This window comes from Lytechinus pictus, chromosome 2 (genome assembly GCF_037042905.1).
Source record: "Lytechinus pictus isolate F3 Inbred chromosome 2, Lp3.0, whole genome shotgun sequence".
NCBI classification, from domain to species: domain Eukaryota; kingdom Metazoa; phylum Echinodermata; class Echinoidea; order Temnopleuroida; family Toxopneustidae; genus Lytechinus; species Lytechinus pictus.
The window spans coordinates 27847231-27919319 of record NC_087246.1 but is presented as its reverse complement, the minus strand read 5'-3'; the positions used below and the strand labels follow the sequence as shown (position 1 = coordinate 27919319).

The window sequence follows — 72089 nt, the reverse complement described above, 5'->3', positions numbered from 1 at the left end:
TGGTTTTTCAAGAAGGAACAAAAAAGGCGAACAAAGGAAGAAAAAGGGAAGAAAATTCAGTCGGGGAAAAAATGGTATCACCTTTAAGGTCGTATTGCTCCAAATCAAAATCCCGGCGACATTAAGTAATAAAGGAGATGGGAAACCTGTTACAGTAATAACACTTTTACTAACCCGACTTAGGGGCAAACCTCATTTACAGTGCGCGGCCATCGTAAGGGCCGATAAGACATCATCCCTCGCAGAGGGTGACATTTCACAAGACACATCAAATACAATAACATATTGGCGCAACCACTTTTCTATATCTTTCAATAGGAATTAAGTCGACCTCCAACCAATTGGCTTAGGGTACAATTACTTTCTAAACAACAAAATCAATTCACTCCTTAAAAAGGTAAAACAAAACTATATCTGTAAATTCTGTGGATTCCGGAAAACATACCGGCAGACCTGCAAGGAAGGTATCACATATTAATCAAAGTAAGTTAACAGATCAGTATCAATACAAAGCATTGGCCATTCCCATGGTTACTACATGAAACTGATTAAAAAGCATTATGTAACTTTAGCCTTTATACAACAAGCGTAAATAAATAAATAACCAACATCTTATCTACCCTTCTATCTGTAGGCAATACACATAAATACATAACCAACATCTCATCTACCCTTCTACCTGTGGGCAAAACACATACCAATAGTCCATCAACAGGACCTATATCAAACCAACTAAAAAGGGGGAAACAATAATAGCCGTCAAGACATCTCCATGTATGCTAACAAGGCTAAAAGCTGTAAAACAGTCAAATTCATGTAGCAACATCAATATTGTCAACACACACAGTCGGTTAAAGCAGAACTAAATATAAAAGCTAAAAAGGCATCACTAGATAAATGCATCCATAAACACAATCATTGTGGATATTGCAAATGCTACAAAACTAAAAGGGCATAGCAATACACAATACATTCATAAGTACAATCATTGTGAACACTTATGAGCCCATGCACCAATAGATACATAAATGTGCAAATACTGAAAAATGTAAAATGCAACTTACATTTTTTTTGTTTCTGATGCAAAATAGAATGCAAATGAATAACATCACTGCCTTGCATACTGAAGACAAACAATCCTATCACAGTAAGCACATAAACAATCTAATGATATATTTTCCAACTGTAAAATCATGTAAGAACAGGGGCGTAGCTACGGGGGGGCATGGGGGGCACGTGCCCCCCCTGAGATTTGGTGTGCCCCCCCAGGTGCCCCCCCTGAAAAAAAATGGCAGAGCAAAAAAAAAGGGAGAAAGAAGAAAAGAAGGAGAAAGACAGAAGAAAAAAAAAGAAGAGGAAAATAAGAGGAGGAAGACGAGTGAATGATATAATGTGAGGGGAAGACTTGCAAAAAAAAATCCTTCATGTTACTTTATAAAATTTTTGCTCGCGCTTCGCGCCAGAATTGCCTGTTCGATGAGATTCATATCTTGCTCAATAGGCTGATATGGAGCAAGTTTTGAAGTCAATATACAAAACATATTTTAGCTCGGACATCGAGCTTTCATTATTTTTTTTCATTTACAAATTTAAGTGCTCTGTAAAATGTCCATTTTATGGTCTACATATCAGCATTTTAAGCTCACGCTGCGTGGTCACATTGTTTGATTTGCCAAGTTCATATTGTCTACGTGTCCCGGCTACGTGTATTTCATAATGTTCCATTAAACAAATGTATTCAGAATGCCCAGATTCTAGGTCTAAATCTAAAACATGCGTGATAGCCTGCATGTTCTTTATTTAAAATGTACTTAAATTATCCAGTTTCACATCAAAATATCAATAATTGTCTGCTCACGCTTCACGATCGCATTATTAATGATACCCAATTAACTACCGTATATCCTATTTATGATTTACAAAATATTTGATTTGATTTGATTTATTGTTTTCTTCTGCATCCATAACATTCGTATAATACATTTTTCATAACATAATAAACATAATATGCTAGCATTTTTGGCATGAATCATAAATAAAGAGTATTAAAAAGATAATTTCAGACAAAAATGATTAATTATATGATATTCACAATTTGCAGGAGAAGGATTGTCATCATAAGCAGATTGCTTGAAAAAAATGACAATCCCAAACTTATACTAATTGAATTAATTAATACATTTATAAAGCAGAATGGGCATACATTTTCAAATACGAAACATGAATTCATGCAATATTATAGTATGAAGATGATAAAGCTGAGGGTGACGGTGATATGATGATGATGATGATGATGAAGGCCATGGAGATGATGGTGGTCATGATGAAGATATTGGTAATGACTAAATCGAAGGAGGAATAAATTCACGATAAAAAGGATATGACACAGAAATTTTACTTCAAATATTCTGATAATAACATAGATTTAACGTTTGCCTTAAATGAGTGAAGAGACGAAGATTGTTTTACAGGCTCTGGTAGAGAGTTCCACAAATCTGGACCATGGTGTCTTATGGATCTCTGCGCAATAAGCAATTTAGGGTTGATTAAATGGAAATTTGAAGAGTTACGGGTAGGGTAAGAATGAATTGATGTATTCAGAGTATAAAAATTGTGGAATGAAGGTGGGAGCATGTTATGTACGTACTTAAACATAAGTAGTAAGCTTTGAAGAGTATTTATGTCAAATACTGTTAGAGTCTTTAGTTTATGGAATAATGGATTTGTGTGTGATAAATATTGGGAATCAGTACAGATTCGAATTGCTTTTTTCTGTAATAAGTATATTGTATTAATTTTAGTTTTTGCACATGTTGCCCAAACTATGTTGCAATATGATATATAAGGCAATATTAATGAATTGTAGAGTATGACAAGAGTTGTATGTGGAATAATGTTTTTCATTTTGTAAAGTATACCAACGTTTCTAGAAATACTAGTAGTTATACAACGTACATGTTCATTCCAATTTAAATTTTCATCTATTGTGACACCTAAAAACTTTGTTTCTCTTTTCCTTTTGAGAGGAGTATTGTCTATGTTTATATTGTAAGGAAATTCGTTATCATGTGAGTGTGTATGCTTGAAATATATAAAGTTTGTTTTATCTATATTGAGTGAAAGCTTATTACACTTAAACCACAAAGATAGTTTTGGTAATTCACGGTTAATTATATCTACTAAAGTTTCTAAGCTATTATGTGAACAAAAAATGTTGGTGTCATCTGCAAATAATACATATGATAATAAAGGTGTTACAGAAGTCAAATCATTGATATATATTAAAAAAAGCAAGGGGCCTAGGATTGATCCTTGTGGAACTCCGCATTGTATTAACTGAAAATCAGAAGGAATATTATTGTGAATTACATATTGTTTTCTATTGGACAAATAACTCTTAAACCAAGATAGTGTAATTCCGCGAATTCCACAATTTTCAAGTTTTTTAAGTAATATCTGGTGGTCAAGAGTGTCAAAGGCTTTGCTTAAGTCCATGAATACGCCTATTATATGTTCTTTTTTTGCCATTGCATTTGTAATTTTATCGTATATTTGTATTAACGCCTGATCAGTCGAATGTCCTTTCCTGAATCCATATTGGTTAGAATTTAGAAAATGAAAAGTATCTAGAAACTTATAAAGTCTATTGTAAATAATCTTCTCTAATATTTTGGAAATGCTGGGAAGAATAGAAATAGGCCTGTAATTTGTTATTTCATGCGGATTGTCTTTTTTTAAAACAGGATTTACCTTTGCAATTTTTAGGGAATCAGGACATAATCCGGTGCTAATCGACAGATTAAAAATATGACACAAAGGAGAGGCAATATAGTGTATGATCTGCTTAAGAAGGAAAGTACTAATTCTATCAATTCCCTGTGATTTGCTTGATTTGAGATTTTTTGTTATTTCAATTAATTCCTGAATATTTGTTGGGTTAAAGAATAAAGAAGTGTTAATGGGTGTGGGAAGAAATTTTCCAAAATTTTCATAAGTTCTGTCAAGTTTGTTTGCCAATGAGGGTCCTAAGTTAACAAAAAAGGAATTAAAGGTATCAGCTACATCTTCTGAATTTATCGCAACATCATGAGCTGTGAAATTATCTTTGGGTAATATTTTGGGTTTCTTGCCAATCAAATCATTTATAATCTCCCATGTTGCTTTCATGTTTGATTTGACTTTGTAAAGCTTCTCGGAATAAAATAATTTGCGAGAAGCTCGAATTGTATTGGTTAGTCTATTTCTATAAGTTTTGTATTTATTTTTGTTTTGAATAGAAGGGTTCTTTAAAAATGCCTTGTAAAGTTTATTTCGGGTACGTATGGATCTTAAAATTGCTTTAGAAATCCATGGCATTTTTGCCTTCTTTCTTTTGACCAGTGGTATCAGAGGAAAATTTTTCTCGTAAAATGTTTGCAATTTATTGTTAAAATTTGTGTATGCAATGTTTGAATTAGACTCATTAAATACATCCAACCATTCTTCAATAGCAAGATCCCTTTTAAACGATTCAATGTTATTTTGAGATTCTTTTCTATACATTGTCGATTTGAGTATATTTTCTTTTGAAATATCATTATCGCAAAATGAAAAAACCGGCAAATGATCCGATATATCAGATATTAACAATCCGCTGGTAATATCTCTGTTTAATATATTTGAAAAAATGTTGTCGATAAGTGTTGATGAATGGCTATCAATTCTGGTCGGTTTATCTATATGGGGATAATAGCCAAATGAATGCATTGTGTGTAGGAATAAATCATGTTCATTATTTTGGGATAACAGGTTGATGTTAAAATCACCCATTAAATATATTTGTTTTTCTTCTTTTCTAATATTATGAAGGCACGTTTCAAGGTCTTCACAAAATAAATTTACTTTATCATGAGGGGGTCTGTAAATCAATCCAATAATTATATTTTTGCTTTTTGGCTTCGTGATTTCTATGAATAAAGTTTCACTCTGTTTTAATGATATTTCTTTCCTTACTTTGAATTGTAAATGTTCACTGATGTAAAATGCTACACCTCCTCCTCTTTGATCTTCCCGGTCACGCCTAATGAGATTATAGTTTTCCAAACTGAATATATTAGGTGAAGTATTGTGAAGCCATGTTTCCGTGACACCAATAATGGAAAATTTGAAATTGTTTAAAGTGAAAAGTAATGATTCCAATGACTCAAAATTTTTGTTCAAACTACGAGCATTAATATGAAGCAAACTGAATTTATGTTCCATGTCTCTAAATCTAGAAGTAAAATCTTCGGTTGAGTAATAGTTATTATCAGATGATATATTGTTTGTATTGAAAATAGAAAAAATGTCCATGTCATTACTCAGGAGGATAATTTGATATTACCAAAAACTTAAGATTATTGGTATGATATGTGATTTGTGTGTAAACTTTCTGTGTCATAACAGAAAGATGGTGGTAGTAATGGTGATGAGATGAAGAGAGGATGAAGTTTAAAAAAACTAATAAAGGATGAATGTGAAATCGAATTTGCTGTTGGTGATTATGATGATGATGATGATGATGAAAAAGATGACAATGATGACAATGATGATGGAGGTGATGATTGTAGAATTGAAATCCTACAACCTGAACCTGATAATGAATATTCATAATCGAAATGTAATGAACACTCTTATTTCTGAGTGTCTCAGCCATGATTTGTATGCGAAGGAACCTTTTAAACACAAAGTATCAGTGGCACTGAAATAATAAAGATACAAAATAAAGGTTTCGATCCTATCGAATAAAAATATACATTTATATATATATTGATATAATTGGTCATCGACATCACGAAGTGTCTCAGAGGTCAGAGTCAATACAGAATCAAAGAATAATTTTAATTTGTTAAATCTAATGAGATGTCAATTGTTGAATATCTCGTAAAATTTCTGTCTTTTATTTTTCTTGATCGATCACTTGTGTTGGTATTCAAAATAAAAATTAAATTCTAAAAGCTAGAAATTAAACACAAGTTTCTCAAAATTAGTTCATGACCTCTGAAAACATAAGGATGGTTCGTGAAAAGGATGATAAATTAGCACATAATGTCATGTACAACCAAAGGGTGGTGCCATAATGGATATACTGCATGCGTGCTGGTATAATCACATAATGCATGGTTTCATAGGGCCTATGCACATGATGGCTGCATACAGGTTGATTCAGCAAAAGCTGGTGGATGTGAGAAAGGGAAAATTTCACAATGTCCAATAGATTTGCTACTATTGTCAATAAATGTCTGGACGATCAAATGATTATTATAAAAACTGCCCTGACCTGGCAACGGGTAATACATGGACAACGTGATGAGTTTATTCACCGATTAATAACAATGGAACACCCCGTCACGTCACATGGCCACTGAGATAGCAAGAAACATGTATAAAGGTACGGTCCAGTAAACCGCCATATAGGCACAGTTGATATTATCCGGGGACAAAGCAATGAGGTGTCCCTAAACTCACTCATATAGTGAATTGCAGCAATCAGGAAGTTGATTACATAAAACATTTTTTTTTTTTTTTGTATTTCCCTTCCCTTTGTTTATCGATTTAGTCTAATTTTTCACTTGAGGCGCCAAAAACAAGATAAAATAAAATGTAACAATTCGAGCCTTCCAATTTAGAGTTCACTTTTCCCGTAAAAGATTGATATCAGCTCACGGTGAATAAACTACATCCGCGTGTGCACCTTCACATTCTAGTTCTACAGCAATAAAAAAAAACGAGATCTACAAAATACATCCACATGTCTTCATATTAGAGTCTCACAATATGTGATGAAATATGAAGTATACTAATGGTAGTCACTTCTTTAACAATTTCTGCAGAAATTTCGCATCTCCAGTATGAAAAAAAGAAAGATTCACATAGAGCTAGATTTAGCGTACACTTTCACAACTAGCTAAATGAATCTCATGATATATTGAAATTTAAATTTAATTGTGGTGTTTACAAAGACAATATAATATATTCAATATTTTCCTTCTAGATAATCTAGAAATTATCGCATTTAACTGAAGCTCTATAAAGACTTACAGGTAGTTGTTTTCCTTCGAACAAAACACAACCAAATATTTTCATATGTTGTTGATTGAATCTAATAATGTATATTGAAATATAATTTGTATATTGATGATAATCTTATATGTTTAATAAAAAATATCTGCAGAAAATGACAAATTTCAAATATTAGATCCACATAGAATTAGATATGTTTGGATAAAATATTACCTCATATCTTCACATTTGGCAAATGCATCTCACTGTATATATGGTTTGTATACTAATGATAGTTCAATGTTTAACAACTTTTGCAGAAATTGTCGGATCACATATAAATAAAAGATTTAACTGGAGCTAGATATATTTGATACAAAAATGACATATTTATTTTTTAGTTATGATTGAAAAAAAGTGTCTACAGAGTCGTTACATTCCAAGTAAAAGATTGATAATGAATCGAATGTATTTTAATAAAATGCAACCGCGTGTAAACATTCACATCTATGAGTCTCACGATATATTGTCAAATTATTCAGATTTGGTTGTTTTACAAAAATAATTCATTTAATAATTTCCTCGAACAAAACACAATCAAATATTTTCAACTTTTGGCTGAATGGATCTGATAATATATAGTGAGATATGATTTATATACTAATGATAATCTTATGCTTTGATGACAATATCTGCAGTAATTGTCACATTTGAAACAGAAGTTCCACATTGAATTAGATGTATTTTAGGATTATATATATTTCACATTTAGTGAAGGATTTATAAACTTATAATAGTCTTGTGTTTAACATCTGCATAAATCGTCACTATTTAAGTTAAAGATAGATCCCGACTCGGATGTATTTGAGCAAGCTATATACAACCGCGTGCAAATTCATATGTAGTTAGATGAAATACACACTGTATCTTCAATTCATTCAAATTGATTTGTTAACAAAATGTTTTTTCTCCATATTCTTCCATTATACAATCTATATGAATTGTGACATTTATAGTTTTTCTTTTCCCCAAACAACAAAACCACATAATATCTGCACATCTGGCTGAATGGATATCATAATAAGTGCATAGTAAGGTATGAAGATAATATTATGTTTAGCAATCTCTGTAGAAATTGACAGATTTCAAATAAAAGATTCATATTCTAGTACAAGTCCTCACATTTTGGCGAATGCATCTCACAATATATATTTTTTGTTTACTAATCATTGCAGAGATTTTTTTTATTTTTTATTTGCTTTAGGTGAAGGACTTATGAAGATTTGGATGTTGTTGTTTTGGTTTGTTTGGGGGATAAATTACAACCTTTACATTATAGCTGTATGAATATTAAAATGTGTTTCGTTTACTAAACGATTTGGAAACCATGTTTATGTCAAAATATGGATTATACACTACCAGGCCTATAAGAATTCGATATTACAGATATTTGGTAGAGACACTAACACAAGGTTAGCTTCTTGTAAGCAATTCAAACAGCATACACCTGTGTATAAAGTATGTAGGCCTATGACCGTGTTGGTGAGCTTTGATCCAACTAAGGCGTTTGATTTTTACATAGGATATGAGTTACTAGAATTTGAAGAACATTCCGGAAAAATTGTTTGTGCTTATCATTATATTATTATTTTAAGACAACTTTGCTCTAGTATTAGGGCAACAAGAATAATCGTGGGTTCTTACTCTTTTATTCTTGGTAACGCTTCCATTCTGTTGATTCTTTTGATTTGGTGTACAGGATAACTTTTGTGCCGGCAACAACTATTTTGGTTGAAAGGTTGTCTTCTTTCCTGAATTTGTACGCTTTTGCAGCCAGAATTCCTCTCTCAGCTTTCAACACTGGGGGTAAGTCGGTGCGAACACTGATTCTTGCTTTGCTGGGTTGCTCATTTCCTGGACGTTGTGGCCTCCTTTCAAATGCAGATAGCAACCGATTCCTTTGGGCCATGTAAACAAACTTGGCGATGATAGGCTCTGGTGCGTTGGTGTTGGTTGCTCTACGAGTTGATGGGAGACGGTGAGCATTGATCATATGAATATAGTGTCCCGCTTTTAGGTCTAAAATCTCAATTTTCTTCCTCTCGCGCTTCGCGCTCGCATCAATTGTTTAGTTACATAACTATCCCATTTATTAATACAAAAAGTGCTTAGAATTACCATTTTTTTAGGTCGGAATGTCAAAAAAATTTGCTCGCGCTTCGCGCTCGCATTATTGAAATATATACCGTCTTCCTTAACAGGTCCCTTTTCGATAATGCTAGAACAGTTAATACAAATTTCTGCTAACGCTTGGCGTTCGCAGTAACCATCTAGTTACATACGAATCTTGTTCAGGATCACACATAACATTGCCCAGAATATCAAATTTTCAGGACAAAATACATGAAAGTAAAAAAAAATCTCTCGCGCTTCGCGCTCGCACTTTTTATAAGGCTTATGAGATTATTTCATGTTTATGTTGTTTTATAAGAATAAAACTGAGAAGGGACTGATAGGGGAAAATATAGGTGAAGATAATTTCGGGCCCCGTCCCCTATTGGCGAAAGTCGGATCCGCCCTTGTGACACATACACACACCGGAAAAAATGGTGCCCCCCCCTGAAAAAGCAAGGACCCCCCAGTGCCCCCCCAGGAAAAAAATCCTAGCTACGCCACTGTGTAAGAATACCGGCCCACAAATCCTGCTCAGCAAAAGGCAGTCCTTGCACATACTAGTAATAGCAAACACTAAACAAAATGTAAACAAATAGGCGAAGGGTCACATAAAGCAAATAAAAACTGGGGTAGGTAAAAAAAAAACATGAAAGTGTACAATTTGTTCCAGTAATAAAAAATTGGTGAAGGTACAATGGGCACTATCCAGCCTCCACAGCTCAGCTATGAAAAGTGCAATGTCTAAAGGCGAACCAACAAAACATGCCAAACTAAGAGCAGATTACCAGACTACCACAAACTATGGAAAGTGACAGATGTATTTATGAATTGCCAAAAGATTGCTAACCTAAAATAGCTGATAAAAAGGGGCATTCAGGCTCCCACTGTACATCCTGATACTAATATCTCAACGTTTAATAAAAACCAGTATAACATAAATACATGTAATAAAAAAAAACAATTATAAATATCGGGTTACCTACTCACCTTGCACTGAGATGGAAATTACCAAAATAAACATGTAATCAATAACTTGTAGTCATAAATAATTTATACGTAAAAGGGAACAATTTATGTAACACCTAAAAAACTGTATGGTACCCAATATCCAAAAGGGATACAATTTATTTAGCAATAATCAAAACAATAATAATATGGTCCACTGGTACATTATATACAAATATCAGCAATGGCTGAAATTATACGAATAAAAAACATGCACAAATCACATCACAAAAAAGGCAAAAGGACAAAAGTGTAACAGAAAAAAAAGAAAACAGAGAAGACTGGAGTATATACTGTCCATATCAGTATGATGAGCATAAGGATACCAGTTCATATACTGTCATGAATGAGTCCTCTGTATTTAAGTCCATAGATAAGTGTCACTCACAGAATGCGATGGAACATTAAACAAAGTCTTTGCCCATCGACGTTCATGAAAGGGTCTCTTGAAGAAGGGTCATATCAGTCGGCAATCTAGTACTTAGGGGTCCTGCGTGATTTAAAGTCAATATCCGGAGGACGACCTGGGGGGAGTCCAATGTGTTCTCCAACAGGGTGACATGGCCGACTCTGTGAAGTCATCATGAGGGCAAAAGTGAAGGGCACAACGGTGTCTGGCCACCTGAACTGATGATCCAAGATCTTGCAGCACCAGGGATCACTGGTAGGACCTGAAGCATTACCGGGGATATCACCAGGAGAATCCGGGGGTCGACCAGGAGGGTCATTGATACGTAGGATACAAGGATGAGGAGCCATATGATGATGCTCGGCGACGGTGATGTTGTGCATGAGAGCACAAGAACCCTTGACCACATGAGTTGAAAGAGGAAGGGTATTCAGGTGGCACCAACTGTCATCATACAATGTAGGATCCAATGACCGACTACGATCTGGTTGAGATACAGAAACATCAGATGAGTCATGGACTGCACAGTTTATACGGTATAAAGAGTCATGATCAGGAGCTTATGGCTGTTGAGGTGTTATAAGCTCACTGGTGGGCTCCACGGCTATAGGATGTCGGTCTGAGTCAACAACAGGTTCGATGTCTCTAACGACTTCACTTGTAGATGACTGGTCTGCAACAGCAGGATGGGCTCGTTCACAATTACAGGAGTCCGGAGTTGAAACAAGGTAAGATTGGTCAACGCCATCGGACGTAGCAGCAAGCGCATCGGATAGAAGGATGGTCCATCACCGAATGATACTGCGCGCTTAGCCGGGCGGATAAACACGTCATGCAATTCCATGAATGAAATTCCAGCCTGTACAGCAACATCCAAAGACTCTACCACTAATCCTTTGAAGAGAAACTGTCTGTTGTCCCTTGTAAATGTGAGACAGGTCTCACCTACAATCGCAAGAGGGGAGGAATTGTCAGTAGGTTGAACTGATAGGGAAGTGGCGGTTATCTCGGCCCCAAGGTCTTGGACCGGCCACAGAACGTTGAATCAAATTCTCCGCAGAACCACAGACAATGCTCACACGGACACACCGATCACCATGGAACAGTTCCACGAAGGGAGTCACGGGGGGGCCTGATTAGGCACAACGAATGAACTAGCCACAGACCTATATGGCGTACTGTGAGGACCTTGGACCTCATCTGACTCTGATGATCGTCCATTGCACCAGTGAGGGTCTCCCTGAATCGCTGACTCTGACTTCGAGTCATCAAAGCAACCAAGATGTAAACTAGGATCTATGGAGGAACGATCCACGGCATACGATGAAAAGTCAACATATTCAGTAGGAATACAGCCTGGAACATGATCACAACCAGGGTCATGATCGACAATCAACTCATCGCAGGTATCACTACAAGTCTGGAAATTGGTGTAGCCGAGAATGCTAGCGGCCTTGCGAGCTCGAGTAATCATGCGCCTTTCATGGTCAGGCAAGAATGGACAGTCACCAATATGGAGGCGGTAACCATGCCGACTAGCATTAAGACAAAGTGGGCACACAACTTGGTTTACGTTAGGCCTATGATGAACTAAGGCGGGCTTAGGACTAGTCTGAATCGATGTAGGTGTAATGCTATAACTATTGGTATCCTGGATATGTTCAGGACTCGACATATACTGATAGTAAGGTACATCACACCGGGCATCACACTTGTGGTTATCATTTACGTCATAATAGGCAGATCTATCATACATCTCTTTACTAGACCTACTACCGATATCATCTCTCGATTCATGATCATCGTACACGGCTTGATGATCGTTAAGCTTATGGCTTAAGTGTACGTGTAAAACTCTAATCTGATTCTGAGGATATGATTTGCTATGTAGATCTAGGCATGACTTTTGTCTGGAATCATCCAACTTATAAGTAGCTTGATCACAATGAAAACTGTCATAATCTTCTGGTTCACTCTCATCAACATAATCATCTTCTGGGTCATTCTCATGATCATCTTCTGATTCATTCTCAACCTCATAGACATAATCATCTTCAGGTTTATTCTCATTCACACAATTACGACATTAGGACTGCCCTGTCACCGACAGGTTCAACATCATCCACACAATGAAATCTACTAATTTTACTATGTCTAACTTCTTGATTTACTGTGTAATTTCTTGATTTACTGATTGTATAATTACTTGATTTACTAATTGCATGACTAGAAATGTTTTGACTCTCTGACAAAAAGGTCCAAGAACCAACTTGACTGGATCAAGAATAATCAGCTCCACCTAAATCTAAATCGGCGCCAGACAAGAATAATCAGCACCACCTGGTTAAAAATCGGCGTCAGTCAAGAATAATCGGCGCCTCCTGGTTCTAAATCGGCGCCAGTCAATTATGAATTGCCGCTGCCTGAATCTTACGTGACGTCGGTAAAAATAATCAGTACTACTTGTTCTAAATCGGCGCCGGTCAAGAATAATCAGCGTCCCCTGGTTCCAATAAATAGGCGCCGGTAGAATAATGAAAAAGGGCCTATTGCCAACCAAATCTAGATCGGTGCCGGTCAAGATTGATCAGCGGCACATTTTATTGTTGAATGGTCATAACAAAGCTTATCGCATGCCCTTACAGAGTGGACTGGGGCGGGGCAGTTGCCCACAGAATGACATGAAATCTTTAATTTATTTAAAAAATCCCAGAATCATACAAAAGCGTAGAGCAAATCCTTTAATTTTGATCTTATTTTCCAATGCTTTAATAAAAAGAAGGTCAGTCACTTTTCTTCTTTACACATTCCACATTGTGCCACCTCTATGTCCTTTAGTTTAAGACAGCTTCTATATAGTGTTTTATGAAGATGATTCGATATTTTAGCCCAAAACTTTGCTAAAACCCGTTGCTAGTACCGGGAGTGTATAATTACGCAACCAGTCGTATATTGAGATTGAGCTACACAACTCGTTCTTTATTTAAAATCGTGCTTAAATTATCTGCTTCTCAGATTGGAATATAAAAATTTTCAGCTCGCGCTTCGCGCTCGCATCATTTCTGTAGCAAAACCCCATACTTTTCATGATTAAATAGGTGAATAGAATGTCCCTTTTTCAGGACTAAACGTCAAAAGAACTCCCGCTTCGATTTGCAATAATCTTTTGCTGGATATAATCTTGTTCTTTATTACAAACGTCCATTAAACTGTCATTTTTTCAGATCGAAATATCAAAATTTTAAGCTCGCGCTTCGCGCTCGCATCTATTGTTTTTTATATACCCATCTTAATCATTGGTACTAAAAATGCATAGAATATCAAGCTTTCTGGTCAGAATATAAAGAGATTTCAGCTCGCCCTCGGCACTCGCAGTATCCTCCTCATGAGTTATTTTTACTACGTATACAAACAGTCCTAAACAGGCACCTTTTTCCTGTTTTCAGGTCAGTATACTAAAAAATTTCAGCTCGCGCTTCGTGCTCGCATAATTTGTTGGTGAGATATGTGTTTCTATCTCATGAGTCATATAAATATATATATATATATGCATATGTGTGTGTGTGTTTGTGTGAGTTTGTTTGTTTTGTGTGATATCGAGCGCCTTTGGAAAGTTGATTCATGATTTTGCCCCCCAAATCTTAAAAAAAGGATCGACGCCCCAGTGTATATATATATATACATATATTTAAAAAAAAACTTGTATCTCTATTAATATTGTGGCGTAACCGAGCTCTGTCGGGGTAGCGTTCTGTCGTCTCGCAGTCTCCAGAACCCGGTCCACGCTTCTCCTCACTTATATATCTCTTTTTGGGCAGGTTCGTTCACAAAAGTATATTGTGCAGGCGTGGTACACTCTCTCGCTCCTCTGAAATACACCGAAATACCCGCTCACTCACCCTAAATCATGCAAATGAAGCAACTTAGGAGATATTCAGTATACAGTTCAACTTGATTTACTCGGAGCTTACATCTTACAACCGCACGCCACCGCAGCTCCCAGCGAACTGACGTACTTCTCCAATAATCGCAAAGCATATCACAACTAAAATATCGCCCTCTACGATTAAACTATGAAATACATCTTAAAGGAGAATGAAACCCTTGAAACCAGCTGAATCCATATCAAAGAGAAAAATCAAAGGAACACATTGTTGAAAATTTGAGGAAGATTGAATGAATAATAAGAAAGTTATGAGCATTTGAATATTGAGATCACTAGTGCCATGTAGATCCTCCCATCGGCAATGCGACCAAGATCTGTGATATCACACACGTACAACTCCCTCATTACTTTAGTACTTATTTCACTTATATTCTCACTTTTATAGAGTCTATCACAAGGTGAGGTGTTCTCTTTATGAGATGACAAGTACAGAGGTTTCACAACATTATATCATTGATGAATCGTTTGTCATATGATTAGAATGAGCAAAAAGAAATGTTTTGGGGTATATTTTCAGTGTCCAAATGGGAGAGTTGTACGTGTGTGACATCACAGATCTTGGTCGCATTGCCAATGGGAGGATCTCCATAGCATTAGTGATCTCGACATTCAAATGCTCATAACTCTTTTATTGCTAGTCCTATTTTACTCAAACTTTTGTTGATCTTATTTTTTGATTTTTCTGCTTTCACAAAAGCTAACTTGCTCCAAGAGTTTCATTCTCCTTTAAAGGTATAACCATAGAGATGTATACTAATTACGCTAGAGTGCGGAGTCGCCATAGGCGCGCGTACTGTGATTGCGCGGAGGACGGTCGGCCATTGCTCGATAGGTCTAGATTCGCAAAAGTACCCGGATGTACCCATAGCTCGTACGTTGTCACGCTGTGAAAAGGGATGCTGTCTCCGGCTTTTATCTTAAAGAAAGGAATCAAATCTAATTACAATTGAAAATATGAATGACAAATTGCATATCATTAAACTATTAGTGTGTTTACATGGGGATTATGCTATTAATTTGTCTTTTTATCTGGATTCTCGGGATGAAATTTTTATATAGTGCATTTAGTTTTACGATGGCCAACTATACATTGTAACTTGCATTAATTTGTCAAGTATATACTAGTTTTTTTTAATGTACAATAATTTGTATAAGTGTTTTGATCTTTGATTTCTATTTTATTAGCAAGTATAGAGTATTTAAAGGGCATCTTATTAATTTTACATCATGGTGAGCCTCCCGTTACACCATCAATCAACTATATTGGGTTTTCAGTGCACTTTTTATTTTTTTCTCATAGGAACATGATAAATTCCCTAAATCTGCAGGCCTATATCGCACCGAAAATGAAATATTGATTTAGAAAATATCTAGAATGTCTTTTTATTGTTAAAAAAAATGTTTTTAATACCCTTCTCTTTAAGTTAGAATCGGTTTCTTTTATTCGCTTTTTAGGGGGTGGGGTGTAATTAAAGTGATACGCACCCAAGAAAATTCACAATCAAAATAAAAGTATACAAGTACAGGGGTCTCGACTGGACCCCTCCCTGACAGGTATCACTTGAGGTTAAATTAGGATCACTTAACAGCCGACAATAATTGTAATATCTTATTCCAAGTATTTGTCAGTTTTACAATAGGCCTATTATTGCTTAATAATTATGTTTGGTTTTTGTACTATTTTGCAAAACTTTTTTATTTTAAGTTTTATTAAGTTTGCAATAGATGTATCTCTTTCAGGATATTTGTTATCAATTGGTTTTATACAGTCAGTTGTAGTAATAATATTCTTTGTAGTATAATTATATCCCACTCCCGCTCTGTTTCTTCTCCTCTCCTACTTCCTCTCCTTAATTATTATTCGATCCTTGATTTGTTCACATAATTTGTCCAATCAAAGGATCATAAACACCAGCGATATGTCAACAGAGTATTTCAGCCGATCAGCATATTATTTCAGCGGGGTGGGCGGCGAGGGGGGGGGGGTCAAGTCATTGTAATTTGTTTATCATGTTATTTGCAAGGAAATACTGTAAACATAATTTCCCCCATTAGGCCTCCTGTACATTACACAATTGTACAACTGCATGATATGCTAATTTTGCTGTCAACAAACTTCTCTACATTGATTTGCACGTAAGACTCTCAAACCAGCTTGATCTTTTTTATTGTTGTTTTCTGTTTTTTTTTAATGTAATATATTTATTTTTGTGTAGGCGTATGTGTGCGTGAGGTTGTGTGCTCGTGTGTGTAGATGTTTATGCGTGAATGTTAATACTATTTTGTTTTGTTTGTCATTATCATGTATTATGTAAGGTTTTACTTTGTAATTTATTGTGTATATTTTAAATGTTTTTATACGGTATAGACAGGGCCCCTTAGCAGAACAATACTCGATATTGAAAGGGATACCCTGTATAAAGGAGACCTAATAGATAAACGAATAAGAAAGTAATTAAGATGATCGGATGTTGCCAAAATTGGAAATCTAAATCATATAACTTATAGATTCATCAATTAACTGCATGGACCAATGCGTAAATCATTTTCAAATATTATCAATAAAAAGTCATTTTTTATGACTCACGAGTTATTGTGATGACGGTTACATGGACGTTTAAACCCATGGGGAAAAGGAGTTATGCCATATTCTGATTTCTATGGAAAAATATATAACAATTATTTCAAAAGAAATGACGAAATAAATTATCAGCATCATGGTTATGCCTAGGCCTACATGTTATTTTTAATATTCATCCCTTCCAAATCATTTGAAAATAAAATTCATAAAAATTAATGTAGCGACCTATCGAAATGTTTAATATGACCAAAGCAAAAACAATTGGGAATGTATCATTGGCTTGTATGCGCTATTGATATTCCTATATAGGCATTTTTGTTCTCGTTTTGTTATATTTTTTGTTAATTAAAACTTTAAATTCAGTCTATTCAAAACTATTTAACTTTTCCATTTGCTTTCGCGCTCATATGTCATCATTTTGTTCTGTTTCTGTGCTATCACTGTACATGCCCCATAGGTACTGTACGCACATGGCAGACTGCGAAGACCTATCGAGTAATGGCGGCCGGTCTCCGCGTAATCACAGCGATTTGACGAAGTACGCCCTCTAGCGTTATTAGTATATATCTCTATGGGTATAACTCATTATGCTACAATATACAAAAGTATTGGCCTCATCGCAATAAAAGGGTTAATACACGAGATTTTGAAATCGCACATAACATGCATAATTTCGTTACTTTTTGCTTGTTTCTTTCTTTAAGAAGTTTTTCAATCTCTCTCTATATATGTTTTAGAAAGATTATATGTTTAAATTGATGTATATTTTCTGTTATAATGAGATATGAAGTGGACTTCAGGGAATGGTCGTACGCAGCAAGGGGGAAGGGGCACATTCGCGATCTGCTGTTGTGAAAAACAATTTTTTTCCTTAACAATTCATGAAAACTATGAAAAATGTGCAAATGTGAGATGTGCACGAGTCTTGCCCCCCCCCCCCGGAAATATTATCTGCGTGTGGTCATGCAAAATGGCATGACTGGAAATCCTACATTTTGAAAAGAGCATTTGACAGGGTCAGACTTTACCCCTTTTTCAACATTTTCTTTTATGGCGCCGGTGAAGTGCAAAAATATGTGCGCCGCTCGGTAGTGCGCCCCCCCCCCCTTTCGCCAAAAGCTGGATCCGCCTATGCTAAACACGTTTGGCTTGTCTTAAAAAAGCTTTCGAAAAAAAAAAACATACCCTAAATACGTTTGACCCCGCGGCGATGTCTATGCAAAAGAATGATGAAGTACACAGCAAATATATAGAAAAGTTGTCCCTCCCTACCGTACCTTTGAAATTATCTTATTTTCAAAAATCCTAATTTTTTCTATCTCTAGTCCAATTTCTTTTAAACATTCTGATTCTCCATTCTTGTTTTAATTTTCTGCATTAACAAAAATATATTAATTCATAACCAAGACCAGACACACAAAAATTGCATAAAATGTCCATTATGTTAAAATGTTATTATAACTTTAGTTTCCTTTTCGTCTCCTCCAATTATTTTTTTAACATTAGTTGTGTACCCTTCTCTTTCTGTATCCACTTTCCCTCTTTTTTGCATTGATATATACTTGCTATTATCTCTTTGTCTATATGTAAAGTTGAAACTTGACTCTGTACAAATTCATGTAATTCAGTCTGCAAATTGAATTTTGTTATGATTAATAGTACCATCTATCTATATATCTATCTATCTATCCATCCATCCATCTATCTATCTATCTATCTAAGTGGCAAAGGAAGAAGATGAATGAGGAGAAGTCAGCCAATATGACTGATCAACCTAGACGTAAAATGTTTCTTATAGGTGATTGGTTATATACCAGCTTGGCGTTTACCAGCAAAACGCTGTCCTGCCGAGTTCATACGGGAGTTACCATAAACAGAAACATGGGAGAATTCATAACAGTATCAATTATATCAGTAACTGATGTCGAAGAAAAGTCTTAAGAACAGGTCCATTAATAATCTAAGCATTTTTTTATACACATGAAATAACAAATTGGTAATAACTTTGCCATTTAAATGGTAACTACCACGGTGACAGTTACTGCTCATCGACCAATCAAAACCAAGGATTCCAGGGAATTTACCATTGGGCGGCAAAGTTATAATTGTAACTGTTGATCCAACAGGGAGCCCAGGGTCCAGCCTAAAGGTTTGGTCCCACTGCACTTACGGATGCAGAGAGGATGTAAAATGGAAGAGTCTTGCCATCCGTTGGAAAACATTGTGTATCCGTTATGTACTCTCTGCATTCTTTTTTCATATCCATCCACTGTGATTTCATTATTCGCCCATTTTGTCCATTGCCTGGAGCAGATGAAAACGGATGGAGCCACCCCTAAATTTTGCTTGTCTGTTGTATCCATTATGAATACATTTTGTGTCCGTCGGCCAGTTGGACCAGGCCTTTACAAAGAGTTACAATTGATCCGATCAACTTCATCTACATGGAAATCTATCATATTTTTTCCTTACAGGAAATTGGCACAAAGTTTCCTTTGTACAAAACAAGGAGCACACAAAGTTGTCAAGACAGAGATTATATAACATTTTTCACAAACATGCATTTCAGATGTTGGCATTGCTGGCTTTCCATAGTTGTAGTTGATCGGACCTATTGCAACTCTTTGTAATACAGGACCCAGGTCACACCACTGCTGTAAGTAAAACAAAGTGACTGACTAAACTGAAGGAATCTGAGGAGATTTTCTTCTCTTTAATAATGGTTAACATTTCAATAGACATTTTTTTTAATAAAGTAATTAAAATGACATGTAATACATATATCTCTGTACATAATAACATTCAATATGAACTTCAGTATATCTCATAAACAAAACAATCAGGTTTACTACAGACATACAGTCAATGTATTTCAAATTATTTATCGTGTTACAAAATGCATACCTAAAGTAGATGGATTCTCGACTGCACTAAAAGATTATGCCCCCATCAGTTTCATATCAGACATTACCTAACTAAAAATAATGATCTTTGACATTTGATCAGATCATCTTTCGTCAAATGCGCAAATTTTGAAGTTAATCCCTTCAATAGGCATTTGCTTATGTATGTTAAGGCCTTGTCACATCGTTCCATGCAAGCCTCACATGTGACTTGCCGGTGACTATTTTTGCTAACCGCAGGTCGCCTGCAGTGACAGTATCTCACACGCAGTTGACCGCAGATGTGCACGCAAGTCTGATTTACATAGTTTTTAACAAGTTCAAAACTTTGTTGTGGATGAGTTGCAGGCGATCATTCGCAACTCACCCGCAAGGCTTGCACGGAACGATGTGATAGATGGAACTAAATGACTTAACTTGTGACCTTAACTATGATCAGGGACCCATAACACAAAGCTTAGCAATGATCGTAGACACATTTTTCTGCGATTGATTCCACTGACTACAATGTACAATCAATCAGAAAAATCAAGCGTACGATTAATCGCTAACCTTTGTGTTACGGGACTCAGATCATCCTCACTCACATACACCAAAAAGTATGACATTGATCCCTCAAATGGTGTTTCAGAAAGGTATTTCAGGTATACAATGACCTTTCACCTCAAAAAGTAATCATATCATTGTGTCAGTATTAAAGTGTACATGAGCCAAGATTAGAGGTAATGCTGAAAATTGTAACACATATCATGTATAGCGCGGAATGAGTAGGAAAGATTTTTAAGTAAGCTTATTTCTAGCTGAGATTTTAATCTGTTGTCACACGTGTATTAAACAACAGTTTAACTTTCAGCTCTTTCTACTACCACAATGATCAACATCTTTTGCACTATTAAACTTATTTCAGTGGTCTCAAAGTTTCAAAATTGGGCTAAAATGACTTCTAGGTTCAAAAGAGTGCTGGGTGATATTCTGTTATTATTGAAATTATGCAATATTGAATATTCAATAATGGTTTTATGATTATGTTGATATATTGCGGTAACACAACCAAAATATTGTAGATTATGACGTTGATATTTTTTAATTGGCCAAAAATGCTGCTCTATATTGCTTTAAACCAACTCAGAACTTCGTAAGTTGGTACCCAAATGCTTGCTTTTTTTGAGAAAGCACAGACGAAGGCATTTCTTCATTGCCCCCTTCCCTGCTCTCACAGAATTGCAGCTCATAATGAACGTATATAAATGAATTTTCAGACGCAGCGATATATCGTGCTGTAGGCGTTATTTTGCTGCTGATAATCTAACATTAAAATAAAATACCAAACTCCACTAGTTCAAAAACATTAAATGGTATTGAACCACATCACTGCCTACCTGTACCCATACTGATTTTAAAAATTGCTGATATCTTACATGATCACATTGCATTAATGAAAATATATTAAGATCCTTGACTTAATGCCCTTTTTATGTGATGTGATTTACAGGTTGAGGTTTGGGAGACATATCTTACATTTCAACATATTGGTGCAATAACAGAATGGAGACATAATATTGGCTCCTAACAATTTCCTACTTGATTGAAATCCATCTTATTCAAAAGCCATGTGGTCCAATAACCAAATAACTTACACCTATTTTCTGTAATCATCAATTGATATACATATAAATGGTTTTAAGATAGCAAAAATTTTATCTTATCCTACCATGGTCTTTTTCTACATTACATGATAATCATTGATATGTCTACTCTCCATTTGGTCCATAAAAAAATGTCTGTTTGGTTTTTACAACAGTTGGTCCAATGTCCAGTTCAAAAAGTACCCTGCTGGTCAATACCTATTTTGTATAACATGAAAAAAATATGAACTTATGAAAATAATATTATAATAATAATACAATACGCTGAGATGATAAGGACAACATTGCAAATTTAAGTGGTTGATTTGGTCGAGAAGTCGCATGCATAATATTGGAGAAGTTGATAGTAGACTAAAATGCATAAGTGCAAAAATATGCTCTGCACCATATATGCATACATGTATGTCATCATCCAGCCCAAAATAACAAAAAATCATAATCTGGGCTTCAAACTAAAAATTCAAATGGCTAAACCTTTCCCTTCTTTTGGATCTCCTGTCAAAAATGAAGAAGTGAACCTAATCAAACACAAGACAAGATATATATATTTTTTTTTAATTTCAACAGATCTTGCAAAGTATGTGCCTTTCACAAATTGAGTGAACTCCAAACTCCAAACACAGTTTGTTCTTGTTCTACGGATATTCTTCAGCCTCCAATCAACTTACATGGGTTTTAGTTGTTCAATTTTGTCAAGTTCTAAATAATTTTAAACCTAAAGAGTTGGGTTTTAAAACCCCAATGAATTTTCATAAATTTATTGTGGGTTTGAGCTGGATGGTCACATTAATCATCACATTGAAATGTCCTTACAGGTTGTAGCTCCAAGCATTCTCATCATACTGCTTAGTTTTCTTTCTGACGAGTTTTCTCATGCCTAACAATTTATCTTGAAATAATGCCAACTTCAAAATGCCATAAAAGGTTTATTTTCACTACAACGTTATATTTGTATTCAACACCCATGGATACGAGGCATAGTCAGAGTCAGACCACCTAAAAGTTTGAGAATGCCAGGTATCATTTGATCAAGAAATTTGCCATGATCTACGCTAATGTGAACCCAAAATACTTGTAATATTCCCCCCCCCCCAAAAAAAAAAAAAATACCAGCTATAGTAAGTAGTAGCTACTTGTCAAAAGTATGAGAACCTTCTCAGGGATTTTTCTAAGGTCGTGGGTATTTTGGCAGTGTGAAAGCAAATTATGAGAACTTTCTCAAACCAGTGAGTAGTTGGACGCGGGCGCCCGAGGGATGCTGAACTCCCGATTTTGAATCGCGCACCTTGCCTGCTATATCAAAGTTTCCTATTTAATGCACTGTTTCCAGTTCGCATCCAAACTACATTGATTGCAGCAACATGAAAAGATGCTTAGACTGCATAAAAGTTAGAATATTACTTACAACTGGGCGACCACTGGGCGGGCGCGTCGTGGTCTAGTGGTTCTGACTCTCGCCTTTCAAACAGAGGGTCGTGGGTTCGAATCCTAACCATGGCGTGTTTTCCTTCAGCAAGAAATTTATCCCCACTGTGTTGCACTCGACCCAGGTGAGGCGAATGGGTACCCGGCAGGATTAATTCCTTGCATGCACTGAGCGCCGGTGATGGTAGCTCGAGCTACAGCCGGGGTAATAATAGCAGCGCTTTGTATCCTCAGGCAAAAGGCGCTTTATAAATACAGCTATTATTATTATTAATATTACAATGTCTGTTTTGTCATAAATTCTAAACGATAGCTTAGCTTTCCTAATCAAACTCTTTACATCCCCTTTCTGGTGTTCATTCTGAGATCAGGCCTTTCATACTTGACATTGCATAAGTAAGAAATGGTACAGGGATTACTTTGACCAGAAAGAAGCTGAGGTATCTACAATATTGCAACTTCATATTTACTCTTATAATATTAAGCAAACCAGCTTTACCTATTGACTACTGAATTATTTATTTAATTCATGTAGGCATAATAAAAGAATAGCTAGGCTCCTGAATCCAACAGGAATAACGACAAAACCTCCCTTTCAGCCATTATCACCACTCGCAATGGATAGTACCATCAGCCAGCAATGGTGATAGACTGCACAACTGGGGAAAGTGATATTCAGTTTAAAGAATTGGCTTTTTCCATTTACAAAAACCTGTTATTCCCTTTCAAACTTGATCTAGAATGCAAATTCTGTTTTGACACAGAAAATGTACACAGCAGAATTCCATTTTGCAAAGGTGAATTCAACAAATTTTAACAGAAAAGTAAAGAACTAAAACGGAAAAATCACTGTCCTTTCACAACTAAATGCTACTTTATCGACAGTGGTAATTGATTGGCACTTGTGATCAATTATCACACAAGAACATGTTTGTGCTATGGATAACAAGTGGCAATCATGTCTGAATTATGTTACTGATCACTAAAACTGGGCAGAGCTTTTAAACGCATGCAATGCCTGACAATGCAAAGCACGTTATTTGCATTGTGACGTAGCATATATGGACAACCATGGATATACATTGAGGAGCATCCGGGCTCAGAACTTTGTTGATGAGGAGCGTCGATTGTCTTACCTACATGTATCAAAGTAGTGATTACGTGTGAATGACATGTTGCTAATCACCACCGGTGATTTATAGCACTATCCATCGTGAGCAGCGATAACATCACATAAACACAGTGCATCATCTTTCCTGTTAAGTAAAATGCGTTGAATTCACTTGAAGATGACTGCGGCTTGGAAGTCTCTGCAGTCCCTTTCACACAGAAAAAATGCACATCTCCATATCCAGCTTACAATGATACAAAAATTATCCTGGTCCTGAATGGCACACAATGATAGGAATGTTTTTCATCCGTTGCGTTCTCACTATGCTCCGGATCAGGGTTTCTTTGATTTTTTCTTATGATGTCGATCAGTTTGGGGTTTCCACCCTTGGCTTTGCATCTGTATCTTTTCATTGATTTCAGCTAGCACCACAGCATACACAAAGGCCTTATCGGTGGGTAAGTTGGAATATAAATCACGCTCTCGTTCTTCCTCAATCTCCTCTGAAACAAAGAAAAAAAATAGGCAAAATATGATGACTGGAAAAAGAATGTTAACAAATTGCTCGATACAATATACAATATACTCGATACAGTGCTTTATGGCTTTCCTTCTGCAGTCCAAATATCTAGTATTTTCATTTCACCTATTCAGTTATTATGACACCACTTTCCTCATCATTTTTCACCTTCTTAACCATATCTGATTTTTTTTCCCGTATAGTTACCATGCCAAGTACAAAACATCTAAACATGCATTTACAAGTAATCAATTGAGAATAAAAGGGCAGCTTTTATTTTTAGGTGGAATAATACACCTTTCTACAGCAAATATCAATATTTTTAAGTGAGGTCTACCAAAATGTTCCCCAATTTAATGAAATGGGCTGATGAATTTACCCAACAGATGATGCATTCAAAAGAAGTACCGTACTCTAAAACCAGTCACTTCCAACCATATCCAACAATAACCAAAAGAGAACATAAAGATAATAAAATAATGTCCTAAATCGATACCTAAGTTAGTCTTAGGCAACTTTTTTTTAATTTAGAAACTATGAATACTGGTAAGTGAAAGAAAAATATGATTAATATAAATGTATATAATGTCCGGTTTGAAATTGCTTGTGTATCAAGTTAGGCAGCCGAATCGCAAAGAATCAGCAGCAAAACAAAGATAAGAATTTTTTAGATTTATGTGAAGATGGTTTTCAGCATAAAAAAATGATCATACTCACAATCGTCCACCTAATTTTGAATATATGTGATGCTGATTAAAATTCCAGGGTATATAATCCTTTTATTTGTAAGGAGTGCTTTTGTTTGAATCAACGTGCAGTGTTAATACACCACAAAAAAAGAGTGCGCTGAGAGCTTTCTGACTACTGACTGATGTGTATGTGCAGTCTATGCGGGTGATTGATATCAAGGTCCCAGGCCTGACCTGAGCCCCGTCTTAAAAAGAGTCACGATTGATCCAATCAATCTCAACTGTGGAAGGCCAGCAATGTCAACATCTAAAATACACATTTGCTCAAAATATTTTCTAGATATGATGTATATTCATACATTAACTGTTTTCTTGACAATTCAGTATGCTTCTCTTTGATTTCAAAGGACATTGTGCAAATTTCCTGAAGAAAGAATGATGACATTGCTGGATTTCAATATAGCTGAGATTGATCGGATCAATCGTGACTTTTTGTTAGAAGGGGCCCTGGGCCTAGTTACATAAAGCTTATTGATTGATTGACTGCATTGATTATTGTGTATGATCAATCGTAAAAATCGGCTCCACTATCTATCACTATAAGCTACATGTATATGTCACAGGGCCCTGGGAATTCAAGAGTTGTGTGGGAGAAAAAAACAAGAGAAAATGAGCATCCTTTTCAGAAAATTGGAGGGAATGAGCTTGTGCAGAAGGACTCGTTGTGCTGTGTAAAATGATATCATAGCAAGGGATGGAAAGGGGTAAAGAAGTGTTCTCTTTCCTACATTTGAATATCTGAATATGAAAATTAAGGAAGATAGGGTATATATTCTCTATTCACATTACCCATATAAGCCTTGTTTAACGTTCCTACCCTTCATGGCGAATATGATAAAATCGTACTGGTTGGGAAGTATGGAAAAGTCAGCTTATTCTGAGAATACATGCAGGTCTATGGGGGGAAATCAGGACCTTTCTCCTTCAGCTAATCTGACTTAAATGCATGGCATTGAATTTGGCAACTTGCACCCTACTTACCGACTGACTTATTTTGTGATCCTTTCGGTCGACCTCTTCTATGTTTCTTCTTCTTTGATGATTTGTCGTCCCCCTTTTCTCCTGATTTTGAAGTTGATATCTGTGATGATAAAGAGAGCATATATGGTAGTAAAGAAACAAAGAATCACTATTTTAATACAAGAATATGTCAACACGCATGAAAGAATGTATATGAATACATGCATTGGCTTGCAAGATTCCTAAATCTTACGGTATATCAAGTTTTGGTGAATCTCCTAAAAGTGCACGTTACATTTCCAACACATTACTAGACTACAAAAGTGTACGCTCTAAAACGGTTATGAATTTACTGGATAAACCTTATATTACATGAAAATTTAGCTTGGTCGGGAACCAATTCAAAAGAAAAAATACCCTAAAGTTTTTATTTCAGATTTAAATTATTCTTAAAGCATGGAATGTACTAAAAAGTATTAAAGAGAAATTCCAGTAGTTGCAGTAAACACTGATTTCATGAGAAAGTCTGTAAAACAAGGCTTAATTGTCAGAATATCATCGAGGATCTAGATCTGGTACAGTTACATAAACTGAACTTTGTGAAATCTTGAAATCTACGCTGAAAAATGTTCAGACTGAACTTCCCCAACACAGATAAGCGCACGTGGGACTGTGTATAATTATTGCTTTGAGCGTCGGGCCTGACGCTCTACCCGAATCCTGTGCTTATTTGCTGATTTCTCAGCAATTACACAATTTCTTCCAGAATCCTTTGGCACATGCGTTTCATTTATACAAACAGACACCTTGGTGGTCATTTCATTGGATTCTGTACGAACTCATTTTGATATCGTTACCAAAACTAGCATTTACCTTTAACCCTTAAATTGTAGAATAGGTTTAAATTAGAATGACATTACTTACCCTTCTGAGATGATTTTCAAATTCACTGGCGCTATAATAGTCTGGTCTCTCTCTTCTTACTCTCTCTGTGCGCCTTCTTTTCACTCCGTTGCTATCTTCTTCTGCTTAAAGAAAATACAAGAAAATGATAAAGACAGCCTTACCATTTAACCTGAGCGGTTGAATGAGAGAGTCTTGCAAGTAAGGTTAGTTTTTTTTCCAGAACATTGTAGATCTTGAGCAAGTATGTGTATGCAAACTAAACTTTGTGAAATAATAAAATCTACATTGAAAAGTCAACAAAATGAAGATCGACAACACAAATAAGCACATGTGGGAACGTGTATTATTATTATTACTTGGGGAAAGGACACTAAATCCGGCAGGCAAATATTTGGGTTCAATCCCAGTATAAGCATGGACTTACTTTGCAGGTTTTCTGTTTTGATAGTTTATCACTGAGGTGAGACTTTGAAAACAAAAATAGAAGTCCATCAGTTGCATCCTGATTTCAAAATCTTCAAAATGGGCAATACGACTGTTAGCCATACAGAAACAATATTGTGGGAAAGACATGTGATGCACATCTAAATCCCAACACTGAACTGAATATAGACAATACATTTTTCCAGCAAAATGATGGTCAAATGGTGCAATTAAAAAAAATAATGCCATGGTCGATTAATTTTTTCGTCTCATATGTATTGTGACCTGCCCAGAAGGCATGAAGCTCTGCTACTTCACATTAGAACTCTCTGGACTCGTAGCACAAAAGTGTGCAATCAAATGCAAACTCAATACAATAATTCTGATCGGTTTATACTAGATAGTCTTTGCAACAATATATTCACCCAACAATGATTTTGAAGGGCTTTTGCCATGTTAGGGGGCCATGAAATTAGTCTTCAAAGGGGAAGTCGACCCTGACATCAAGTCAATTCTTTTCTTCAAAACTAACTAACTAACAGTTTAGTGTAATATTAGGATGAACATGTCAACGTACGATGTCTTACCTCCTGTTTCCCCTGCTACTGATGCTACATCACTACCTCCAGGATGGGATTGTAGAAGCTTCTTATTGAAGAATGAATGGCCACATCTACATTCTTTACATGCTACTGGAACCTGAGAAAAAAATATACCGCAAATTTATCAACAAAATCTACTACATTGCAATGTGAGTAATAATAATATTGATGATGATAATGATGATGATGTTGATGATGATGATAATAATAATAATACTGCTACTAATAGTAATAACATTAATACTACTACTACTACTACTACTACTAATAATAATAATGACAATAATAATGACAATAATAATAAATAAAAAGGCATAATTTATATAACAACATCTATCTAGAAATAATCAATTCCAAGGCGCACTATCATTCAACCCGGCTCTAGCTCGAGCTAGCCGTTTCAAGCGTTTTCAACGCATTCAAGGAATTAATCCTCTTTGAGGCAATCGAGTGCAGTATTCACACAAGACAAGACACACCTACTAAGATCTAGCTTCTTCTATATCCTTTCATGAGAAAAGTTTAGATCAGTGACAAAGAAGTTTCAGATACCTAAGTTACAGCCTACAGGTAGCCAGACTATCCACTCACATCAATTTCACAGACTTACAAATAACAAACGTAGGGAATTCGTCGTAGATTATATTCATAATTAGTGGATGCTTGTTCCTGGAGGGGAAATATGGAAGTCTTAATGCCCAAAATTCATTATTTTTCCACTTGAGTCAGATTTTTTTAATGAATATCTTTCTAACTATGCTATGGACCACTTGCTCACTGCAACCATCCTGACTGTGGGAAATCTACAGGTAGGACTACAGTATACCAATGCAGTACACAACAAACACTATAAAAAATCATTAAAATAACACTTTTGTGACCAAAAATACTAATTTCCATACAGTGACAATTTATTTTTCATTAGTAACTTGGGAATAATTTTTGTATTCACCAGAGCGCTCAAAAACTTGAATTTTGGGCATATTTTTGTGTACGCCTTCTATTGGTGGAAAGTAATATGGCAAGAAAATTTTTCATTTTTCAATCTCTATTTTTAATTTAGAAAAAAATAATTAAAAGAATCAAATTTACGTAAGAGCCAAGTTATATGACTAGCTGTAATGAAATCTGACAGTGTCACACAATCAAGCATTTATTCCAAAGAAAAAAAGAACATTGCTAACCTTATTTTGCCAAACGTGGAGTATGGTAAAGGATCGTATTACTGAACACTTATCATGAGTTCAATCATATCAAATACATTATTCTCATAAAATTCACCAAACTTTCAAAATAAATACACTACAAAATACAAAATTAATACAGTATGTAAAAATGTTGCCGAAATCATATTTCTTTTTTACGATATCAGCTTCCAATCAGACCCCTCTTCACATGTGATTCACATGAAAAGGGTATATTACCGAACGTGTGTTGTCTACATAGGAAAAGTTGAGAAAATCACTGATGAGCTATTTTGACCATATTTTATCATTTTGAGAAAATTTAAGACTTTGAAAATGAGTTTTTGACCATTTTTCATCATCTTTCTATACAAGTTCCCTTTGGAAGGATGTTGCAAAGTTTTGAGCATATAAAATTATTTTTCAATCCGTGCGTTTGGTAATACAATCACTCACTATAGGTCTACTAACAGAGTCTCAGAGAACGTGGGGCCTGTTTCATGACGAGATGAGCGTATTGAGCAACATGTAGGAACGTCCTAGGACCATTCTTCTGAGATAGGAAGATTTGCGACAAATCAGCGCTTTCCGTTTCACGAAGACAATATTATCTTCCAAGTCTGCGACATCGTTTGATATCGATAGTATCAGAAAATTACTTAGTCTTCATCATCACCTGAAACTTTGTTTTCGGAATCACTTTTCATAAAATCATATATTTCAATAAATGGATATCAAATTATTTTTTATGTATTACTGATTGTAGAATTGTTGTACAGCCTGTATGGAGCTTACTTTATGAGGTAAAAAGAGAAAAAAAACTTAAAGATTCACAAACATAACTGGATAAAATCGAAATTTTCATTATTTCCCTTATATAGAACACGGTGCCCTTTTAGAGACATCTTTCATTGATATTTCAATGAAAGAGACCCTTGTCCAACATAAAAATTGATGTAACTAAGTAATTTCGAAATTGTATTAGTTCAATATTCTGAATTTTTATAGAATACTTATTTATAGTGATAATTTCGCAAATTATGCTTTAAATGTTATTTGTTGAGGTAAAAATAGGATTTGAATGGAGTAAACAAAATCAATGTGTCTGATCGTAATATGAGAGGCTGCGTGTGAAAAATCAAATTTATTTATTTCATATGTCAGATATAACGCTAGAAATACAAATGTGAGTGTTTAGAGTATAAACATGTGTCTTTGCATGAAAATTAACCGAAGACAAGCAAAATATGAAAATTGCTGCAAACATGTCAAGTGGGTAAAGTAGTGCTTTGCAATAATAAAGAAAAAAAAATATGTGAAATCAATCCGCAATGGAAAAAGAAAATACCATTTATAGAAACAATGCTAAAAATGACAATGATCATAAACGTTGGTCATATTTAAAGTTGATAACTTTATGGAAGTTTATATAAGAACATAAGCTTCAAGAATTAAAAAAAAAATGTTCAACATTGCAAAGTTAAGGAGTCGAGACGGACGTTATTGCTTTGACATGACATAGGGCCTACGTACCTACGATTTAAAATGCGCCTTTTCATATGGACTTTCCATAACCTTTTCTTTTATAGGTACAATTTATCTTCATTTGTAATGATTGTGATGGATTCGTAAGCTATAGGCCTGATCTATATTTTTATTAGCTACTTTGTTACCGCAGATTTTTTTTTGTTTCATTCATCATCTCAAGTTAGCACAATTAAGTTTCATTGATTACAATTAATCTCAGCAAAAAAAAATAATGATAATGAAATAAAAATAAACGATTTAGCATGTTTAGTAACATCTTAGTTTTGTATCACATTTTTTTTTTTTTGCTGAACGTTATAAACATGTTTTCTGTACCATATACATAATTTTTAAAAATTCGTTATCATGTTGTTTATCTAATGATAAAGCATGAGGGGTCAGAGAGATTGCCACCCATTTCAATATTTCAAGTTTGGTTGAAAAAAAACGGGAAAGGGGTGGGGAAAAGAGAAAATGTGAAAAAATAAAAGAAAACATATTTAAAAAAAAACATTGTTTGGGCCTAGATTACCCTGGAGAAGTTTATATGACATTCGTTTTGCCGTGCTATTGATGACAGCCCCCATATAAAAAATAAATTGGCGCCATCCCATATAAAATGCATCAGAGTGCAAACGAATGACCCCCCCCCCCAAATGTTTAAAGGTGATATACCTTAAGTAACGGACTATAAACCGCACCCGTGGATTAACCGCAACCCCAACTTTGGACTAAAAAAAAAAAAAAAAATCCTCACATTTACTTGCATATTTGAGGTACGAAGAAACAAAAACTACGGTAAGTTAAAGATTTCAAAGTATCCAAAGAGATTACCGGTATGCGCAAATCTGCTGTTCATGATCAATTCATCTACAAATGTTAGCAAGAAAGAAAGGTCCCGACAATATTGGCCACTTACACACTCACTCGCCTCACAGTCACAGTGTACACACACACAGCACTGCCGTTCTTGTACATTGCAAACTACGATACGGTACCAGTACCGGTACATCTTATCAAATAATGATCTGTGTCTTTCCCGGCGTAGGAGGAAGAAACATTCACATTTCTTGCATCACAACCTCACAATCACTTTCAGAATTTGACTAGCATTCAATGTCTTAGCATGAATTTTGGATACGGGATTACACGAAGGTTCACTTCAAGAAACAAAGAAATTGGCATTTTTTCCAGTTCCAGATTTCTCTCTCGTGCGTGGTGTACATGGTATCTTATGAAAAGCAAACGGGAAAGAAAAAATAAGCTGGCGCAAAACGGGACTTTGGAGGGGAGGGGTTAAAATGAATAGCGCCAGCTTAAGTCGCACTATAACCACAATACAACGCAAGCTAGCTCAGCTCACTCAACTCTCCCTCAGCTGTGACAAAATATTACCAAGTATGCTTGGCGTCTCTTTGAACTTAGCCAGGGAACTTCGCTGCTTTAAATCGAGAATAAAGTCGAAATTAGTGCCATAAAGATGGGTGCATTTGTTATGGACAATATTTGATAAAATCGTAATAATCGCTTCTCATTACCCGCGGCTCATACCCCTCTAAACGACATTGCCCTGGGCTGCTACGCCCGGCCACTCGATGTGTTGTGAACTGGCAGACGTCTTACATGTTCTGGAGGTGTCTTTCCAAGGACAATACTTCGTATCGCCCAAATCGGCTTTGTGAAAAAGATGAGCGATATCTCGTTCTCACATAGACAGCTGGCAGCCGTCTGTTTCGAGGAGTTGTTTTAACATTTTTTTTTTTTTTCTCCTCGTACACAGACGGCTCGCTATTGTGCAGCCGCCATAAGGAGGCAAAATGCAAAAAATTCCCCGACGGGGCTCATCGATATTTGTCTTTATTTCATAAAAATATATAAAAAGAACTGGACCAAAATAAAGATTATTATTGCGTATTGGCCTGAAATGTACCAACACTGGAAAAAATAAACTTTAAAGGACAAAAAACAGTGATTTACTTTGGCTGTCGCACAACTCCACTTTCCTGGTTTATCCAAAGTTTTTATTAATACATAAACATATGGCAATGGAGTCCCTGTACAGATCGAGTTAGAACTTCGGTCTCTGTAATTGGTGAGTGGAGCCAAAGCGCCAACCAGGATGACCAGATTTCACAAAATGAAATACGGGACAATTGACAAAGCACGCTGCACAAGCGGGTCGACCAAGCCGGATCGCCCGAGCCAGGCCTTAATAAACAAAGATTTTAATAAACAGTATTTTACCAAATGCGGGAAGCATATTGTCCAGTATAGGTTAAAAAGTAAGCAGCAATTACTTTAGAATGGGCAAAATTTTCAAGAAAAGGAATAGGAAGGGAGGGTGAATGAAAGAATGGAGAGAAAGAAAAGAGGAAAGAAAGGAAATGAATCGAGAGGAAAGAAAGGAAAAATGGAGGGAAAATGAAGGACCGGTAATAAAGTTAAGAAAATGAAGGGAAAAAAATAAAAAGTTAGAATAAAAGAAGGATGAAAGAAAAAGAAAAGAAAGAAAAGGGTTTCCGTCATTCTTTGAAATAAATAAAGAAAGAAAAAGAAAGGATGGGATAAACCAGGGTGTCAAAGCAAAAAAATAAATGAGAGAAAGGAAAAAAGAAAGTAAAAAAAAGAGGAAGAAAGAAACAAAGAAAGAAAAATGAAAGAATAAGGGAAAAAATTAGAGGGGAAAAAAAAAAAAAAAAAAGAATGAAAAAAAGGGAGGAAAGAATGAAGGGAGGAGAGAATGAAAAAGAAAGTAAATAAAGAACAAGTGGAATGCCTCTGGCCGTCTCACCTGCATCACGCGATTCAATATAGCAGCAGTGCTGATTTTGAAAACTACTATAACTCGCACAAGATGTTCAGTGATACTTGGTTACTCTTATTTCCACGTTTTATGAACTAGACCAATACACTTATAGAGATATGATGGCAATTCAAAAAATACCCCCAACGTGGCCAAAGTTCTTTGACCTTACATGACCTTTGACCTTGATCATGTGACCTGAAACTCGCACAGGATGTTCAGTGATACTTGATTACTATTATATCCAAGTTTTATGAACTAGACCAACACACTTTCAAATTTATGGCTGTAATTCAACAAATACCCCAATTTGGCCAAAGTTCATTGACCCTAAATGACCTTTGACCTTGATCATGTGACCTGAAACTTGCACAGGATGTTCAGTAATACTTGATTACTATTATGTCCAAGTTTCATGAATCAGATCCATAAACTTTCAAAGTTATGATGGTAATTCAACAGATACCCCCAATTCGGCCAAAGTTCATTGACCCTAAATGACCTTTGACCTTGGTCATGTGACGTGAAACTCATGCAGGATGTTCAGTGATACTTGATTAACCTTATGTATAAGTTTCATGAACTAGGTCCATATATTTTCTAAGTTATGATGACATTTCAAAAACTTAACCTTAGCTTAGGTTAAGATTTTGATGTCGATTCCCCCAACATGGTCTAAGTTCATTGACCCTAAATGACCTTTGACCTTAGTCATGTGACATGAAACTCAGACAGGATGTTCAGTAATACTTGATTAACCTTATGGCCAAGTTTCATGAACTAGGTCCATATACTTTCTAAGTTATGCTGTCATTTCAAAAACTTAACCTCAGGTTAAGATTTGGTGTTGACGCCGCCGCCGCCGTCGGAAAAGCGGCGCCTATAGTCTCACTCTGCTATGCAGGTGAGACAAAAATGAATACGGTATAAGAGAAAGAACAAAAAGAAGGAGAGGAAGGGAGAAGACAGCAAAGAACATTTTAAGTAAAGAAAGAATAAAGGCAATAAAAAAAGAAAACTTATAAAAGAAGGGAATTAAAAGAAAGAGGGAAAGAAAGAAAAATGAACAGAGAGAAAGGATCAGGAAAGAAAGCTAGGAAATATTGGAAATAAAGATGGAACAAAAAAAAAGCAAGCAGGAAGGATAGAAGGATGGAGAAAGAAGGATAGAAAAGAAAGAAAAATGAAAGAAAGATGTATTATTTAATTATGTTTTGTTCAATATTCTGAAATAAGGGACAAATAGAAATAGGCGTCCCGGGAAGGGTTTGTCGGGACACCGGACAAAGGAGCAAGATACGGCATTACGGGATGATCCCGGGAAATACGGGAAGTCTGGTCACCCTGGCATGCCTGGCGCTAGAAAGCTGGCAGCCGTCTGTTTCGAGGAGTTTTGAAACATTTTTATTGCTCCTCGTACACAGACGGCTTGCTATCGTGCAGCCAACATTAGGGGGTTAACAATGCAAAATCCCCCAGACGGGGCTCATCGATTTTTGTCTTTATTTCATAAAGATATATGAAAAGAACTGTACCAAAATGCAGATTATTCCGTTTTGTCCTAAAATGCACCAAAAAACGGGGAAAAATAAACTTAAAAGGGGAAAACAGTGACTTATTAATATTACTTCGGCTGTCGCGCAACTTCACTTCCCTGTTTTATTGGAACTTAATACATAAAAATATGGCCATTGAGTCCCTCTGTACAGATCGAGCTAGAACTTCGGTCTCTGTATTGTCTATTGACTAGTAAGTAAAGTAGTATTAATTTTAGTATTGGTGAGTGGAGCCAACACTCAACAGAGTTCAGCGGAACAACGAACATAACAGAGACCAAAGCTTTTGGTCTAGCCTGGCGCCAACGGAGTTCAGCGGAACAACCAATATAACAGAGACCGAAGCTTTTGGTCTAGATCTTACATAGAGCGTCTATCTAGACTAGTATAGCTGAGTCTGAGCCTGAGCCGCGCCGAGGGCGACGGCTAACGATCGAGGCCGTGGCGATGGGCAGGATCAAGGTGTGGGCTCTGTTTTTTTTTTTATAGTCATTCAGCGTTCATTGAATGAGTGGCAGTAACTGGTGGTCGATGGTCTTGATTAGCTTCTTGATATATTACATTAAAATATGTAGAAATATTAAGCTGATTATACTTACCGGTTTCTCACAATCTGGACAATGTTTCACTACCATTTTATTTTTCGTCACTTTTCCCATCGCCAGCTTAATTGAGTCATTAATAAATTTTTCTCACCGACATGGTCATTTTATTTTTAATGGTACGAATGTTATGGGACGCCAATTCGGTTGCACGGCCGTCAGGAGTAGTACGGATCGCTCGCTCGATGTCGATGAGATGGGTGGATAATAATCCCGATAATAATCTTCTTTCTCTTTGTAAAACCACTGTCTGGGAGGGGAGGGGGGGGGTGGCAACTAGTCAGAATCAACTATTCTTGCATATTTTCCAAAACAAAAATCGTTATGCTCGTCTATTCTTCACCCTTTTGTGGTTAGGCCTATTTCTTTTCTTGTATTTTCTTTTCTATTAATTATTTATGTCTTTCTTTTCCTTTTTCAATCTTTCTTTTATTTTCTCACTGTTTTTCATTCCTTACCTTTTGTATTTGTTTCATTTCCTTATCTTTCATTGTATTTTCTCCCATTTTGATAATTTCTTTGTATTTATTTTTTCTACTCTTTTATGTAATATAATATATACCCTCTGTTTCTCCCTCTCTCTCTCTTGCAGTCCACTCGAGAGTGGCGGTTTTACCAAGGAAGCCCAGGAAGCTCCTTGGTTTTACTTCATGAAAAAAAAGGGGGCACCCTAACTTCGTAAAGGATTTACTAGAGAAACTCTTAATTTTGAGTATACAGGGCGGGGCCTAATTATCAACACCATCATGGGTGTCGATCCAGGGTAAGGGGGGGGGGGTAATCTCTCCATTGATCTCGATAATCCTTTTCCACACTTGTCTTCCTAACTTTATACTTATCTACCCTTTAATTCTATTTCTTTCTTTTCTTTATTTTCCCCCTTTCTTCCCCGCCCTCTCTCCCTACATCGTAAAATAGGGGCCTTATCTTGTGATTTCCTTTCCGAATCTAATTATTTGGTACAAGAGAAGGTACGGGTTTTCATGCTCCTAGATTCCCTTACACGTTCTCTAACAGCCAAATACTTTTTTTTTTCAAGGGGGGGGGGGGGGAGGTTTCAATGCCATTTCGGCACGAGTTTCTTCCTTTTACCTTTAATTTCTCTTTCCTTCCACTTCTTTTTCTCCTGGCTTTTATTTTCGTTGTTGGGGGAGGGCAAGCTCACCTCCTTTCCTTCTCATTCACTCTTTTCCTCCTCTTTCCCCTTCCTTTCCTCCTCTCTCCTCTTCCCATTCCCCCTCCCTATTTTTTCCCCTCCTTTTTTCCTCTTTTTATTGCTTCCCCCTTGTTTTCTTCACCATCTCCTTTTGCCCCTTTTTCACTTCTCTTGATCTTTCTTTTTCCCTTTCCTCATCTTCCCCCTCTCCCTTGCTTTTCTCCTTTCTATGGTGGGGGGGGGGGGGCAAGGATCCGTGCCTTATTTCAAACCTAAGGGTACACATTTAAAACACCAAAAAAGGAGAACTTATCAAGAATAAAATGTCAGCACAAAACACCTAAACAATGGAATAAGCACGTTTGTATCAAACTGAGCAAAAAGTAGCAGAAACATTCAGTATTTGTCACATGGATCAGAGGGAAAATGAAATTGGAAGTTTCATTGCTTTAAAATGGAAGGGGGATCTTACCATCAATAAGGTACTATTATCAATTCAATTATGGGGCACTTTATGCATCAGATAATAACTTCCTTTCACAGTATTAAAAAGAATACATACCCATACCCGGTTACATTTTTAATTGATTTTCAAACTAAGGTAAGAAAACAAGGTGGTTCTATGAACCACAAGTCTCGCCTGAATTCGCGATCAATAAAATATGCAATATGATCTTTTGACCCCAAGAAGACCTTTGACCTTATCATCCTCATGAACACATAATTATGTGGTATGACACAATGATCATTTGTACCAATTGTAAACTTAGTTGATGCAAAAATGAATTATATCAAGTTGAACAAAACTTGACCGTTTTACCCTTAAAATGGCCTTTAACCCCGTCATCCTCAACACACACGTGGTATTATCCAAGGATTATTTGAACCAAGTGTGATAAATAAAATGATGCAGAAATAAAGATATGAGAGCAATTTGAACCAAAAAAAATGACCTTTGACCCCATCATCCTCAATAACATACATGTGGTATTACCAAAGGATCATTTGAACTGAGTAAATTGATGCAGAAATAGAAGATATGAGTGCAAGTGGAACAAAAACTTAAAAAAAGGATGGACATGACCCCCTATCATTCTTTTGACCCCATCATCCTCATTGGCACACAAGTGGTATTACCCAAGGATGCCAAGTGTAGGCATAATTGAGGAAGAAATTAAAGGACAAATCCACCCAACAAAAAGTTTATTTGAATAAAAAGAGAAAAATCCAACGAGCATAACACTGAAAATTTTATCAAAATCAGATGTAAAATAAGAAAGTTATGACATTTTAAAGTTTCGCTTAATTTCACAAAACAGTTATATGCACATCCTGGCTGGTATGCAAATGAGGAGACTATGACGTCATCCACTCACTATTTCATTTGTATTTTATTTTATGAAATATTCTAATTTTCTCCTCATTGTCAAGAGATACAACGATTCATTCCTCCCTGAACATGTGGAATTAGCATTGTTAAATACTATATATGGCTCAGTCAAATTGGTCCTTATTGTCAAATCTATAAAAAATGAAATATTGTATAATTCAAATAATAAAAAACAAAAGAAATAGTGAGTGATAGACATCGACTGACTCACCTAGTTGTGCATATTATATCACTGTTTTGTGAAAATTAAGCGAAACTTTAAAATTTCATAACTTTATTTTACATCCGATTTTGATAAAATTTTCAGCACTATGCTAGTTTGATTTTTCTCTATTTATTCAAGTCAGCATTTTCCTGGAGTGGACTTGTCCTTTAAGGAATGAGAGCAAGTTGAACAAAAACTTTAACAAACAAGATGTATAATCATATGATGAAAAAAAAATCAAAGGAAACAAATCTAAGTTTTGATGTCATAATTTATTAGCAAACACATTTCCCTAGATAATGAGTCAATATGACATAATAGTCTTGTATCATACTAGCTGCACACTGCAGCCTCATTCATAGTGAGACTGAAGAGCTAAAAATCTCTTTCCACTGTTCTGACATGATGGGACGAATCGCCACACTTTAAACAAGCATGTAAGTCTAAAACATTGTCAATAAAATTGTGCAAAAAATAAATAAATTAGAATAATCAATATACCATCTAACATCACGTTACTCTCAATATGCTCAATGCTCACAATAAGCTGTAAATGATGCGAATTATATTGTACTACATGATCTGCCATTCCAATATTTTTTTAGTGTTGTGTTTTCATCCATTGATCATTGTTAATTCATTCTAGCAGCTTCTATCGGTAATCTTTTTATCATTCTTTAAAAATGTTAGCTGAATGCCTATTTTACATATCTGAAAGTTCCAATAATGATTATATCCTGAGATTTTCAGCCCATTCCATTCTTGAAAGTGGTTTCACACAAAAAAAAGAAAACTGCACGATTATTTTATTTTAGTCAGTGCCGTCAAATCGTAAAATAAAATCTACAAAAATAGACATTTTTAAATTTCATATCATGCAAACAATTACAGTTCTAGGACAGGCACAGTCATTCATATTCTGTAGTAATAGACTGGAATAATGAATAATACTACTTGCAGGAATTACTAAAACTTACAAGAAACTAAGTATTTCTTTTAGACAGGCAAGATACTTTTCAAAAGTTAAAAGTCCATCTCAACAACAAGTTGTTTGAATTAAACAGAGATAGATTAAACAACCACAACACTGCAAATGTCATCATAATCAGATGTAAATTAAGAAAGCTAAAACACTTTAAATGTTTCCTCGATTTCACAAAACAATAATATGCACAATATGGGCAGTATGCAAGTAATAGAGCTGGTAATGTCACACACTCACTATTTCTTTTGTATTTTATAAAATGAAAATATAAAAATTTCATTAAAAAAAAAAAAAATATGAAACATGATTTCACTGCAGCATGGACATGTGTATTGCCATTTCTGTTGTAATTGAGTTTGATTCAATCAAGATCTTCTTTATTCAGGAAGTCTATGATGATTATGATAAAATACCAAAACAAAAAGAAAAATTCAATAAATGATGTCAATCATGTCATCATTAACTCTCTCCTTTGCGCACTTCTGTGCTGTACATAAACCTGTTTGTGATATTAAGCAAAATTGCAAACTGTCATGACGTTCTTATTTCACATCCTTTTTGGTGAATTTTCAGTGTTTATTTTGATTTCATTTAATCTCTATTGATTAAATTAAACTTGTTGTTAGGATTGTCTAACTTGAGCTCTAACCCAAGAATAGGATTGAATATCAGCCCTATTTTATAATTCAAAGTTTACTCTGACTCTCTGAGGAAAAAAATGCAAATGAATATCCTGTTTTTGTTTGTTATCTGTCTTCATCCGTCACTAAAAAGTCCTGAATTTCTTCTTTCATCACAGACCTATGAAAACAGGAAATAAAAGAAAATTTATTTTTAAATAATGTCACTTTAGTCATTGGCTCATTTTGAAAGGTTAAAGTAAGAGAGCAGGGTTCACTGAACTTGGGAGCAATATCCTTCCCAAGCCTAATTTCTGGGCCTCGTCTTACTAATGGATTTCTTACTGAAATCATCAGCAATTCTTTGTAAGACGGGCCCATGGTCTCAATGTTTTTCCCCGGCATTACTGATTATAAATATCAATTTTAAAGTTTCCTATTATGCTATGGGGCTCAAGTCTAGCAGTTCATAAAGAAAGCATATCGGTGACCACAATAACAAACCATGGTGAATAAAGTAAGGCATGTTAGAGGAAAATCAGAGAGAGAGAGAGAGAGAGAGAGAAGGGTCACTTGGAACTGAATGATCTGAGTATGACTTTTAATAAACTCCTCAAAAAAAGTTTGGAAATCTGACTTTCTTTTTTAGCATTTTCCCTTGTCTTGGGTATAACTGATGGATTATTGATACCATAAAAACAGTGATTGAAATATCTTTAAAGGAGAATGAAACCCTTGAAACCAGCTGAATCCATATCAAAGAGAAAAATCAAAGAAACATATTGTTGAAAGTTTGAGGAAGATTGAATGAATAATAAGAAAGTTATGAGCATTTTAATATTGAGATCACTAATGCCATGTAGATCCTCCAATTGGCAATGCGACCAAGATCTGTGATATCACACACGTACAACTCCCTCATTACTTTAGTACTTATTTCACTTATATTCTCACTTTTATAGAGTCTATCACAAGGTGAGGTGTTCTCTTTATGAGAGGACAAGTACAGAGGTTTCACAACATTATATCATTGATGACTCGATTGTCATATGATTAGAATGAGCAAAAAGAGATGTTTTGGGGTATATTTTCAGTGTCCAAAAGGGGAGAGTTGTTCATCTGTGACATCATAGATCTTGGTCGCATTGCCAATGGGAGGATCTCCATAGCATTAGTGATCTCGACATTCGAATGCTCATAACTCTTCTATTGCTAGTCCTATTTTACTCAAACTTTTGTTGATCTTATTCTTTGATTTTTCTGCTTTCACAAAAGCTAACTTGCTCCAAGAGTTTCATTCTCCTTTAATTAAAATGACACCCTACTTTCCATGGTTATGGTTTACATGGAGGTGCAAAAGCAAAAAAGACATTATTTTGGAAGTACCCATTTTTTAAACCAAATGTATCTTTTATTTTCATGCATTACAACATCAACATTAAATGGATTAAAACAAAAATTGGCATAATCACAAACACATTACAAAACAAACAAGCATGCATATTCATAACTATCACTCAACCATACTAACTAAAATACTTAATGACGTCCAAAAGAAGAAGTTCTCATTGATTCTTCATGGCCATTTGTGTTCATAGTGTAGCATTAAAATTCAGTTTTCATCCAACTCTCTGGAATGCTGATCCTTTTTTAGAGGGTATGATCATACCAGAGTATCATTCCTTTTAAAGAGAATTAAAGGATCTTTTGAATGATATCAAGAATGCACTGGTCAATAAAAGAAGAAATTATCAGCCATACTCAGATCTCCAGACTTTTTTTGAGCAGGAGCTAATGTGTATCGGGTGGAATAAATTAATAACTATGACATGTAAAGAGTTAAAAATTCAACCTAAGAAATATTTTTGTATTCTTTTACCTTCTCTGCCTTCTTCCTGCTTCCTCTAAAACATAATCTGGAAGGGCATTTACTTCTTTCTGTTTAAAAAGGAGGAGAGGGATATATTAATCATATACATAAATAAATAAATAATAAATTCATAAAATAAATTGCACAAAAAAGTTGTCCATGTCACATAGAAATTGAAGATGAAAATTTGATAAGATAGCATCGAGTGTAAAAAATTCTGCAAGTATTTATACTAATTATAATAATACAGTATATGTGGAGGCGACTCAGATTTCCAGACTAAATAATTGATAAAATAAATTGGACAATAAGGTGTCCATGTCGCATAGAAGTTGAAGATGAAAATGTAACAAGATAGCATCCCGTGTACAAAATTCTACAAGTATTTATACTAACTTTAATTATACAGTATTTGTGGAGGCGACAGGTTTTTATAACACATATGGTGTAATGACAAACAGGATTTTCAAATACAATGATCTCTGTGACCTTTGAACTCATGACCCCAAATCCAAGCAGATCGTCATTCCCCTATTCACACATAAGCCAAAGTTTAATTAAGTTATTGATTCATATGAAGTTATTAATTTATTTCTTGAAATGCTGAAATTACTGGCAGCTATGCTAGAGGTGGGAAAATAGATGTTAAGTGTCAGAAGAGTGATATATAACAGACATGAGGGCTCTTATATGACCCCACTGTCAATGATAATATGTTACTTTAATGGCATCTTTTTTGGCACTTAGTCATCATGGTTTATCCACTATCACTTTAATTTGTTAATGTATTTTTATATTTATAATTTCTTACAGGTTATCTATGTTTCTGATGATCAATGAAATAAATGAATTAAAAATAATCGAATGACTTTTACTCACCATATCTCGTATTGTTATCCTACAGCCGTAACACAACCACCTTGACATTTCTCCAAATGATCTAAGAGGGAATACACACAAGTCTAGCTTTATAATGATTCAATGTCATTTGGCTGTTGAGGGCGGCATAGGCCTCAGGACCAGAACTGTCAGGTTCCATGTTGTTAAAACCCGTCTAGAGCATTGGGAAAGGTTCAATAATGTGAATTATACTGGAGTATCACATAACATTCCAATCTTACAAAAGTGTGGTGATCATTATATTATTTTTTTCATCGGTTACTTTTTCGTGAAAATCTCAAGATATTTAGCGCCCTGATTCAGTAATACTTTTACTCTCCTCATGCATTTCTTTTGCACCACTACATACTCATAGACGTGCATCATTTGCATGTTTGAACTACTAAAGATGCCCAATTTGCCACGGAATGAGCATGGGTTTTCTGAACTCTTCCTAGATTCCCATTGTTTAAGACATGTAAAGTTCTGCACCTGGCATGTTCATTCTATCTTTCAAACCTTTCAAGTTGAGCATGATATCAGAGTTTATTGACCACTTTCACATGAACTGTAAATTCACCTCATTTAGGATACACTATTAGAGGCACCCGCGTGGATAGATTCACTTTCAAAGACACTGGGTGATTTCAAGTTCAGTGTTGGCGCTCGTGTTTGTGTTAGGAGCACAATTTAGAATGCTTCCCCTCTCTCCAAAACCTATTCTGAGTTAATAAATATCATCCATATCACATTATTGACATCTCAACACCTTGTGAAATTCCTGTACCAACTGTATTTTAAGTTTGGTGCTTTGCTGACATTGAAATTGGTCTCACACCAACACCAAGAGGTCAACACCGAACTTGAAATCACCCACTCAGTGGGATACTTGTTGTTTACAAGAAAAAAAAAAGCAATACACCCTAATGATAACGATGATACCCGGGAAGTCTATTGAGAAATATGGAGGGGGGGGCACAAAACCCTCCCCGAGAGGGGACCCCCACAAAAGATATTTTGACATGCCAGAAATTGCTGTGTAAGATGTCAGATCGACATCGATCATTGACAGTCAAGAAAGACCAAGTGGGTGTTTCATGAAGCTGTTTGTAAGATAAGAACGACTGGTGATCCTTTCTTTTGGTAAATGGTACACCATTGGCGATGGTTTAGCGTGTAAGATGGATTCACCAGTCGCTCTTAACTTACGAACAGCTTCATGAAACGGCCCCCCGAACCGATCACCTGACCAGGCCAAAGAGAATGATCGAGCATAGTTGGGCTGATTCGGTCTGCAGTGAGAACCTACAATAATAAAGAGATTTATTTACATGACTTTCCTGGTGCTATGACAGCTGCCGTCACCTTGCCCACAGCACTCTGTCGATGACTGATCGCTGGCTGACTCACAAGACAATGATGAATTACAATGTGTCTGCTCTCCTCTATCTGTGTCAGTGAGCTCAGCTAGGGAATGCTGGGTAGACTTCAAGGCAGAGCATGCTGGGACATCAGTATCTAGGGGACCCTACATGTTTATGGAGAAATACGGTAAAAAAACATTCCTTTACATAATCATTACCGTATGCATTCAATTTAATAGTGTACAATTTGATTTTCATCATCATACATGTATGTACCATTGTCTCTGGCATACAGTGTATATGCATACAGGCACTTCAAGCAACTAAGATTCTACTTTATGAACATGTTAAATTCTATATCTTTCACATGATAAAATTCAAAAAAAATTTCTAAGTATAAATTCAATATTTTACACCAGTACTAATAAAAAATTTAATTTACAAATCATATAATCAAAGTATTAAATATAAAGTTTAAGTCATGATGTTTTAATGATGTTCATGATGATAACGATGATGATGATCATGATGATAATTGACAAAGGTGATGACAACAGTGACAATTTACAGCTTTCATACATTGGCATACATCTGTCTAAAAAAACATTCAAAGGGAAAGAGTCCTCAAAAAATAACATTTTAATAATAAGACAGTTAAAATGTTAAATGAAGTTTTGAAGTGCTAAAATTGACAATACACACCTTACACATGATACAATTGTCCCCATCTCCAGAAGACAAGGCTGTGCACAATTTTTCCCCTGTCCTGGGAAACAAAAAGAGGGCAATAGTCATTCTCTTCATTCATTATCAGGTTTGATATTACAAAATACACATTCATTTGCCAGTAATCCTGAACATTTAAAAATATTGAAAGATCTCTGGGCAAAGTGCCGAGGTCATCTTTCAACATTTGGAAATGATTCATATGAAAGGAAACCAAGACTCTAGTCATAGTTGAGCCTATTTTATATTACTTTGGTCTTGACATTAAAAAATACTCATAAGTTTTGGTAAATCCCCAAAAGGTTCTGTCATTATCACTACGAATGTATATGACATAACAAGAATTATGGTATGATCAGATCACTCTCATTCCGATATTCATATATGAAACAAGTTTGAAATAAATTGATCCCCCAATAGTCCTTCGGTTATCATGATTACAAGATATTTCAATGTATACAACGTCCTCTGTGACCACCACCCTCACGACACCAAAATGTTTTAACAGGATCATTGTCACTCCCATACGCATTCACGAGTCGGGTTTGAATTCAAACCCTCAATCACTTCTCTAATAGCAAAAACAATATTTTTTTTCAGTTGACCGCTATGGCCTTTCACTTATGACCTTGTTACCACAAATTCAAAATCAGATCATTGTATTTCCCATATGCATACATGGCCCAAGATTAAAGATGAACATTCAAGGGGTTCTTCAGTTATTGCGAGAGAGAGAGATATATATTCAAATGTAGATAACGACCTCTGTAAAACCACAAAACATAATCAAATTACTGCCACTCCTATATGAATATTTTGACCAAGTTTGAAGATGATCATAAAGTTACAGTTTGATGTTTCGTGGAGCGTTGTGGCCCAGTGGATAAGTCTTCCGACTTTGAAACAGAGGGTCGTGGGTTCGAATCCCAGCCATGGCGTAATTTCCTTCAGCAAGAAATTTATCCACATTGTGCTGCACTCGACCCAGGTGAGGTGAATGGGTACCCGGCAGGATTAATTCCTTGAATGCATGAGCGCTAAGAGGAAGCTCGAGCTAAAGCCGGGGTAATAATAATAATAACAACGCGCCTCGGAATAGAATATTTCTAGATAGATGGCGCTATATAAATGCCTATTATCATTATTATTATTATGATGACTCATCATTAGTAACAGTGAGAAAGAAAACGATACGGACAGCCCGATCGACAACCCAAAACCTAATGATGGTGGGCTGTGGCATGAAAAGAAAAGACTAGAAGTACTTGAATATACCTTAGTACAGTTGAAACGGTCGAGGGAAAGCCAACTTGTAGACCGTTTATAAATTCACTGGTGAGTTTATTGATGCTTGCATACTGGCTTGCCTTGGTTGTCGGAGTGGGCAAACACACAGATTCTACACCCATCAAATGGTTGTACAGTGCAACTTCACGACTAGGGAACTCCCTTGATTTACAAAATGACCAAAAAGAAGAATATCAAGATAATAATGATAACAAAGATATATCAATATATACATATTAAACAATTTTTTTTCCAATATTAAAAAGCAAGATCAACTACATAAGAAATGTTTATATTTTTCACTTTTTATAGTGCTGAGACTGTCAACCACTCTTGCACAGTATGCAAAATCATACTTGAATGTTCAAAGTATTATTGTTATGTCAAGCTCTCATTGTAATTCTTTAACATTGAATAAAGGAATGATATGGTTGTATCAATCACATGATATGAAAATTATTTCTGAGGTTTTTTTTTTACCTTAAAGGCCTGACAAATGTATTGTCTCCCTCTCTGTTGTCTGCAAACGTGACCTGGAGTGGAACGGTGACCCCGCGACCCTGCGCCATACCGGAGAGCACCCTTGATGCTAGATTGGTTCCATTGTCACCCAACATGATCTTGGTATGGCCAGTCCGTTTGGCAACGTCAGCAAGAAGCCTATGCCTGAAGATGAAGAATGCAATGTTTGAATAAATAAATCCAGGCTGGTTGATCTTTGAAGGTTTCCAACCTGTTTGTATTATAATCGTGTCTATATTGCACATATTTTTTTCAAATCTATGATTTTATTTTTGTGGCATTGTACTTTTACTAATTGTGATTACTGTATTCTTTGTATGCTGAAGCAGATTGTTTCTATTTTATTCAAGAATGTACATACTGTATGTACATGAGAATGCCGATGGTTCACTGAGGACCATGACAAGACAGTAGTAGTACTTATGTATCAAGATGTATGGAACTAAACAACATATTGTAACAGTTGGAAATGAAATAATCAAGATGAAATATGAAATAAAATGTTTGCATAGTGGTACAGACAACGTGGGAGAGGTTAACGGTTCACCATGTGGTTAGTCCTGAAAATATGACAGTTGGGTGATGGAGTGATAGAGATGAAAATGAAAGGCACTCATGGTGCGAGGTTCACAAAGAGTTACAACTATGGTAACCATTACCATGGAGAGTTGGAAATCTAGTTTGTGATTGGCTGCTGAGCCCTGTTACCATGGTAGCTTTAATGGCAATTTTACCATAGTAACTCTTCATGAAACAGGCCATTGATTGAAGGTGAGACAAGCTACCTGAAACGTCTGGGTGCCTCACCGCTTCTACTCTCCGCTGCTCATCTACTCAGTCTCTGCTCGCTCATCTACTCATCCCATCTTATCTCATCTCATCCAAGTCATCAATCTAATCTGGTTTAAAGTACTTTTGGAATTTGGATTGCACCTTATATCACGAAAGATACTTCTCAATCTAACCTTTGCCTCTCTCACCTTTCATTTTTAATTTTTTTTTTTTTTTTTAATCAAAGTGGAGACAATGGCAGAGTGAGAATTCAAACTCACAACCTTGCAATTATGAGTCCAATGCTCTAACCACTGGACCACATGACTCATGTGTTCATCTCTATCTCTCACCTTTTATTTTCATCTTTATCTCTCCACCACCACCTGACAGTCCTATTTTAGGACCAACCACATAGTGAACGGTGAACTGTTATTTAAACTCCTATACAGTGCGTCCCACAAAAAAAGGAAACCCGTTTTCAGAGATAGATTTCACAATGATTAAATATTTTTTTTACTATGAATTTGATACTCATGGCAAGAGTGGAATCTCATCTCAAATTTGAAACTAACAGCTAAGCAAATTGTTCACGCATGGCAGATTACAAATAATAAATATTGAGGCATATCAGAAACGATTTGCCCAGAAACTCACGTGTGAATCTGAATCCACTCTCATTTCATGGATCAATGAGAGAATCTTAACAAAGAATACAAAAGAAATGCTAATGAGCCAATCGTCGAATAAGCACGGTTGTCTTATCTCGAACCAATCTTACTCATTAATGCGTGAAGTGTTGGTCTCATGTTAGGTATCAAAATAAAGAGAAATAATTGAATTATATGATTATGTAAATAAAACATCATCATTTAGTTGCCTTTAAAGAAAAAAGACATGGGAATCCCGGTTTTCTTTTTTCTGGGACACACTGTATTATCCAGGGTGGTGTTTTCAAAAAAGCTGATTGTAATGTTATGCATGGGTTTACAAATAAAAGGAATATAAAGCACCAAATATTTTTCCTGAAATATAAAGAATGAGTAAAGAAAGAATTAATTTCACGAAATCATATCTATAATTAGGCAAAAAAATAATTTGCCTGAAAATAACATTGATAGTGTTCATCAACATCTGCATACTTCAACTTCAGTTTACGAGTGCGATTCAATATTGTTGAGACACATTTTTGCCTAGCCACATTCTAGTCAATAGGCAAGGTTTTGCGTAAATTTACTTACAACTTTATGAAACATCCCCCCGGTACATTCAATGACAAAGTTGGCATTGATTATACAAATAAAAAAAATCAAACCAGCCTAACAGTGAATTTGCAGTCAATATTTAAGAAGTTATGTTCATTAGAAATATGGGACATCAGCTTTTTATTTCACTCTGCATTTATGTATTTTATATCACTGTACATTTTTTCACTGAAAATTCCCAAACTGAATATAACAATAAATCTATCAATCAACAAAAAATTTAATTAATAATTTGATACTCACCTAAGAGTTTGGATAAGATCTTCTTTTGCCGTCAGCGACTTGGCGCTGTTCAAGATTTCTAGTAATCTTTGACTGTCTGCATCATTTATACTGAGTTGATTAAGATGTTTTGTTGCTGTGGCAACATCATCATCATCTTTACCTCTAGGAGTAGATTCATAAGAATGTCTCATGTTGACAACCTAACACAAAATGAATATCATATAGTGAAAGTTAGATATGAAACAGTCATTACAATGCAGTAAGTGGGTAGTTTCTAGCAACATTTGAGCTAGGCTTTACAGTATACAAATAGCGAATAAGCAAGAGTGAGATTGTGAGAGATTTCGCATAAGGTGAAAGAAAGATGAATAGAGTGTTTCTTTCTTTCACCAAATGCGAAATGTTGCACCTTTGCACGAATAAGAATATTCGCTAATTGTGTTTTACAATGCCTCAGAAATTAGCAAAAATACAAACAATAATCATTTTTTTCCTATGTAAATCTATGCAAATAAGAAAGAAAATTTTGAAAGCGAAAGCAAAATCATTTAAAACGCGCATCTGATCTGCAGCAGCAATGGGCATTTCAGCCAGTAAGTCTGGCCCTACGCGTATTGCACCTGCATTTACTAAGCGCATGCAATACGTTGAATAATATTCTTATGGTGATGTCACCTTTTCTGACCTGTGCAACGGTACATTATGGACGGTACCTGTGCAACGGTACAAATGTTTGATATTCAGCCTCTCATTTGCTTGCGTACAACAAGCAAAGTAGGAGGCATTGTACAACAAACACTGAACATTACATGCAATCTTGAACAACCTTATCCAATCCCTTTGTAACAGTTTTTTCCATAATTTAAACTGATTGCCAGGAAAGCATTTATCAACATTGTCATCCAACAGATTGTCAGATCCGACAACTTTTCTTGGTTCTGATCAGTCCAGAATGGATGTTGATAACATAGAAAGGACTGACTGCTAAATAACATAACCCAGTGCTGATCCGCAGATCTGACTCTGCTAGCTTATCAGCACCAGGGAACTTAGAAGTTATGCCCTCTATACTAGCTCTAGAAAAGATAGCTCCAATATACAAACGTCCAATCTGGAATAGATTTTGATTGGCTGAGAAGCAGTGTCTAACTGTTACTATGGTTACAAGACTGTCATGCAAGGCTCCCCTGAAGTTTGCTTTAGCTTAAAAGCTTTATTTTTTAAGCCAATAAAAAAAAAACATGAAAATGAACAAAAATCTTTACCTCTTCTAGTGGAACAACACATGATGGTATATCATATGCACTCATGAGTTTAGTAACAATCTCTCTGTTTGTACACCTCTCTGATGCAGTCTGATCCATGATAATCCCATCTAGAGGAATTTCAAAGATTAAATGAAATTACAAGTACTATCATATCAATAAAGAGTAAATAACATGTTCGTTAAGCACAATTCATCTCACAGAGAATTTATGGTATTTCAGACAAGTCATTAAACCCCAGAACCGGTAAATGTTTGAATTTCAACCAGTTGCTAACTAAAACTCCAAGCCGCATTTCATAATTTTCTTGCTTAAATTTATCGGCCCTAACATAGTAATCCCAGTGTGTGGTCATGGCAATGTTGCTTCGTCTGTTTACAACTTCTAGTTACTCCACAGAAAAATTGAAGCCCAGTAACTGAAAGTCACAAACAGAACAAAGTGGCAGTGTCCACACACTTGTGTTCTGTTGCATAAAAGTAACTATTATGGTAACTTTGCCATGCAATGGTAACTTGCATAGAATATTTGATTCGGATTGGCTGTTGATTAGCGTTACCATGGTAGTTACCATTGGATGGCAAAGTTAACATAATCCTAACTTTTATGCAATGGGGGCCAGGATAACGTTAAGTGCCAATAAAATAGAGAAAATTGAGAAATGGTGCTCAATACCATAGACGAAACAGACGAAGCAACATTGCTCTGCCCACTTGGTTGATTAAAGGTCTGAAATATTACGTGATAGTTTTTATATAAAGATCTAGATAAAGAAATATAAGTCTTCAAGTGGTTGATTCATTGTCTTTGGCGACACTTAATATCTTAAGTATTTCCTATTTTAAGCAGTCCACCGGTTTGGAAGAAAGTGCAATGGTGACTAACAGCATAAATGTCTGTCACAAATAGACTGCCTACTTCGACTCAGCCCTAACTGATATTATTATCACAGACACCTTTATAACAAATATAACTACTAGTATTATTACAATTGTCATTATCATTATCACCACAATAATTACCATGTACATCACTATCAAACTCAATATGATGCCACTAACCATCAATGTAGATGAGACTTGGAATGAATCTGAATTTCTTATGCTGATTCTCTGAGCGTCCTTCTTGAATCAATCGAGCCACTGCAGACGAGTTCTGACCACCAGAGAATGCAACCAGAACCTGAACATTTCCAACAAAGATGTGAGTGAATTGGCAGCAATCACTTTATTCAAGACTTACTCATTCAATCTTCTAACTAGAAAAACACGGGGAACATGCACCTGTATTTGGGCTATTTTGAATTCAACTTACACACTAATAGACAAAAATTAGGTAGGGCTGAAAAATTACTATTAATGTATTTTGCCATCAAATGGTAGTATCATGGTGAATAATGGGCATTTACCAATCAAAATCAAAGATTTCATGGAAGTTACAATAGGATGGCAAAGTCACCATAATACTAATCTTATGATCTTTGTAGGTTTGCATGGTGGAGTTTATAACGTGGAGAAGGTTTACGGTTCACCATGTGTAATATGAAGAAGGGAAGGAAATACAGGCAGAAAGATTGAAATGGAAAGACGAGATATATTACATATATTACACATGGTGAACCATAAACCTTCTCCACGTTAACACTAATCTTGTAAATTACATGTAACAGAATTCAGGAAGTGAACATCGCAACTATATGTATCTACTGACTATCATATGCAACAAACTTTTAAATTCTATGAAAATGAAAGAAAAATGCATTAGACAACAGTTGCTTTGTGAAAATATGTTGAACAGATCTACATGGTCAAGCTAACTTCTACCCTAAATCTCCTCACTCATTCAGCAATTGAGATCATCACATTAATAATGATCCATATTTGGGCATGACAGCTTAGCAAATGATAGTACATGTATGGTAGGGGGTCCTAAAGCTACGCATCACTCATTGTGCATGCAAGTTCAATGGCAAAATGTGCACTCTCTGTGTGGAACTGTGAATGCAGTGTGATGAACGATTCCTATTCAATTTTGCAACAAATCATTTAATGCAGAGAAAACCAGCAGCTGTTTGGAATTTTAAGGTTATATTCCTTTAACTTTTATACTTTCTTATAATAATAGGAACATATTTGAGAAATTGAGGCACAGGAAATACTTTTTATTTGAATGATAAAATCGAGTGTATAGCTTTAGGACCCCTTCCACATTGGGTGGCAAAATCGAGATGTGTTCGTAAAACATGGCAGGATATTCATATTAGTGAGTTTTGTGATATTTTCTTCTTGGTTAATAGATACCACAAATTAGAGTTAGACAATCTGTTCAAATATTAAAATTGCCACAGTTTTTATCGTTTGTAAACAAAGTGCGTAGCATTAGATCCCCACCATCATACAGTTGATTTGCAATATGGATTCAGGATTGTATAAAATGATTATAATAAACTTAATCACATTAAAAATCATCAGTTGCTCAGCTACTTTCTCACAGGGCCCAGACCTTCAAATCTTGACATACCAAACCTGAAATAGTGTAGTTTGATTTTCAAATTCGATAAGCCATTTTGGTCTATAGGGCAAAAATTGTACAAAAGTTCTGCATATTATTTTCATGTACATAAAGCTGAATCTCACAGGAAATGAAATCATACTGCGTATTTCACCTATTCGTATTTTTATTGATATATTTTTAGCAATAAACAAGCAGAATATAAGCATGAAATACATCATGCAGAAATCATACTTGTGTTTGAAATTTCAGATAAATTAAAGTTTTAAACACGAATAACAGAAAGCAAACAAAAAAATGATGGGTTTGGTTTCACCTTTTCTTTGTCACGTATCAATCTTGATTTTCCTATGGTAGCTTTGAAGCGATGGGTTACATAAGCTAAAAAGCAATTTCTGTAGAAGGAAATTGATATAAGGAATAATCAACAAAAAGTTAAACCAAAGTTAAGCAAAATGAACATTCTTAGGCTATGAATAACGCTCATGCACTATAAGCCTACTTTAACAGGCAAATCAAAGGGTAGCTAAACTGCTATAACTAAAGTACTAGTGTTACTTTCAAATAAATTTATTATAACTATAATACGATAACTTAAGCAGCCTGTGAGTTGAAGAGCTGTGAAGTTGGCTAATTTACAATCAGACTGCAGGTCTCTATGCTAATTTGCAGATGGGCAGGATTCATTCTGTTCTGTTCAAATCATTTAATTATTTTCAGCATGAAGTACCCATTTAGTAGTACAATACTGTTGTCTGACTGGTTAATTTCCAAGTCGTCTAATGCCATTTCGTCCAATTGCCAACTCTTCTACTATCATTTGGTCTGTCATCAGTTCGTCCACTCACCACATGGTCTACTTTCATTTAGTCTAATGCCATTCTGTCTGAATAACCAGTTGGTCCAATAGCCATTTAGTCCATATACCATTTGGTCTGATTGGACTAAGTGTTAAATTGTGCAAAATGAATGAAAATGAAATGGATATTAGACCAACTGGTTGTGAGATGAAATGGGGATTAGACGAAGTGATGATTGGACCAAATGGTTAATGGACCAAATGGTTGTTTGATAGACAAAATGATGATGGACGGAATGGCTTTAGACTAAATGAAAGTAGACCATGTGGTGAGTGGAGGAGTTGGCAGTAGACAAATTGGCAATTTACCATCTGACTATGTGTGTTTTGTTTACATATAGAATAAGTTAATTGCATGTACACAGATGAGAGAAATAAAGTATTACAAGAATAGATGGTGAATGGATGAGCACACAGATAGTTGAGCTTACATCACAGGCCGAAAATAAACATATTTTCTGCAGTATACGGCCTACTTCAATCCACTTTAATTGTTTGAGGTCCATAATCTGGTTAAACTTACTTTTGCAGTGAGATACATGTATATGTACCAGTTAACTACACATAGACCATGCAAATCAAAATGATTTCTCACCTACAAAAGGCATCTTTTACTCTTGCAATGACAACGGCTGCTTCTTCACACTTCATACATGTTGAACTCCTGTAATCAATGGAAATATAAAATGACTTAAAGGACAAGTCCACCCCAACAAAAAGTTGATTTGAAAAAAAGGAGAAAAATCCAACAAGCAAAACACTGAAAATTTCATCAAAATCGGATGTAAAATAAGAAAGTTATGACATTTTAAAGTTTCGCTTAATTTCTCAAAACAGTTATATGCACATCCTGGTCGGTATGCAAATTGGCAGACTGATGACTTCACCCACTCACTATTTCTTTTGTATTTAATTATATGAAATATGAAATATTCTAATTTTCTCCTTCTTGTCAAGTGAAACAAATTTTTATTTCTCCCTGAACATGAGGAATTACCATTATTTTAACAGTTTATGGTTAAGTCAAGTTGGTCCTTAATGTCAAATCTGTAAAAATTGAAATATTGTATTATTCAAACAATAAAAAACAAAAGAAATAGTGAGTGATGGACATCATCGACTCTCTCATTTGCATATCGCTGAGTTGTGCATTTAACTGTTTTGTGTAAAATAAGCGAAACTTTAAAATGTCATAACTTTCTTATTTTACATCCGAATTCGATGAAATTTGCAGCGTTATGTTTGTGTGATTTTTCTCTATCGATTCAAATCAACAATTTTCTGGGGTGGACTTGACCTTTAATAATGAGTTTATAAGTGTGTTTATACAGGAACCTCTCAAATCGGCCAGCATGGAAGAGAATCTTCTTCACCTGCATTCAAACAGCCAACCAAATGCCGGCTTTTACTCGCTTATTCCAGAGGATCTAAGCCAGGGGCAGCACCCTGGTTCATGATAAATTGGCAAGACAATCTAAACTTGACGTCATCATTTTAAAAGGACAAGTCCACCCCAACAAAAAGTTGATTTGAATAAAAAGAGAAATATCCAACAAGCATAACACTGAAAATTTCATCAAAATCGGATGTAAAATGTCTCATTTGCATGCCACTGAGTTGTGCATACAACTGTTTTGTAAAAATAAGCGAAACTTTAAAATGTCATAACTTTCTTATTTTACATCCGATTTTGATGAAATTTTCAGCATTGTGCTAGTTTGATTTTTCTCTATTTATCAAAAGCAACAATTTTCTGGGGTGGACTTGACCTTTAATCAATTGAATAATAGGTGATATAGAGCTATAGATATATGTCCATGTATGTAGACAGAATATTATCTTTTTTTTCTACTTTTTCCCTTTTCTCCCTTTTTTTTCTTCATAACTTAAAAAAAATCAAAGAAGGTTGGCAGTCTTGCCCCCTAGATCTGACACTGTAGTGCTATTATGATTATCATGATATAACTTTTGGAGATGATAATACATTTACTAAATAACACTAGTGCAGCATCCCATTAAACATTAGGAGTATCTGTACATCACAGAAAAGAGTTTTTAGTGTCCCTTCAAGCAGAGATAACCTGTATTAAATTTAAAATCAGGCAAAGTCCAACGATTGGATAATAGAAAATCCATAGTTAGAGGGTGAAATCAGTTTGTGTAGAAATTTAATACATGATTATGAATAATTATTATAATACTAATAATTATTTATAATCACATATTAAATTTTAGTATTTGTGAAATAATAATTTTTATCTATAAATTCTTCTTCAGAACAGCATTTTGTAACATCGCTAATCAAAGGTACGTCATAACGAAGCGGTTCAAGGGTCAGGCTGTATTGTATTTGCTTTATTGACAAACCGATCAAGGGATCTACACGAGATCGGTCTGGTAAGAAACCTCTCATTTTTGCCATTTATAGTAAAATAATTTTCATCCCTTTATACGCATTTGGCGTATGAAGGTTAATAGATAAATAAAATTCACCTGTACAAACCAATTTCACCCTCTATCTATCTATGGATTTCCTAGGAAAATCTATCCGGGTGTGTAGGTCTCGCTTATGCGTCTATGGGAAGTGTCAAGGCTCCATGATGAAGAAGTATATATGTCAAAATATTAAAAAATATCATCATGGAGTCCTCAAGGCTAGGGTCACCCTAGACAGCTGGCAGCCGTCTGTTTCAAGGAGTTTTTTAACATTTTATTTATTTTTTATTTCTCCTCGTACACAGACGGCTCGCTATCGTGCAGCCACCATTAGGGGGTTAACAACGCAAAATCCCCCGTCTGGGCTCATCGATTTTTGTCTTTAATCCACAAAAATATATCAAAGGAACTTGTCCAAGATAAAGATTATTATTCTGTTTTGGCTTGAAATGCACCAAAAGGGAAAAAAATAAACTTAAATGAATTACCCATATCCATCATTAGACCAAAATTCTCCTATGGAAATTATATTTTAGAAAGATTCCCCATATTTCACCATCAAAATAAAGAAAAGAAAAAGAGACAAAAAAAAGCAATATCATTCATTTCTTCTTTCGAATTGCAAAATTTGCGCCATTTTCTGCAATAAACACACAGCTCAGAGACGTACACACACACACAGAATCAATGGCAGTCTAGCATACCTAGTTAGCTAGCGCCTAGTCCACGCAGCCGATGCATGTAGTTAAAGGAGAATGAAACCCTTGAAACCAGCTGAATCCATATCAAAGAGAAAAATCAAAGAAACATATTGTTGAAAGTTTGAGGAAGATTGAATGAATAATAAGAAAGTTATGAGCATTTGAATATTGAGATCACTAATGCCATGTAGATCCTCCCATTGGCAATGCGACCAAGATCTGTGATGTCACACACGTACAACTCCCTCATTACTTTAGTACTTATTTCACTTATATTCTCACTTTTATAGAGTCTATCACAAGATGAGGTGTTCTCTTTATGAGAGGACAAGTACAGAGGTTTCACAACATTATATCATTGATGAATCGTTTGTCATATGATTAGAATGAGCAAAAAGAGATGTTTTGGGGTATATTTTCAGTGTCCAAAACTGGACAACTCTCCCCTTTTGGACACTGAAAATGTACCCCAAAACATCTCTTTTTGCTCATTCTAATCATATGACAAACGATTCATCATTGATATAATGTTGTGAAACCTCTGTACTTGTCCTCTCATAAAGAGAACACCTCACCTTGTGATAGACTCTATAAAAGTGAGAATATAAGTGAAATAAGTACTAAAGTAATGAGGGAGTTGTACGTGTGTGACATCACAGATCTTGGTTGCATTGCCAATGGGAGGATCTACATGGCATTAGTGATCTCAATTTTCAAATGCTCATAACTTTCTTATTATTCATTCAATCTTCCTCAAACTTTCAACAATATGTTTCTTTGATTTTTCTCTTTGATATGGATTCAGCTGGTTTCAAGGGTTTCATTCTCCTTTAAGTTTCTACGGAGTACGGTGCTGCACGAACGAAGTTTGCTCTGGAAGAAATCTCCCTCAGAACTGTCAAAATTCACATTTCTTACCAATGAAAATTCTTGTAGTGTCCATATTTCCTATAAATTGGGGGTAGCTCTGTCATTTGTAAGCAGTAAAAGGAGAAATTTTCACTTCTATTATGCTTAAAAATGATCGGGTTTCGAATGATCGTCTGTATACAGTATCGCACACACTGAAATACATTGTTTGACAGTCCCACATATGCATTTGTGTGTATGTTGATAAACGTGGTTTCTTTCGTAACTATTTTTTTTAGCCAAGGAAATTGAAAAATTTTCTTCTTTATTTATGACTGGATAGTTTGAGCTTTCTTCCTCTCTATTTTTTTTCTTTCTGCCTATCTTTCCTTCTTTTGAATCTCTCTTTATTTCTTTAAATTTCCTTTCTTCTTTTGTTCATTTTTTTCTGTTACTATAGCTGTCTTTCTTTTTGTCATTCTTTTCTTTCTATCTTTTTTTCTTTCTTCCTTCCATCCAACCTTTGTTTACCTATTTCTTTAATCCTTCCTTCTTTTTCCCCTTCCTTTCATTCTTTCTTACTGTCTTCCTTCCGTCCATCCATTCTTTACCTTTTCTTCCTGTCTTTTTTTCTTCCTTTCCTTCTTCATCCCTTTCATTCTTTCTTTTCTTTCTTTAGTTCTTTCCTTCATTCCTTCCTATCTTTTTGTCTTTCATTCTTTCTTTCTCTTTCCTTCCTTTCTTTCCTTCTTTCTTTCTTTTTGTTTTTCTTTATTTCTGTCTTTCGTTCTTTTGATCTTTCTTTTTTCCATCCATCCTTTCTTTTCTTCATTTTTTCTTTCTGCCTTCCTTCATCTCTTTCCTTCATTCCTTCCTTCATTTCTTTCTGTCTTTCGTTGTATCGATCTTTTCTTTTTTTCTTTTTTTTCCCTTCCTTCCATCTATCCTTATACCTTTTCTTTCTTCCTTTCTTCCTTCTTTCCTTTCTCTTGTTTTCTTTCTTTCCCTTTTCCTTCCTTTCTGTTTACCTTTTTTCTTTCTTTTTTTCCTTTCTCTTCCTCTCATTTTTTTTTCTTTCTTTTTTCTTTCCATCCTCCTTTCCCTTTTTTTTTTCCATCTTTCTCTTCCCCGCAGCCATTCTCTCTCTCTCTGTCTTTCTATATTTCTTTCTTTTCTTTCTTCCTTCCTTTATTTCTTCGTCCTTTCTGTCTTTCTTCTTACTTTTTTTTCTTTCATTCTCTCCCCCTCTCTTATTTTTTTATCTCTGCTTATTTTCAGTGATTTCCCCTTTTTTTATTGTGTGTCCTAGTCCCCTCCAAAATATATGGAAAATATATGAGATTAGGAAATTAATTAAAGAGCATATTTACCATATATTTTGTCATGATGTTCAAGATAAAAATCATAAAAAAAAAAAATACAACTACAAGGTACATCAGTAGTCATGTTGAAAAATGTATTTTTAAAGCCGTCAATGGTATGGTATACATGTAAAACTATAAGGCTATAACTTGTTTTGAAGCAATAAAACTTTGTTTTGAAGGATTTTTCAGGCAAGTGAAATCTATATTCGGGCAAGTATTTTCCAACTATTTGAAAATTTACTTGCCCGACTGGGCAAGTGCTTCAAAAAAGTTATGTAGCACCCTGTGTTATGTATTAAGTTTGGATAAAACAGGGAATTGAAGTTGCGCGACAGCCAAAGTGAGTCACTGTTTTTTCCCCTTTTAAGTTTATTTTTCCCGTTTTGGTGCATTTTAGGCTAAAACAGGATAATAATCTTTATTTTGGTAAAGTCCTTTTTATAGACTTAGATATATTTTTATGAAATAAAGACGAAAATCGATGAGCCCCGTCGGGGGGGATTTTGCATTGTTAATCCCCTAATGGCACTCACACAAGCATGCGAGGTTAGTTGTACTAACCTCGCACAACGCATGTCATTTCTAATGTTGTAACCCGCACCCGTTGCGGTACGGGTTAACCTGCCGGTATGCCCCCGATCGCGGGTTGCGGGCCGGGCCGAGTTCATTCTCAAACCCGAAGACAGTCATACGAAAAAAAGGGAGAAGTAACGACGCATAATAAAAACATTAACAATGAAAATTGAGTAAGGATCATGTGCTTCTTACGTGGCGGATTCTTTTAGAGACGTAGATATTTCCTTAAAAAAAATTCCAGAGTATTTTTGTCTTGTGAACAGTGAACAAGACTGAGACAGTTCGACATAATACATCGAGTTGCTCTTTCAAAGGAGCGCCAGTGCAGCACAGTCAGAGAAAGGAATGTTTTACGACTACACTGGGAGAGGGGGAGAGAGAGAGAGAGAGAGGGGAGGGGATGTGTTCGGAGAATGTAGACAGAAGCCAGAATACATTGCGTAATCATGTCTGGCAAGGAGCGAGTGATAGGCCACGTGGAAGAGAAAGGAATGCTTTATGACTCGGAGTGGGGCGAGTCGAGCCCGTTTCCAAGGCAACGCTCGCTGTTTGAGCTCGAGGGATTTGCGGTGCACGGCAGTGATGAGACAGATGTTTGCTTATTGGATTACCAAATTAGGTCATGACCTGATAGAGCGTGCCGTCAGGTCAGAGTGTTAGCTGCCCTTTTTTGTAATTTTTTTTGAAGACATACTAAGCTGGTCTAGTCTAGTGGCTAACTAACCCTCCTTTACGTTATTGCATACATTTTCTGATGAAAACTGAAGCCCCCACACCCTGAATGCCCAGATCTCTTAATTTTTCCGATGTACAATTGATTGAAAGTCTTTAAGATTTCTGAAGATGTAAAATTGGATTGCAATGGATTGCAAGTTTCTTGCAAATACCTCTCTCTTGACCGATCGATCGAGAGAGATAAAAAATAAATAAAAGCCTAGCTAAGGTAGCTAAGCACTAGTAACACGAGCTGTTTACGTAAGTTTTTCATGGGCGCCCTCGTGCACGTTTGTATTAGTTTACAAAGAATTGGAAGAAATACAAAAACAGAAGGAAATAATATGGAGATATACAAGAAGAAAAAATTGACTGTATCATTATCCTGGTATTTATTTCAATTTTGATTACTTTATAGACGAGGTCCCATAGAATTGAATATTGTAATTATGATTGTTGTGAGTCGCCGTGTCGACCGTCGACCGAAAAACAACATTGCCGATCTTTGCTGGGCAGCCTGGGCTAGCTAGCGCACGCTGAGCTGCGGCTCCAATCAGAGGAGTTAATTGCGCAATGCTTTCAATTTCGAGATCAGAGCGGACCCATTTCGTGGTACACAGTCACCCCAAAAAACATTTTCTCTCCGTAATAAAAGGCGAATTTGCAAATTGTAACTAAATTCACTCTAGGCTAGGTTAGTAGTTGGCATATATTTTCCTGATTTGAGCCTGTATAGTGTGGGGATTGCAGAAATAATATTTTTCATTTTTCAAAGATAAATTGACTTGCGGGTTGAAACCCGACGGGTCAGCGGGTCCCGCTTGCAAATTATTGGATTATACGGGACGGTACGGTTCGGGTTTTCACTTGCGGGTTACAACATTAGTCATTTCATAATGAATTTTGACGTTTTCATTCATCACACGAATGTGAGAGAATAAAACACGCCAAAATTTTCTAAATTTATTAACTTTATTAATCTAAATCTTACCATCTAATTTGATTTTAAAAATATAGACGAAATTATTTATAAAATTGCTTACCTCCAAATCTTCGCCAATAGACACTCCATCTGATCCTTAATACTGCGGTGAAAATTACGCAAACAACAATCGAAATGCGAATTTTTCCTATCGAACAGTCTCGATTCAAGTCGTCGGCGCATAATAGAAAATTGTACAAAAAAATCAACAGGTTGCATCTGATTTTTTTTGTTTTGAATATTTTATTTTCTTCCTTAAGTAAGTTTACAATCACAAATCATATAAATAAAGATTCTTTGCATGTAATATAGACAATAAATAAACAGTCAAACAAATAAATATATGATGAAAGGGGACTGAACGAGCAAGATGTCTTGCGAGTTCAGTCGGGAAAGTGGAATGATGAGGCAAGTTTATCGGGGGTGCAGACATAGGCGGCGGAAGCGGGGGAGGGAGGGGGGTCGTGTCCCCATAAATTTGAGGGGGGGGACGTTCCCCACTAAATTTTGTGTTGATAACCCTTTTTTTTGCTTGTCAAAAAAAATTTTGGTGTGTCCCTCCCTGAAATTTTGGTTGATAACATTTTTTTTTTGCTTGTCAAAAAGTGCTGAGCGCCTAGAACACAACCAGCAGTACAGCTGATCTGACGTAAACAAGCAAGTTTATTCAATAATATCGCGCGCCCTCTCTGTGCGTATAGAGAAAACAGGCGAATCAGGTCCATGCCTTCTTCGACATCAAGAATAATCATCGATATAAAGTACCAGAAAGACAGAGAGGAAATTAAATTGGCTTCATATCGTTTGGTAAGTTTCATATCCAAAGCTTATCAATTTTGTTTCCTGCGCCCCCCCCAAAAAAAAAAATTGTGTGGTCCCGCCCTAAAAGTTGGGTTGATAACTTTTTTTTTTGCTTGTCAAAAAGTGCTGAGCGCCTAGAACACAACCAGCAGTACAGCTGATCTGACGTAAACAAGCAAGTTTATTCAATAATATCGCGCGCCCTCTCTGTGCGTATAGAGAAAACAGGCGAATCAGGTCCATGCCTTCTTCGACATCAAGAATAATCATCGATATAAAGTACCAGAAAGACAGAGAGGAAATTAAATTGGCTTCATATCGTTTGGTAAGTTTCATATCCAAAGCTTATCGAATTTGAAATCAGTAATGTATTGCTAATTCAAAAAAATAAGCTAAAGGTGTTGCAAGTGCCGCGCCAGTGGTTATCCTGTGCACCGCGGCGGTAATGTACCCATGGGTGCCTAATGGTGGCTGCACGATAGCGAGCCGTCTGTGTCACCCATGGGTTCATTGCATCTCGAATGCGAAGGAATATCATTCATGTGCACGCGACACACACGACACATGCAAATATATAATGGACTTTTGCCCAAATAAAACATAACATATCATTTGGGATTTCACATTCTGCTATGACACTTACCGAACCATTTAGATCCTTTGGCGACTTCTCCTTGAAGTTTCTTTAAAGAAATATGTATTTTTCCTTGATCTTCAGTGAAGATTTCACGGAGATAAAAATTGATCAGCGACGATATCAATTTTTGGCCAAAAGAGGGCGAGTGATTTATATTCATATCAAAGACACGACAAGGGAAAGACAAGGCTGAAGGCACCTAATCTATTTTACACGCAAATCGACGCAAGGCATTACGCGAAGTCCATGAAGTGTCCAATCTTTTCATTGTATAGACTTTGGTATACCGTATTATTGGCGTTCGTTAAAGCTTGTACTGCTGGTTTCATTCCAGGCACGTATATTTTTTTCAATTTTTTTTATTAGTCATCGTTTTAAATTATTTGCAAAAAAGTGTTATCATTGCCAATAATCTTGAATTATGTTTTGGAAGGTATTTCATTTATTGGTGCCCATAATTAGCCAATTAATCATAAGAATTGCGCTATCAAAGAATTTAGACACAGTTATAAAATTACCGAGGAGCTGAATCAAGGTTGTGAAATTTATTAGCGCCACCAACGGGCTTCCTTGTATTTCCGTAGAAGAGACAAGCGAAGTCACTTTCCAGGCCGAGGTAAGCGAATTTGCTCTTTTTGTACTATTATTATTTCCAAATAATGTCTAAATTTTTTTAAGTGTATTGCTTCCTACCGGAAAGAGCCCCGGTGAGTAGCGAGAAGGAGTTTCGGCAAATATTAGTTACTTCACTCTTCAGCAATGAAGCGATGTTTGCAGACTACTTCGAAATCCAGGGTCAAACGCGGTCCGGTGTACGAGGTTAGTATACAATAATAACCTTGTACTAGTGTGAGTGCGTCTGTGTATGAGGAGAAATTTAATAAAAATTAAAATGTTAAAAAACTCCTCGAAACAGACGGCTGCCAGGCCAGCTGTCTAATCCAGCTGTTAATATAATTTACATGTCGTGACGTTAGTTCACACACAAAAACAAATACGTGGGACATACTGGGTAAATCAACATGATCAACGTGATCATTAGCAATAGCCAATAGCATGTCTGTCGCAACCACTGAACTAACGCATCGAAAAAATATTAGTATTCAAGCAAACCTTGTGAACGTTTTCTCCTCCTCCATCATCAAAGATTCGTCACCTTGTACCTGACACATCTTCCGTTCATGAAGTTCTCGAAAAGTTTCCTGGAGTTGGTACTCTGAAAAAAATGACAGAGATCTACGAAGCTTCGTCGATGAATTGAATGGCAGAAATTCGTTTAAGTTACAGGGCGCCCAATAGCGTTGAACCATGGTTAAATTTTTAGGTTGTGCATACTGTACAAAATGAAGTTATGCCTCAGTCATATTTACTCTCCGGCGGCGGTACGGCGAGTCGTAAACCCTAATAGCCGTTTTAACATTTTGCTACCAGCTACCTCCAGGTGGTTTGAATAAAAATTAATAAAACGGCTGCTTCCGACTGGCCGTACGGCCGCCGTATAGAGTAAATGTGACTTCGTATAAATATGCATGGCGCGCCTGTAATTCAATAAGCAATTCATAGAGAAAGTTTTTTTTTCTTTCTAATTCTCTAGTTATGTACAATAGATTGACATGATCACAACATCAAAACCAAAAATCTAACAAAAATCAATGTTATGAATATAAAGTTTTAAAAAACCGCATATGAATACAAAGTAAAAAAAAAAAAAACGCATATTGTAAAAAGTTTCAAAACCGCTTTTTCTTTGCAGTGATGTGCACAGGACGCTTCAAAATCCATAAATGAATAAATGAAGAAAAAAAAAACGCATCCCCATCCGAGTATCGTCGCCATCATCATACTTATCATCACCATAATACCATCGTCACCATCATCTTCATCACCGTCATAAATGCAGGGTTTGGTCGTGTTCAATTGGTTCATATACATTAATACTGATATCTCCGAATTGATCCAACATCTAGCTCCTCCAATTCCTCCTTCTTAATTCTTCTTCTTCTCAGGCTTCTTCTTTTTCTTCCCCTCCCCTCCTCTTCTTCTTCTTCCTCCTCCTCCTCTTCTTTTTTCCTTCTTTCTTCTTCTTCTTCTTCCTCCTCCTCTTCTTCTTCCGCTTTCTTCTTCTTCTTCTTCATCTTCTTTTTTTCTTCCGTTTCTTCTTCATCTTTTTTTTTTCTTCTTCTTCATTTTCTTCTTTCATCTTCTTCGGACTTCTTCTTCTCTCCCTTCCTTGTACTCTTCTCCTTGAAATATTATCAATTTTATTTTATCATTTATCAGTTTTCATTGAAATGTAATTGATCATAATAATTGCAGTTTCTCTTTCGGAAAGGCTAGTATTACATGGAAAAAAAATCAAGGTATGAATTGTTACGATCTTTCCGACGGAGGAACTTAAAACAACGATCATGGCATTGATAATAGCCTAGAGGCCTATATAAAAGCTGCTTAATTTTCTTATAAATATGAAGAGGTGAGTAGCAAATATTCTGGAATTAGAATAGAGTAAGCCTATATATGTATTTCAACAACGAATTTGCTGATACTGAGCTGAACAAAACATGATTTGAAAATCAACAAGAAATAAATAAAGTCGATGTAAAAAAACAAATCCCAGGGGTTCTGGAAGTTTCCTTGGCCTGGGCAGCTTGGCTGATGCGAGAACAGGCAAGGATTGCGCAATACACACCCGATCGTGGACTCCACGTTTCTCAACATTGCGCAATACCTCATGCTAAATATAGCACTATTGCAAAAACGTCATGTGAGTGTCTTCGTTTGCGAGCCAATCAAAAACGTTTCTGAATACGTCATTGTCAAATAAGTGATTCATGACGTATCACTCACTTCAAGAGTGGTCCGCGAAAAATAATAGTTCCTAAGTCAATTAGATATTTTTACCAAAAGATAAGAAATGGTATATTTTTTTAATTCAAATATGGTCTATACCTCTTAATGGCATAGTCAATATAATTTTATGAGACTGATATTGGGTTTTCATACAAGAAAATGAAGGCACTTCGGCTCGAGCTCCGCCCCATCGAAAAGGGGATTCCCGCGGAAGAATATGAAAAATGTTACATACGATCGTATATATTATGCATGGAGAGGAATTTAGATGTATGCAGATGTAAACGTGTATTTATACGTAGCAGTTCAACTAAGTATTCGTATTCTGCTGTAAATTCTGATCTGACGTGACTTGCCCTCGTGGACGAGAAAACTACTTATATAAGAGTGGATTTGCACATTTTGATCATTCACTGCAAACTATCATTACCGTGAAGTCAATCCACATATTTTGATGGACTCGTTTTCACAGATAATGTCACAATGTCACTTGGGCACGACAAACGAAATGATGGATTCGCCCACTAACTTTTACGATTGCGAAGCGGAAGAGAAAAGATTCACCGTCAAACAAGAACAATTTGATGAAATTGAGGAAACACACGTTGGACTTGGTGATCTTCTCCACTGCGAAAATTCAATTGATCTTGGCGTGTACCTTGGAAGAACTGATTCAATTCCGCAAAATCCACTCGAAACTACCGGTGACGGAATTCTCCGACAACTAGAAGAATTCGCCTCACATCAGCAGCAGATGCTGACTCAAGCTCCTGCCCCAACCCCGGGCGCCCCGGCCCAGCCCAACCAGCAGTCCGTACATTCCGTTGACCATCATTTCGAAACCACAATAAGCAATATGCCACAGAATACTCAGGCCCACATTGAACAATCGGTTCCTGATTATCAGTGGATCAATAGTAACAGCACCAGTGCAGCCTCTAGCCCAGGCCTACCAACAGATACATTTGATGAGCAATCCCAAGATGGTCATACTCCTGTGCTTATTTCCAGCGCCAACTCAGCCAGTGGTAGTGGAAGCTCCCAAAATAAGCGAAAACGGCCTGTCCCTACTCCTGGCACAGATGAGTACAAGCAGAAGAGAGAACGGAACAATATAGCGGTGCGAAAAAGTCGTGAAAAAACAAAATTGAAAAATAGAGAGCTCCAGGACAAGGTTGGAGACCTTCAGTCAGAGAACGCTGCGCTGAAAAAGCGAGTTGAAGGTTTGATGAAGGAGCTGACTGTCCTTCGTAGCCTGTTTATTAATACTGGAAAGGCGGCTCCTGCTGCTTTGGAGAAAGCTGTGAAGTAATGGAAGCCAGGAGCAAAACTTGGACTGTTACTCAGTGTTAGCGGAAACCGACGAATACTCTTTCACTCGACAAGTCTGTTCTGTCTTAGTCCTCGGTTAAGATCATCAAGAAGCATTTCAGCAGTAGACTGCTAGTCTCTTGGAGGCAGTGATGTAGACGAGCGCAGAGTCGAGTCGATAGCAAGGCGGATCCAGAACTAGATGGGAGATTGTGATTGTGCGAACTGTGATAATGATATCAACTACGTTCCTTTACAACCAACAACTCTGATGGTTCTAAGAACTCATGAACATGTGCATGTACTGTAAAAGTTTGTTGCCTCGAAATGTGAAGAACAAATTTCCTGTGTGTAACAAGGAAAACGTTTATCACATAAGCCCAAGCATTTAGATGCTAGCCTTTTGCATCTTTGAACTGAATGTTGCAGACATGTACTTTGGTTGGTTGTTTATTATGCAGTGGTCTATAGCTTATTTTCATTTTGATATTGAGAGGATAGCTGGTGGGCATTAATGTGGTATTGTGCTATTGGCTCAATAGATGTTATGATCACATCAATTGATGGCTGATGATTTAAAGGGGAAAGATCATTTAGAATATTTTTTGTAGTTATGCGCCCTAGATATTCACATTTTGTTGCCTGTCTTGTTGTTTCTAAAAAGCCATTTTGAAATTAAGTTATTGGCAAAGAGGAATAATGAAAGTAGTTATCTTGGCTTCTTGAGCTTTTTAAAAGAAATTTAGCCTGTTTTTTTAAGTTTTAATTTATTCACTAGTAGAGTAATAAGTAATATATTTTCAATTGGACTGTGATGTTGATTGATAAAGATCACAAACTTGTCTATACTGATTATCTGAAATCTGTTTTGGTGTACTAAGGTCCAGTATAATTATTTACTGGTTGTTCATGTTTGTATTCTATTCTTTTTCATACATAATTTCTTCATGCAAAATTTGAATGTACATGTACATGTTTGATTTTTTAATTATGATTTGATATAATTTTTCAGATGGAAGAATTGCAGTGTTTTATGCAAGTTTTAATGTGGTTGACCTTTATTGCATTTACATGTACATGAAGATTATTTGTTTTTGGAATAGTGTCATGTAATTGTAAAATCTAAATAACATAAATTATTGTATAAAATATATTTTATATAACGAGTCAAGATGTCTATCATTGAAAAAAAAACAATCAGATTGTGATCTTTTTGAAGTACATACATGTATGAGACATAATATATGGTTACTCAAAACAAATGACAGTGCTGGGTCTTTTATAATTTTGTCTGACTAAGTCATTAACTACATATAGCGTGATTGTGAATAAGAGTGAGAAGATTGATTCTGTGTAAGGTGTGAAAAATGGGTAAGCCTGTGGGGGTGTGATTGAGAGAGGAGGGGATGAGGCAAGAGGGGGGTGGACAGTGTGTGGTGTGAATGAGAAAGAAGGGGGAGGGGTTACAGAGAAAGATTGTGTGCATAGCGTGATTGAGAGAGGAGAAGAAGGGGGCATATAGAGGAAGGAAACGTGCATGGATCTATCGTGTGTGAAGGACGTTATGTTCACATGGTATACAAGCAGTTTACTTACTGGTAACACGTGCAACCCCATGTTCTAACAATTGATCTAAGCCATTTGGTCTACATTGCACTTCATTTCCCACCAATACCCAGTTGATCTAATTTCCCTTCCAATTTTTACTCCTTTTACCTTTTTAAATTAAAATTAGTTTCATTAACAGTTCACAAGCTGTGTTACATGACTGTCAGGCGAAATGGGTATAGCAAAACTTGAAATTAGACAAAAATGGTAAATGGGCTAAATGGCAATTAGACAAAGTATTTTAAAGTAGACCAGGGCCCCGTTGTACAAAGAGATACGATTGATCCAATCAATCGCAACTATGGAAAGCCAGCAAAGTCAACATATGAAATGCATGTTTGTTCAAAAAAAAATTCTAGATATGAATCCATATCCATAAATTCATTGAATTCTTGACAATTTGGGATGTTCTCCTTTGATTAAAAAGGACATTTTGCAAATTTCCTGTAGAAAAAATTATGACACTGATGGATTTCCATAGAGTTACGATTGATCGGATCAATCGTAACTCTTTGTACAACGGGGCCCTGATGGTGTACAGAGACGAACTAGGATCGAACCATGTGGGATGAGAAGAAAAAGAAAGACGACGAAGTGAGTGGAAGAGAATGAAGTTTATATATAAAAAGTGCTATGTGAGAGATTTAAAGGAAACTGAATTTACCAAATCTTTCCAAGGGTATCTGTCTTTGATTGGCGAATACAAGTCGTGTAAATTTATTTGAATAAAGGTAAACAAGATCAAGACATCCCCTGGAAAACTATCCGCCAAGCAAATCATTGAGCTGTACGGCGAAAAAGATGATGCAATAGTGAAGAGCAAAGACATCACCTTTAAAAAAAGAGACGATCCTTCCACAACACTTTTTCATAATAATATTAAATATTTTTTTGGTTTGACCGTGACTCACTTCTTCCAGTGTGATTTATGATGGGTGTGTGCAAATGCGAGTGTAATTCTATCTACTTTGATAACTGGGGATGTTCTTGGGTGAAGTGTTACTGGTAGATTCTGATGATGGACAGATATCGATTATGATGGCAGAGATGATGAAGGTGATGATGATGACGACGAAGGTGATGATGAAGGTGATGATTAAGATGATAGTTGTGATGGTGATGATGATGATGATGATAAAAGGGATGATGATGGTGATTAAAATCAATGAGATGATGATGGTGGTGAAGCATCATGAAGGTGATTATGATGGTGATGATGGAGGTGGTGATGATGCCGGTTGTGAAGGTGATGATTATGATGATAAGTGATGATGATGAATTTGATGATGTTTGTGACGGTGATGATTGATGAAACATGATGATGATGATGATGAAGAAGAAGGCGATGATGATGATTATGCATGATGACGATAGACTATAAACATTATATAGGCCTATTGGCGTATGTGTTGATAAAACTATGTTATACCTAGAAAATACATTTTTATAGAAATTGAATATTATGAATGGAACCCAACCAATCTAAACAACGTTGGCCTAAAATGGAATTTTCAGCCTCTAATGTATATGATTTACATTCATTTAGGTATTTCGATGCAAAGATGGAAAATGATATTTTTTTCCCTTGGACCCGGGCCTTGGACACTCGAACCAATTCCCTATCCCAAACTAATTTAGATCTTCTCCGCCATTTTGATGAACGTGATAAAGCTGTTTTGAATGGCAAAGCTATGACGTAGCATTTTCCACCCACCTTCCAACGATAGCAAGTTTGAACTCGTCATTCAGTGCACCAATTCATTTGTTTACTGTATATTTGTGTGGGAAAATTTTCCATCGAGCGACCGCGCTGTAGTCTATGTCGCAGACATGAAAATCACAATTATAATTGATATAGTAAATTATGAATAACAAAACAAAACAAAAAAATATGTAAAGGACTTGACACAAATTTTCAACTGTTTGTAGCTATTCTAAGTGCTAGTATTTTTCGTAATTTACTCAAATTCGACATTTCACTGGTAGGCCTACATTAAGACTTTTAAATGAGTTAGTGCGGCCAGTGCACGATTGCCAGTAAACTTCTAATTTTACTTTGCCTTTTCTGTCTCCTTCAAAAGCGCATAGGGACGCATTTGGCAGTGATATGTGCTATATAAGCATGTTGGTATTATTATTATTATTCTTATATTTATCCCTACATCGGAAGATTTACGTTATCTGTAGTTTATGGCCTACCACATGCGCTCACATTCCTAGCATATTGAATAATCACATTTGTTTAATTATCCGGTAATCAATATTAATTTTATAATGGTAATGCGTAATAGGCCTACTACCTACATTTTATGGACATTTACAAATTGATTTCATCGATCATGAGTTGAGGGTCTGCAAAAGAGCCTAATCATCATGTATGACGTCACTGGAGGGCGAGCGAGAGCGTGCTCCACGGTGTAAATTTAGCCGCTGACAGGGGAATCCCCGAGTGGGCGTGTCCACATGCCACACATCATGTGACAGAATGTTGATGACCTCACAAGTTCCACGTGTATGCAACGTTGTTTTCTTCGCATCGCGCTGAGCGGCACTGTGACAAACAAACAAAACAGCTTCGTGAATAAAAAAATATTTTTGTGTTTTGTTGAGCTTGGTCGGTTAATACTACTGATAACATGATTTTCAGGTAGGCCTATATTCAATGAACGAAAACTCTTGGATTATGTCATGTTGTTACAGAGGTACCCAATATCGATAAATGATAAATAATGATTGTCTGAAATATATATATACTTGGGAAACACCAACAATCTATTGATGGGAAATATTCTTATTCTATTAATATTCGTACATCTATGAATAATTATCTGTGACGAAAATAATTTCTGAGGTTTTTTCTCTCTCCTTCCTATAGTTGCAAATATGAAACAAAACATGATCAACATTCTCACGGTGATGCCCGCAGTTTTTTGGCGTCAGCCCTTGATCATAATGAAGTAAGATTCCGAAAGTAAAATGTGTATGTAAAGTAAACACACGAGTAAACATAGAGATGTATTATATTGATATTTTTATGAACGTAAACCACACACACAACCCTCACACATATTTCGGAACATACAAACTACAGACAATCACAATCCCAATGAAGGGCATCACTAGCGTACCTAAAGGGGGGGGGGGCAGACTGTCCCCCCTGACGAGTCACAACTCATGCATGCTCATTATTTTTTTTTTGCTTGTCAATTTTTTCCTGGTACGAAATGTCCTTTATTTGCGGTTGAAGACCTTTTTTTTTTTTTTTGCTCGTCAAATTTTTTCGCGGACGAAATATCCTCCCAAAAAT

The 72089-nt window shown here is 35.8% G+C and overlaps 3 protein-coding genes across 4 annotated transcripts; 1 reads left to right on the top strand and 2 right to left on the bottom strand.

The window, feature by feature from the left end:
• Positions 1-19830: 19830 nt before the first annotated feature.
• LOC129254467 (UPF0547 protein C16orf87 homolog) lies at positions 19831-36246 on the bottom strand. Of its 2 annotated transcripts, none has more exons than XM_054892932.2 (5): positions 36051-36246; positions 28367-28478; positions 27375-27475; positions 26472-26571; positions 19831-24724 (listed from the first exon to the last, which is right to left on the bottom strand). In XM_054892932.2, the coding sequence occupies exons 1-5, from the start codon at positions 36108-36110 to the stop codon at positions 24555-24557; spliced, it is 543 nt and encodes a 180-aa protein (XP_054748907.1). In that variant the 5' UTR covers positions 36111-36246; the 3' UTR covers positions 19831-24554. The 2 variants fall into 2 exon arrangements, with proteins under 2 accessions (XP_054748907.1, XP_054748906.1); XM_054892931.2 differs by having other exon boundaries at positions 27375-27478; positions 36051-36189.
• Positions 36247-39057: 2811 nt separating this feature from the next.
• Positions 39058-64514, bottom strand: LOC129254468 (cytoplasmic tRNA 2-thiolation protein 2-B-like). The gene is made up of 13 exons (XM_054892933.2): positions 64127-64514; positions 54549-54617; positions 53411-53489; positions 51645-51765; positions 50584-50693; positions 49337-49518; positions 47016-47201; positions 46524-46697; positions 45225-45288; positions 44490-44686; positions 43159-43219; positions 42289-42347; positions 39058-40590 (listed from the first exon to the last, which is right to left on the bottom strand). The coding sequence occupies exons 1-13, from the start codon at positions 64321-64323 to the stop codon at positions 40536-40538; spliced, it is 1554 nt and encodes a 517-aa protein (XP_054748908.2). The 5' UTR covers positions 64324-64514; the 3' UTR covers positions 39058-40535.
• A 1394-nt stretch (positions 64515-65908) lies between these two features.
• Positions 65909-68436, top strand: LOC129254469 (CCAAT/enhancer-binding protein alpha-like). Its single transcript, XM_054892934.2, has one exon. The coding sequence runs from the start codon at positions 66318-66320 to the stop codon at positions 67173-67175; it is 858 nt and encodes a 285-aa protein (XP_054748909.2). The 5' UTR covers positions 65909-66317; the 3' UTR covers positions 67176-68436.
• Positions 68437-72089: the final 3653 nt, after the last annotated feature.

Coding starts and splice junctions, on each gene's coding strand:
- LOC129254467 (XM_054892931.2), bottom strand. CDS start 36,110: ATGGGAAAAGTGACGAAAAATAAAATGGTAGTGAAACATTGTCCAGAT. Junction 27,479..28,366: donor AGTAGCAGGGGAAACAGGAG/GTAAGACATCGT, acceptor ATTTTCTTTAAG/CAGAAGAAGATAGCAACGGA. Junction 26,572..27,374: donor TTGAAAATCATCTCAGAAGG/GTAAGTAATGTC, acceptor TTATCATCACAG/ATATCAACTTCAAAATCAGG.
- LOC129254468 (XM_054892933.2), bottom strand. CDS start 64,323: ATGGTTCAACGCTATTGGGCGCCCTGTAACTTAAACGAATTTCTGCCA. Junction 45,289..46,523: donor ACCGTTTCAACTGTACTAAG/GTATATTCAAGT, acceptor TTTGTTTCCCAG/GACAGGGGAAAAATTGTGCA. Junction 40,591..42,288: donor GCAGGAAGAAGGCAGAGAAG/GTAAAAGAATAC, acceptor CTGTTTTCATAG/GTCTGTGATGAAAGAAGAAA.
- LOC129254469 (XM_054892934.2), top strand. CDS start 66,318: ATGGACTCGTTTTCACAGATAATGTCACAATGTCACTTGGGCACGACA.